Source organism: Cupressus sempervirens, chromosome 1 (genome assembly GCF_028749045.1).
Source record: "Cupressus sempervirens isolate cs-2001-9-10 chromosome 1, ASM2874904v1, whole genome shotgun sequence".
NCBI classification, from domain to species: Eukaryota; Viridiplantae; Streptophyta; class Pinopsida; order Cupressales; family Cupressaceae; genus Cupressus; species Cupressus sempervirens.
Genome location: NC_143118.1, coordinates 262,844,272 through 262,916,360, shown reverse-complemented (window position 1 = coordinate 262,916,360; position 72,089 = coordinate 262,844,272).

The window sequence follows — 72,089 nt, the reverse complement described above, 5'->3', positions numbered from 1 at the left end:
GATGACACCTGCACAAAATGTTGAGATTGCTAAACAAGTCAGTGAGCTACTAGGAAAAGGTCTGACACAAAAAAATTTAAGTCCTTGTGCAGTGCCTATTGTTTTGGCTCCAAAGAAAGATGGAAAATGGAGGTTGTGTACTGATAGCAGGGCAATCAATAAAATCACCAATAAATATAGGTTTCCAATCTCAAGAATAGAGGATCTACTTGATCAACTAGGGGTTGCTTCTTACTTCTCAAAATTTGATTTAAAATTAGGTTATCATTAGATAATAATAAAGCTAGGGGATGAATGGAAGACAAAATTAACACAATAGAGTGTTTGTATGAATGGCTTGTTATGCCATTTGAATTAAGCAATGCACCTTCAACATTTATGAGCTTAATGAATGAAATTTTTCAAGACTGCAATGGAAAGTTCTTGGTTATCTACCTTGATGATATAGTAATATTTAGTTTTAGTTTGGAAGAGCACCTTAAACATTTGAACATGGTATTCAAAAGACTACAAGAGCATAAACTAATTATCAACCTTGAAAAGTGCACCTTTTGCAAAAGGAACTTACCTTCTTGGGATTTGTGATCTCTCAAGGAACTTCCAAGATGGATCCTTCAAAGGCTGAAGCAATAGTTAATTGGCCTCCTCCCAAAACAAAAAGTGATGTTAAAAGCTTTCGTTGGTTAGCCAAATTTTATAGGAAGTTTGTGAAGAATTTTAGCCATATATGTGCTCCAATTTAAGATACCATTAAATGAGGGAGAAAGGTTAATTTTATGTGGACAAAAGAAGCCAATGAAGCCTTTGAATACCTCAAATCAAGGATTTCAAAATATCCTATACTAACACTCCCTAATTTCAACAAAGTCTTTACAATGGAAACAAATGCTAGCAACCTAGCCATTGGGGTAGTCCTAAGTCAAGATGGTAAACTAGTACCATTTTTTTCAGAAAAACTAAATGATGCCAAGAGGAAGTATTCCACCTATGACTTGGAACTTTATGCCATGGTTAAAGCCCTTAGAAAATGGAGACAATATCTCTTACATAAAGAATTTATAGTTTTCACTAATAACCATGCATTAAGCTATCTAAATTCACAAGATAAGTTGAATGTTAGGCACCTTAAGTGGATGGAATAATTGCAAGCATACTCCATGAGCATTAAGCATAAAAGGGGCCAAGCTAAGAAGGTGGCCTAGAATCACATTGGTGTAGCAAATCCAACTCCAAAGCATTGGGAAAAATTCTCTTAAGGACCTTTATGAAGATGATACTGATTTTGGCCATATTTGTTAGGTTTGTGCCAAATTGGTGGGTAGGTATAGTACTGATTTCTTTGAATTTCTCATTCAAGATGGCTTACTTTTCAAGGGACATCAGTTATGTATCCCTAGGTGTTCTATGAGGGATAATATTATTAAAGAAAAGCATTGTGGGGGAATGAGTGGACATTTTGGTTTAGACAAAACATTAGAGTAGTTAGGAGGTACTACCATTGGCCAAAGATGCAAAATGAGGTGAGAAAATTTATACAAACTTGTGTCATATGCCAACAATCCAAGGGAACATACACTAACGTATACCCTCTAGGCCATGGCAAGCTATCTTAATGGACTTTATTACGGGACTACCAAGAACAAAACAAGGGTATGACAACATTTTTTTGGTTGTGGACCATTTTAGCAAAATACACTTCATACCATGCAAGAGCACTCATGATGCATCACACATTCCACAATTATTCTTCAAGAAAATTGTTAGGATTCATGGGTTGCTTGAGTCTATTATGTTGGATAGGGATGCCAAATTCCAAGGACATTTTTGGAGAACTTTGCATAAGAAGTTGGGAACAAACTTGCAATATAGCTCTACTTATCATCCTCAAATGGATGGGTAGACATAGGTCATAAATAGATCGCTTGGCAATGTCCTTAGATGTTTGACAAAAAAATTCACTCAAAGCTAGGATCTTTTGTTGCCACAAGCTAAATTTTCCTTTAATGATTCCTTGAATAGATCTATAGGTAAAACACCCTTTCAAAAAATCTATGGCATGCATCCCAGGGGTCCTATGGAGTTGAGAGAACTTTTGAATGATTTTAGAATTAGTGCTAAAGGAGAGGAGTTGGAAAACATGATAAAAGATGTGCAAGAATAGGTAAAGGATATTTTGGAGCAATCAACACAAAAATATAAAGCAATGGAAAATAAGAAGAGAAGAGAAGTGCATTTTCAAGTATGAGACAAGGTATGGGCTTACCTAAGGAAGGAAAGGCTTCCCAAGGATCAACACACCAAGCTTCAAATGAGGAAAATAGAGCCATGCATAATAATATACAAGTTTTGTGAAAATGCCTATGAAATCACTCTCCCACCATCTCTTTCAATTTCTCCTATTTTTAATATTGCTGATCTAACTCTTTTCAAAGGAAATGATGATGTAACAGGTGCTAATGACGAGGAGGAGACAAATGCTGATTGGTTGTAGGAACTTCCACAAAGTTAGCCCCTTCAATTGAAGAAGATATTTGCACCAAAGTTTACAAGAAGACCAGGCACAAGACTTATTTGCAGTACCTTATAAAGTGGAGAGGTCTACTGGATATTGATGCCACTTGGATGATATAAAAAGACATTAACAAGCATGGGTACACTTTGGAACAACTGACCTCAAGTGGGAACTTGAGTTTCAAATAACTTGGATAGCATGGTATAGGAGCACCCCATCAAACCAAGGAGTCATAAGATATTCTCCTAGTAAAACAAAAGGTTTTAAGCTCTTTTAGGCCTTTTTCAAACTTAATTTAGCATTTTTTCTTATTTCTTGCAATTTGACCCTATTATGTGAACCCTTGGCAACTTTGGTATTTCTATAAACTAGTTGATTCATGAGGTAACAGGGGTGTATTAGTCTCCTAGGGTCTTATTAGAGGTCATAGGAGGTGTCAGAAACTTTATAAGTCTTAATAAACACATAAAAAGAAAAATAAGTTGCATAAATAGAGCAATAATGCAACTTTATCCAATAATCATGGTTTTTTTGTTTGTAAAAGTTCCCTCCAAAGGTCACAACCTTTGAAAATTGGTTGGACCAGTTGGAGGAAGGTCTTCATAAGCCCATGCAGGCAAGTGGAAGACACAAAAGTATATTTTGGCTTGAAATCAATAAAGAAAACTATCATTTTTCTACAAAAGGACTAATTTATATATATTGTATGGACTGTATAGATTAGAGAGCATGAAAACTTGGATTTTATTGTAGGCTATTGAATCACTTTTCAAATGAGCCAAGTCTGAACTTTTGAAATGTTGAGAGTCAAAAGTTATAAGGTTTTTAGTGGAAGTTGGTTACAAACCCTCACAACATAATGTTTTGTAAAAAAATGTGGATTTCTCCCATTTCCATAGTTGGAAAATTCTGATTTTTGTTGGAGTGGGAGGTTGTACATTGTACTTTGAGATTATGGTGGTTTCCAAGTAGGTGTTGATGGCATCTTCATATGACAACTTGGCTGCATTATGGAATCTAGAGATTAGCTTGCTTTGGGGTTTGAACCAGCAAGTAAAACCTTGGAATTTGCCCTACCTTGTTCTCATCTAATGATTGGATGCATTGGTTTGGTTCCTCTAATCTGATTTTTGGTACTTCCTTCATAAATGTGTCATAATTGAAGGAATTAGCCACATATGATAGTTCATTTTTGGAGGGTTTATGTTTGGTTCTAGTGCTTGTCCTTTTGAAGGATTAACAAACTCCATAAAGGGTGTCTTGAATGCCAACTGGTTTGGGAGGTTCTTTGAAAGTTTTTATAGTCATTGCACTCTTTGTCTTAGATGGTCTAATAGCCTTATTTTTTGCATTCTTAAACAATGCCATGAAAACCATTTTCAGCATGTTGTTTGCTTTTGTTTCTTTGATCTTGTTGACTTATTGAATCTCTTAATATGTTGTTCAACCTTTTTTGTAAGTATCCATCATCATTGGGGCATTGGGTTAAGTTTAAAGTTGCATCAATTATGTTGAATGCTGCATTATTTGGACGTAAGTTTGGAACCCATGTTCAAGTTGTTGTTTGGCCTTGTTTTTTTGGTTTTTCTGATACATGTAACCTCTTAATATGCTGAATGTTATGGTTTGTGAAGATCCACCATTTCTTGGGTGTTGAATCAAGATGCTAGGTGTCAAGTTATACAGATTAATGCTGATCCATTTGTGTTGTTATTGTATCAAGGTGTAAAGGTTTAGGTGTAAGATCCATCCTCTTGGGTTAATTTCAGCATTGTGCTTTATTCCACCCTACCTCTACATCAAAATGTGACAAATGCAATAAGCGTGGGTACAAACCATCAAAATGAAAAAACAAGATATTGAATCTAGCAGAGCAGATTGTGAAAGCCATATTTGGTTGGGACTACAACACTTGGTGCAAATATCATTATTATGAGGAATTTGGACACATTGGAATGAATTGTGTAAAGCATCATTTTAGGAAAAGAGATACTACAAAAATATGTGTTGGTATAAATAAGTATTCACTATTTAAACTTTACTTAGGTCAATGCATTATTTTATTATTTATTAGGTTGACACTTAGGAGTTTGCATACTTTTATGAGTTGTCATGTTCAAAAAATAGAAGTAAGCAACTCTAATTCAACACATGGTGTCTACAACACTATAGTTTGCATAATTAACTAAGTTTTCATGTAGAAAACATAGTTATTTTCACTCTCAATTAAGCACATGGTGTCTAAAACATTATTTTTTGTGCTATACCTTTGTAGGTTTATCTTATCATCATCATACTTACTTTGTTCTTAATGGAGGTTAATCCACTCCTGGTGGACATGTTCTTGGTTGGAAGACTTATTAGTGTGTTTACTCCTAGACATTCTATAATAATTTTAAAGGCCTTTATAACAGGTACTCCTAGTGTACTTAGACATGGAATTGAATATCATATTGTTATTTTGATCATACTCTATTGGTCTTTTGTGCTAGTTATTGTGCTTGTTGGTCTTGGGTGAATTTTTTCCTAAGGAAAATTCTTACATGGTATCAGATCCATAGAGGCATCATTTCATTGACATTAGAGACCAATCTTGCTTCACCTCTCTAAGGACACCTTGACTTGTATCTAGAGTATTAGAGTCATAGGAGCATCATTTCATAGCCATTGGAGACCATTCTTGCTTCACCTCTTAGAGGACCACAATTTAGATCTAGTGTATCCATAGCTATTTGGATCATCTAAAGCCAAAGTGGACCTCACCAATGCATCCAAAGAGTTGATTTGGTGAATTTAGACTATACTTTTGCCTACCCTATGCCATAGTCAAAATTGAGGTAAATTATTTTTGCAAACCAACACCCAAGTCCTGCTTTGAAATTTTGGTATGGTCATTTCAGATCTCTAAATTTTATTTTTAGATCTACATATTTTATAATTTGAGTCTTTGCAATTTCTCTATATTTTTTTTTAGATCTACGTATTTTGTTTGAAAATTTTTTGGCCATCAAGTCAGTAGGAGAGATTTTTTGTAGTTGAAGATTGGAGCTTGCTACAACTAATCAAATATTGGCATCATATTCAGAAGGTCAAAAAATTGCCAAATTGAATTTTGTGTCATCAAAATTAGAAATCTAAGGTGAAATTCAGAGTCAATTGATTTTTGGAGGTGTGGCAGTGGTGATTCGGAAAAAATAATTACAAAGGTGATTTTCAAATAGCGATATCTCCCTCATACAAACTCCTTTTCTTGAGTTTTTTTTTTTGTGTTTTAGGGTAGAATTTCATGATATACACATTGGTGCACAATTTTTGATATCTCTATTCCTTAATTTTTCTACAAATTGCAAATCTTAATTTTTGCAACCTTAAAGGCTTAGTACGGGCTCATCTAGACACATAAACATGTTCCTTTTTTTTTAAGTGAATAATTGTTCATCCACTTTCCAAGTCTAAAATCAAATCATAGGCTTGTGTGGACAAAAATATCACTTTTAGAAATAGGTCCTTTCTTTGGATTGTATTGCTATGAAATTATTTTATTTCTGAGCTACATTGTAAAGTTCTAGATTTGAACTCCAAGTGGAAGTTGTACATAGAAAAAATAGAAGTCCACTTTTTCCATTCTAGCAATTGGCCTATAGTAAACACACTAAATATAAAGTGCCAAAATTTTTCATTTGGGGAGGGGGGTTCGATTGAGTGAAAAGGGGGGGTGTATATTGTGTTTTGTGTCTCCCTGATATTGTGCTCTTGCATTATGGCTTCTTTTTCAAAGTTAACTCCACATAATTATACTAATTGGAAAGAAAACATAAAGGAACTATTGATTGAAAAAAGGTTTACTTTGTTATGTAACTGGTGTAGAAAAGAAACCTCATGCTAATGCTAATGAGGCTCAAAAAGAAGACTGGGAATCTAAATAAGAAATGGCCCTAGGAACCTTGCTGAAGAATATCTCAGATCTCATCAAATATCATATTAGGAAACTTACCAATCCAATAGAAGTTTGGGCTAAACTTGAATCATTGTATGGGATAGTAGCTAAAGACATCGCCTACACCATTGAGGACAAACTTCTCAAGTTAGATCCTAGGAATTTTGACACCATCAAAGATTATCTTACCCAAGTAGACATGTATAGGGTACAACTTAAGGACTATGATGAACACATCAAGGATGGAAAGATGATCAAACATATAATGAATCATCTTCCACCTAAATATGTTCCTTTTGTTTCCAATTATAATACTCACAAATTAATGATGGGTAGTGCCTAAACTAAGCCTTTATTTGAGAAATATTTAGAAATACTGGTCTTAGAACATGACAATTTAGTGAGTATGGGAATTCTCCAGTCTTCTAAGATGAAAGCCTTGGTAGCTAATTAAGGGAATTCAAGTGGTAAAAACTCCAACAAGAAGCAGAAGTAGTGAAAGGCTAAGTGACAATATGACATGCAACAATCCTCCTGTAAACAAAAATCTTCCTCACATAAATCTTGTTCCACTCAACAATCTTCTTCACATCAAAGTAAGTCTTCTTCCAAAAATAATTAGAAGGGCAACAACTCCAACAAATGGGAGAAGAAAATTTGTGCCTATTGTAAGAAGAGTGGTCATGATGAACATGAGTGTAAGGATAAGAAAATTGATGAATTGGTAAACCTAATGAGGAAACACAAAATTAATGTACCAAAATCCTATAAGGATAAGGGATCTTCAACCACTTCAAAAGGTGAGGGACAAGATTTAGTAGCAAGTACAAACAATTCTAAGGAATGGGTTCTTGATTCAAGACCTACACATCATATGGGTGCTTGAAGGGAGAATTTTTCCTCTTTGAAACCATCAAATTTACCTTACATCTATGTGGGTAGTGACACTCAAGTAAAATTTGAAGGGAAAGGAAATGTTGAGTTAGAAAATGGCATCTTCAAGGATGTTCTTCATGTTCTTAACCTTAGCACCAACCTTCTTTCCATCTACCAAATAACTCACTATGGATGTGGCAACAAAGTGGAGTTCCTTCCTAATACATTTATGGTGAAAAATCTCAAGGATGATGCTATGGTTGTAGTTGGAAAGGCTAATAGTGAGGCAAGACTTTAATCTTTTTCTCATTTTGTGCCTAAGTTGACTCCCCTTGCCTTATTTACTCATTCAAATTCACAAAGTAAACTATGTCATGAGATATTTGGACATGTCAATTATTGCTACCTTGAACAACTTAGCAGGAAGGATATGGTTATTGGTCTACCTCGAGTCAAGTATTTAGAGGGTGTATCTCTAGGTTGTGAAGTAGGAAAGCATCCTAAAGAGAAATATGACAAGAGGAAGTCTTTTAAGGCTACTGATGTTCTTGAATTTTTTCATAGTGATCTAACTTGACCATTTCAAATACTGTCATTTGGTAAGGTCCACTATGTGCTCACCTTTATTGATGACTTTTCATACTACACTTGATTTTTCTTTCTTGCTCATAAGAGTGAATCATTTGATAATTTTATCACCTTCAAAGCTCAAGTTGAGAAAAAATTAGGGAAAGCCATCAAGATTCTATGAACAGATAATGGCAAGGAATATGTCAACTCCAAGCTTATAGATTTTTTCACTCATGAGGGTATTTATATTCAACACTTAGTTGCCTACATTCCATAGTAGAATAGTGTTTTTGAAAGGAAGAATAGAACCCTTAAAGAGATGATCACTTGTATGTTTCAACATAAGTCTCTAGATCAAGTATTTTGGGAAGGAGCCATGTGTTGTGCTAATTACATCCAAAATAAAAGTCCCCATAAGGCCCTAGATTGAATTACACATTTTGAGGCTTGGTGTGGCAAAAAACCAAGTGTAAATCACTTTAAAGTTTTTGGTTGTCAAGCATGGGCAAGGATACCCCCAAAAAAGTGAAAGGGACTAGAACCTCAAAGAAAACCATGTATATTTGTTGGATATCTTAACCATCTTAAGGATTACAAACTCATGGATCTAGAGACACATGAAATTTTTTTTGAGAGGAGTGTTCACTTTAAAGAAACTTATCCAAGTTTGGTTTCTTCAATTCCTCCTTTTCCTCCTTCATGAAAAGTGATAAAAGTGATGATAGTGACTCAGAAGATGAGATTCCTTCAACTTTGACTCATAGGACACCACCTTCGCATGGTCCAAAAATAGGTGAGGATATTCCTTCTTCTTCCACTAAACCTTGTTGGGCACAATAGACCCTTGATTCAACAGGTTCATTGGTGGATAATCCTTTAAATGCTTGGAGGACAAGGTCATGGCACAAATCATTTCCACATGCTTATATAGCCATTTCTTAAGATCCATCGTCATTTAAGGAAGCATCAGGGATTCTAGACTGGGACAAGGCCATGGAGGAAGAATATAACTCTTTGATAAAAAATAACACTTGGGACTTAATTCCCTTTCCTAAGGGAAGAAATATTGTTAGATGTAAGTGGAGCTATCAAACCAACTAAGTATTCACTATTTACACTTTACTTAAGTTTACTTAGGTCAATGTATTATTTTATTATTTATTAGGTTGATACTTAGGATTTTGCATACTTTTATGAGTTTTCATGTTGACAACATAGAAATAAGCAACTCTAATTCATTACATGGTGTCAACAACACTAGAGTTTGCATAATTAACCGAGTTGTCATAGAGACAACATAGTTATTTCCACTCCTAATTAAGCACATGGTGTCTACAACATTATTTTTTGTTCTACACCTTTGTAGACTGATCCTCTCATCATCGCACTTACGCTTGTGCTTGACAGAGGATAATCAACTCCTAGTCAACATGTGCTTGGTTGTAAGACTTAGCAATGTGCTGACTCATAGACATTCTAGAAGCATTCTAGAGGCATTTATGAGTAGGTACTCCTAGTGTACTTACAAATGGAATTGAATATCATATTTTTATTCTCATTATACTCTATTGGTATTTTGTGCTAGTTATGGTGCTTCTTGGTCTTGGGTCAATTTTTCCCTAAGGAAAATTCTTACATGGTATTAGAGCTATGCCAAATTCTTACAAGATGTTTAATTTTTATAAAACTTTGTCATCTTGCCAAGCATTGCATGAATACTGGTGGAATTAAAGATGACAAGAAGGAAAACGCTAATAACATTTGAAAATAGATGAGATAGAAATAGGTTCCAAAGTCTACCAAAAATAAAAGTTCTAGCAACGGTGATCAAGTCACTCAAAAATTGGTGACTCTACCATTTTTACATAAGTTGTCAATAGAGAATTGGAACTATACTGTCAAAGAAAACATCCAAAATAGTTTAAGATTGAAAGAACAAAATGATCCAAATCTATATTTAGGATACAAAAGGATAATCAAGTAAAAGGGTAATATTGTCTACCAATTGAGTTTGGGTCACAAACTTTACCAAGCAAGATTAGAAGTAATGAAGATGCATTTGGTTACCGAGTCATGAAGACTTAATTGAGTGTTCAATGCAAAGAAGTGGATGACAATCTATCAACATGATGTCAATCGATCTACCTTTTTTACTAAGCATTTATGGTGAAATTTTATAAAAGGTATGGAATCAAAGTCATTCTTACTATGAAATTTTTGAGAGCTATTGTGAAGTATGATCTTCAAAGCATCCAAGTGATTTGAGAAATTTGTCAATGAAAGATTTTGAATTTTCTCAAACCCTACCAAGTGAAGATGGTATCCAACAGTAGTAAGGCAAAGCGAGGATCTGATATATTGGTTTATGGAGTGGATAGGAAGGCACCAAACTTCAAGCTCACTCCTATAGTTGCTAAAACCCTAGATTTGAATCGAGTGCATTCTTAAATCCCTCCAAAGGTATTGTTCATCAATGATATTTGCACTCACTTTAAATGTGTTATTGAAGAAATTAGCACTTTGGAAATGGATGATGCCCTAGATAAGCTATGTGTAAGTGGAGTTTTGAAATTCAAGCACCAACACCTAGAAATTAAAGGGTTAACTCACATCCCTTACATGCCTCTTGAATTTCAAGTAAAATGGATTAGGTTTATCCTTTCTTGGGTGCATAATGGATAGTTGTGGTTGGAACAACTAGTGTTGATCACAAAAAAAGATGATTCATTGAATCATTGGTCTCCCAATGTTAGCCAAAGCCAAAATGACAAAAATCCTAGGTTTGGCAGAACTTGAAAAGAAAACCCTAGCAAAATGGGATGATAGAGGAATGAAGATTAGTAGTGTCACAAACATAGAGTTGAAATTTAGAATCCATATCATTGTACACAAGATTAATAGCTTGAGCAAGTTAAACAACATATCATGTGAAGCAGATGACCTTCCATACAAGGTAGTAAATAATAATCTATCTTTCAACCTTTCTAAGCTACAATTGGGATAGTTCAAAAATAATATGGAAAGCATCAAGACATCAAAGAATAACCTATGTAAATTTAGCTCCCTATCAACATGTCTATCCTTTTATGTTCACAAATTCTTCCCTTCAAAAGGCACTATTGTGTGGAGAAAAGATGTGCTTGTACTTTATCAAATTAATGAGTATGTTACTAAGATGGGTGAGAACTATAATAGTATTATGGACAACTATTTTGATGCATTCAAGGAGAAAATAAACAATAGATATCAAATCTCCAAGAAACTTGTTGAAGATTATAAGGATGATGTGTGTTTCATGGTGGATAGTGAGAAAATCTACATTCAGGAAGTTAAGCCTAGAATTGCATGGGTTAAACCTCTTGGATATGAGGTTAATATTGATGAAATAAAAGATATCATTGAGGCACTTGTTAATGAACTAGTTAATCCTAAGGCTCCATATTTTGGTACATATGATGAAGAAAAAGTCAGGATAGAAATAAAAATAAATTTCCCTTTGTTGACCAAAGGAAAAGATGAGGATGAGGAAGAATCTAAGGAAGAACCATTAAGGAATAAGGGCAAGGTAATTATCACCAAGCCACCAAAGCCATCCACTACAGTATTTACAAGAAGATCCTCTAGGAACAAATATAAGAAGGAAGGAGGAGACATTATATTCTAAAAATATCCACCCACCTTCCAAGATAGATTGAAAGATCTAGAAGTTGGAGCTAGTATAAAAAACTTTAAATCATTAAAGTATGAAATTAGAACAACTAAAGAGTAGAAGCATATAGAAGATCTAGTGATGGACAAAATGTATAAATGGAAATACTCACTAGACTAGCTTGCTTCTTAGATTCCTAATGATTTGTTGGAGAAACCAAGCCAAGATGGGAATTTTCCATGCAAACTGTCAAATACATATATGGGAAAACTTTGAGGCAACTTATACTAAGCATATCAGATGCAGAGGTAAAAGAGTCACTAAAGAAAAATGAAGAAAATTTGACTTTGAAATTCAACACTTGCTTGATTTTGATAAAAGACATTGAACATGTAAGGAATGCAACTAACACTTGGAAAAATATCTATCTTTTACATAAACTAAGTGATTTTCCTATTGATGTAAAAGATGATGATGATGATTATAAGGAGCAAAAAGATGAAGAGGAAAATGTTGAAGAGGCAACTCATTTTGACAACATTGATGATGAAGAGGAAAAAGGGCGAGAGGCTACAAAGGAAGCAACACAAGATGATGAGGAAATTGATCCAATTAAGATAGTTGCAATAGTCATTGCCTCACTTCCTCACTCTCATAGCCCCAACAAGATTGATTGTGACCATCAATGACAACTCAAATGTCCAATCACTGCTTACACCTATTCAGCTCAACACATCATTACCTGAAGTGACCTCCCTTTCATCTACTGAGCTGCAAAATCTTCCCTCTTCAACTAAGTTGGCTACATTAGTTTTGAGTACACCAATTTTGGATTCTTCAGGTGTTTCTATTAATATTCCTTCAATAAGTGCAGTATCATTTTTTATAGCTAGTCCTAGTATGTCTACAATTATTTCTATTCTAGGCACACTAACAATAAGTGCAAGGATAGTTGAGACCAAGGCTCAACTAAGCACAAAAATTTTTGGTAAAGGAAAAGATGGAGGAAGAAATTGACCTAGATGAGGAAATTGTAATCCCTAATTGGGACATTTCCAATCTTACTCCAGACCAAATGTAGTCATTTGGTGAACTCCTCTAGAAGAAAGCCAAAAAAAAAAATTAAGTGAGGAAAGAGATAAGAAATTCAAAATTATTGAGGATGCAAAGAAAATTTTGGTAGAGGCCATAGACATTGAGGTTGATTCTTCAAAACCAATTTTGTACTAGCTAGCAAAGGCAGTTCAAAAGTTCAATGAAGATATTGATGGGTAGGATAAGCTAGTGTAGAAGGTAGAAAAGAAGTTTGATAATAAAGTGTTGGAGCACATTGCTCAAAAAATAGCTATCTATCAAGTAGAACTTTCTATAATTTTGGGTTCTTTGGAAATGTCTTGTACAAATGTATCATCACTTTTTGGTAAGCTATGTAATGTTTCTAATTTTACCATGGAAATAGAGGATAAATTGTCAAAAATAAATAAAGATCTTAAGTCAAGCACTCAACAATTGCAAGTTGACCCTAGTTCAAGTAATACACACTTCAAGAAGATAAGATTTTTGACAAATGTGCGAGCAGAATTTCTCAGAGAAGAAGCAAGGATTAGATATACATTAGTAGATATACAAAACATGATTCTTCCTAACATGGATACACTATAGAAACATATTGTACATTCTAAAACTCTCATCCGTGACAAACATTTCTCCATAATGGACCATATGATAGAGTTGTTAGTAGAAGTGCAGATTGCACTTCACACATGTAAGGTCTTACAAGACAATTTGGATAAAACTTTGGCAATCATTCTCAAGGTACACTCAATTTTTTTATCTCATTTTAGCATTACTATATTAATAAATAGAATAAATCTTTATAATTAAGATCAAAAAGGGGGAGAAAGATATAAGTTATAGGGGAGAAAATATAATAAGTTGTAAAAGTAATGGGGGAGATAGATATGTACAGAAAGTATATGTTGTATATAGTAAGAAGAAGTATAGTATATTGTATGAAAGAACCTTACCATGTACAAATATATATCTTACAAAATCAATTTTGAAAAAAATCAAAAATAATATACTCTACTGAGCTAGTATCACAAGGTGATGGATAAAAGGTATTCAAGAAACTTATTGAATTTAGTTTTGGCTGATAAGTTTTTTTGTCACTAATGCCAATAGGGGTGATTTTTGACATGTCAATCAAGTTTGTTATTAGTGACACATATTTATATTGTAAATAACTACCAAGATTATTGTGCAATTAATAGTTTTTTCCAAGAATTTTAGTTGACACCAAGTTCTATAGTTACTATTGAGTAGTTACAATTATAGTAAAGATCACTAGTGTAAACCATGCATCTCAGTGTATGTTGAGTTTACTAGTGCAAACTAAAATATGCAATATTTATTGAGTTTGCAGTTTATGTGATGCAAGTCAATTATTAACCAAGCTACATAGTGTTAACCAAGTGACTTAGTTTATATGAGCTTGAGGTGATAATTTTTATCAAGCTATGCAATGGTAAATAAGCAATTCAATTTATATGATGAGTTTCACAATATTTATTGTCAATAGTGTAGACTAAGTTCAAGACTACTTGGAGTTGATCAGTATGGACCACGTTTCTATGTCTAGTGAATACATGATGATGCCAAACATTAGCAGTGGATGTTGAGTATGAAAACCTCACCGAGTCAGTCTTCAAAACCCAAGTGTCTTCATTTGGGTTGACTTTGTAAATATTTGTGTGAACTATATTTTGGCCGACTTTGTAATTTGTATAATTGGATTGATATATATGTAATGTATTGTATCATATCCAAGAGTGTGAATGAGAATATAATGTAATCAAATATAATCAGAGAAGAGTAGAACAAGAAAATTACAAAGGCTACAATAGTATAAGGAGCAACAAAGACATATCTATCATAGTAAGGTGATTAGTAAATAAAGGAATCTCATTTAGCAAACCAAGTTGCAAATCAAGGATTAGCTATTGCTTCATCCTAACAAGTGGATCAGTCAAATCTTTTAACAAGATAGACATAACAATCTTTTGTAAATCTCTTTACCTAGTGTATACTTCAGTGTATGTTTGTAAATCCTTTTACAAGGTGGACCTAGTAGTCCTTATTGCTCTTAATAGGGCAGATCATCAGAAGTTATCAATGTAAGCCTTAACAAGCCAACTTTATACTATAGTACTAAAGCTTGTGGGTATCATCCCCACCGTAGTTTTACTTTCTATTTGGAAGGTTTCTAGGTCACCAAACCTTTGTGTCATAGTGTTATGAATTCTTTCATTTTTTTAGTTTCTTATGCATGCAATTAGATCAAATTATATGTGAAGGATTAAATGCTAATTGGATAGTTGGATTAAGGGTTGAAATTATAAAAGTTTTAGAAGTTACTTATGTACCCCTACCCTCTCAGTAACTTAGCATAGTCTAGAATATTTCCAACAAGGATGATAATATCTGAAAACATATGAGATAGCAATGGGTTCCAAAGTTTTTCGAGAGTGCAAGTCCAAACAATGATGAAGAAGTCACTCAAGAATTGGGTGGCTCCATAATTTCTACTTAATTTCTCAAAGGAGAATTGGGACTATGCTACCAAAGAAGACATCCCAATAAGTTCTAGTTGAAAGAACAAAAGGATCCATATCTATATTCAAGATACAAAGGGACCTCTGAGTGAAAGGGTACCAGTTACTAGCAACTTACTTTCCTTACCTACAGAGGTCAGGTCACAAATTATACTAAGCGAGGTCAGGAGTAACTAAATTTCATATGGTTAATAAATGATGGAAGACTCTACTGAGTAATCAATGTGAGGAATTGGATGATATATTTTTACTTTGATCTACCATCCATACCAAGAATTGATGGAAAAACTTGATAAAAGGAATGTAATTGAAGTCATTTTTACCATGAAATTTCAAGAGCATCCAAGTGATTTGAGTAAATTTTTACTGAAAGATTTCAAATTCTCTCAAACCCTACTAAGTGAAGATGGCATGAAGTGGTAGCAAGGTAAAGTGAGCTTTTGGCATGCTAGTTCATGGTGTATAATGGAAAGCTCTAGATTTCAAGCTCACTTTGGCAATCACAAAAACCCTAGATTTGAGTGGAGTGAAATCAAAAATCCCTCCAAAGGTACTATTGATAAACAACATTCATTCTCATTCTAAATGCATGATTCAAGATATTGTTACTTTGGAGATGAATAAAGCCCAAGAAAAGTTATGTGTAAATGGTGTTTTGAAACTTGAACATCAATACCTGGAGACAAAAGGGTTGTCCCATATTCCTCACATACCCCATGAATTTCAAGTGAAATGGATTAGGTTTATTCTTAGTTAGGTGCATAATGGACAGTTATGATTGGAGAAACTAGGTTTAATTACAAAGTAGATGACTCATAGAATTATTGGTCTCCCAATTTTGGCTAAAGCTAAGATGACCAAAACCCCAAGTCAAGCTAAACTAAAAAAAAAACCCTAGTAGAAGTGGATGATAGAGACATGGAGATAAGTAGTGTCAATGATATGGAATTAAAGTTTAGTATACATATCATTACACACAAGATCTATAGTTCATGTTGGTTGAATAGTGTGTTGTGTGAAGTAGTTGACCTTGCATACACAGTAGTGAAGAATAATCCTTCCCTTGACCTTGCTGAGATATTGTTGAAATAGTTTAACAAAAACATGGAGAGCATCAAGATGTCAAAGAAAAACTTGTGTAAGTTTCATTCTCTATTGACTTGTTTATTCTTTTATGTTCATAAATTGTTCCCTTCAAAAGGTTTAGTTAGATGGAGAAAAAATGTGCTAGTACTCTACTAGATTAATGAGTATATTGCTAAAATGGGAGAAAATTATAATAGTATCATGGAAAACTATTTTGATAGATTTAAGGAGAAAATGAACAATATATTCAAGATTCTAAAGAAATTAGTTGAAGATTAGAAGGATGATCTATGTTTCATGTTAGACAGTGATAAGGTATACATTTAGGTAGTCAGGCCTAGAATTGCATGGGTTAAACCTCTTGGATATGAGGTTAATATAGATGAAACTAAGGATATAATTGAGACACTTGTAAATGAACTAGTTGATCCCAAGGCTGCATATTTTAGTACAAATGGTGAAGCCAAAGCCAGGATAGAATTAGAGATCAAGCTCCCTTACGTGGTAAACAAAGGAAAGAAAAGAATTGCTAAGTTGAAAACTAGTTCTACTCTTTTATTGACTGAGGGAAAAGGTAAGGATGAAGAAGTAGAGGATGAGGAAGAATCAAAGGAAGAAGAACCATTGAAGAAGAAGAGCAAGGTAATAATTTCCAAGCCTACCAAGCTATCCATTACTATGTTTACTAGGAGAATGTCAAAGAAGAAGGTTGACAAGGAAGGAGGAGATATAATATTTAGAAAGCCTCCACCCACCTTCCAAGATAGATTGAAAGAACTACAGGAAAGGGTAGGCATAATGAATTTTAAAGAAATATGCAATTAGGATTGAGGAAGAAAAAAACCAAATTGAAGACCTAGTGATGGACAAAATGGGTAAGTAGAAATACTCACCAGACCATCTTACTTCTTAGATTCCTAATATCTTGATGGATAAGATTAAGCCAAGATGAGAATTTTCCATACAAATTGTAACATATATGGAAAAACATTGAAGCAACTTATTCCAAGCTTAATAGACAAGGATATTAAGGAATCTATAAAGAAAAATGATGAGAAATTAACTCTAAAATTCAACACTTGTTTGGTTCTAATAAAAAATATTGAGCATGTTGTAAGGAATCCAATAAATACCTAGAAGAATATATATCTTCTTCTAAAACCAAGTGCTTTTGTTATTGATGTGAAAGATGGTGATGATGATGATGATGATGAAGAAGAGAAAGATGAAGAGGAAAATGTTGAGGAAACAACATGTTTTGATAACATTGATGATGAGGAAACTAACCTAGTTAAGATAGCTACAATACTTATTTCCTTACTCCCTCACTCTCTAAGAAAAATAGTGACAACATCAAGCTTAGAGAGAGCTTCTGTAGGATTTATTATGACTGACACTCCAAGAACAACTATCCAATCAATCTTTGCACCAATTCAGCTTAGCACATCATTGATTGAAGTGACCTCCACTTCATCTACTAGGCTGCAAACTCTTCTCTCTTGTACCATGTTGGCTGCAATTGTTTTGGATACATCAATTTTGGCTACTATAGGTATTTCTATAGTAAGTATAGTATAAATTTTTATGGCTAGTCCTATTATGTCTACTATTGTTTCCATTCCTAGTAAGCAAGAAATAAGTGTAAAAATAGTTGAGACCAAGCCTTAATCAAGCACAAAATGTTTGGACCAAGGAAAAGAAAAAGAGGAGGACATAGACCTTAATGAGGATATAGTGATCCCAAATTGGGACATATCCAAACTCAATCTAAATCAAATGAAAAAATTTGGTGAACTTCCCCAAAAGAAAGCCAAGCAGTAGAGGCCAAGAGAGGAAAGGGAAAAAGAATGTAAAATCATTGAGGATGCCAAGAATATTTTAGTAGAGGCTATAGGTATATAGGTTGATTGATCTCAACCAATTTTGTATCAGCTAGTAGAGGCAATCCAAAAGTTCAATGAAGATTTGGATGGATGAGATAAGTTATTGTAGAAGGCAAAGAAGAAATTTGAAAATAAGGTGTTAGAGCACATTGCTCATCAAATTATCATCTACCAAGTAGAACACTCTACCTTTTTGGGCTCTCTGGAAAATTCATGTACAAATGTATCATTACTTTTTGGTAGATTATGTGATGTTTCAAATTTCACTAAGGAAATAAAGGACAAATTGTCCAAGATTGATGAACACCTCAAGGTGAGTTCTTAGTAGTTGTATCTTGACCCCAGTTCAAGCTCTACTCATTTCAATAAGAGAAATTTTTTTGACAGATTTATAGATAGAATTGCTTAGAGAAGAGGCCAGAATTAGATCTACATTGGTAGATATCCAAAACATGATTCTCCCTAACATGGATGCACTACAAAAGTATGTTGCACTTCCAAAACCCTCATCCATGACAACAACTTCTCCATAGAAAACCACATGATTGATGTGTCACCATAAGTGAAGATAGAACTACACACATGTAAGGTCTTGTAGGACAGTTGGGACAAAAATTTAGCTATCATACTCAAGGTACATTAAATTTTTTTTAATCTCATTTGGCATTAATATGTAAATATATAGAATAAATATTTTTCATTATTGTCAAAAAGGAGGAGAAGATATGAGAGAAGATATAGAAGAAGACAAGATATGGGAATGGTGAGTTATGGGGGAGAAAAATGTAAGAATCGATACATCAACTAAAAAAGAAATGGGGGAGATAGATGTGAGATAAATGTAAACATTGATTCAAAGAAGAATGTATTCAAATGTATAGTATAGTATATAGGAGCCTTATAATGTACAAAATTATATCTTACAAAACCAATTTTGAAAAATCTCAAAAGCAATATACTCTACCAAGCTAAGAATCACATGGTGATGAATAAAGAAATTTAGGAACCTTTTGAATTTAGTTTTGGCTAATAAGTGTTTTTGTCACTAATGCCAAAGGGGGATATTGTTGACATATTAGTAAAGTTTGTTATTAGTGACATACAATTATTTAGCCTATAAGTATCTATCAAACCTGTTGTACAATTAACAATGTTAACCAAGCATTTCAGTTGTCACCAAGTTCTATAGTTGCTATTGAGTCCTTTGGAAAAATTCTAGTGTAAACTGAGTAGTTACAGTTATTGTGAAGATCAAAACTATAAACTTAAGTATTTTAGTGTATGTCAAGTTTACCAATGCAAACTAAGTTGTGTAGTGCTTACTAAGTTCATAGTTGATGTGATGTGAGTCTAGTGTTAACTGAAATACTTACTGTTAACCAAGTGACTCAATTTATATCGAGCTCAAGGTGATAGTGTTTACTGAGCTATGTAGTGGTAAACAAGTGATTTACTTTATATGATGAGCTTCATAGTATTCACTAAGCCACCAATACAAACTGAGTTCAAACTACATGGAAGTGATTAGTATGGATAGAGCTTCTACATCTACTAAGTGCATAATGATGTTGAGCATTGATAGTGGATACCAAGTATCAGAACCTCACTGATTCAATCTTCAAAAACTAACCATCTACATTTGAGCCAACTTTGCAATATTTGTGTAAACTTTTATTGTGACCGACATTGTAATTATAAAATTGGATTTGTATATATGTAATGTATTGTATCACATTAAAAAATGTATGGTATTAATGTTATCATCATAGAAGAGTAGAAGTGCCAATTAAAAAGGCTACAGTAGTATAAGGAGAATCAAAGATTCATCTATCACAGTAAGGTGATTATACACTTAAAGGAATCTCATTCATAAAACCAAGTTGCAAATCAAAGATTAGCTACTACTTTATCCTAATAGGTGGATTAGTTAAATCCTTTTACAATGTAGACCTAGCAGTCTTTTGCAAATCTCTTTATCGAATCCATACATTATTGTATGTTTGTAAATCCTCTAGCAAGGTGAACCTAGTAGTACTTATTGCTCCTAATAGTGAAAATAATTAGAAGTGATCAATGTAAGCCTTAATAGGCCAACTTTATAGTGTATTACTAAAGCTTGTTGATATCATCCCCACCCCAGTTCTACTTTATAATTGGCAGGTTTTTGGGTCACCAAATATTTGTATCAAAGTGTTATGTATGTGTAATGTCCCTTTCTCTAATTTATATGATATTTCAAGCCTCAAATCAGATTTTTAAAATCAAACAACCAATATTTCAAAGATCCACCAATTTCTCAATAAACCCCGAATTGGGTATGTCAGAAATAGTGCCAAAAGCTTCACAGCTTCACCTATTATTAATAAATCTAAAAGTGGACATTTTTACAGAAATTTTAGCAGAATAATAGCCTATAAAATGAAATTTCTAGATCTGTATAACATTTACACAACAGCTCCCAAATGGAGGGCAAAAACAATGCTCATCGAGCTCCCAAAGACAACACAAAATAGCTAAAAACACCAAAAAAACATTGATAATCTATCATAGAAGTATAATAATGAACAAATACATAAATTTAGATCTATTTTAACATCTAGATGTATGATATAAAGCAGCAACCCAAACTGATATGAAATACTCAATTGAAAACATCAAACTCTTACAAAAAATCACACCCAAAAATCCACAAATCTGCACTGTTCAGCACAAAGAAAAACTCTTTATGCGCATGCACATGGAATGGCTTCAAAATCCCATCCTAAGCTTTGTTGAAAACCTACAAACTCCCATTCTTGGGTCTTTGTCTCCACAGGTTTGGAAGCCTCTGAAGAACAACAAAGTAATGAGCAAAAATCAAGTTCTGGAATGAGCCCAAAATGCCTCCAAACCCCTTAAAAGAGGGCATAAACCTAACTAACATACAAGAGGGGTTAATAAAATATAATTTAATAATAATTTTAATTTATTAGCCCATTGGTGTCCAAAGATTAGCCTCTTTTGCTTAAACTTCACCTAAAAGGGGACATGACAAGTCCTCCCCTCCCAAATATTGCTTGTCCTCAAGAAATGAAGGTTGGAATTCTTAAGAATATGTGCTCCTTCCCAAGTTTCATCCTCTAGTGGTAATCCTTTCCATTTGACCAAATGCTCTATGATGCTCATGTTTCTCAATCTTTTCTCTCTTGTATCCAAAAACTCTTCTAGTATCAAAACTAATTTCCCTTCATCATCAAGATGTGGTAATTCTATAGATACTATGGTTTGCTGGCTTAGAACCTTCTTCAGGAAAGATACATGGAAAATATTATGTATTTTGTTGTTTGGTGGGAGCTCCAATTCATACGCTACCTCTCCTACCTTCTTGATGATCTTATAAGGCCCATATAACCTTGGCTTGAGTTTCTCTACCCCACTCCTCTTCAAGGTGCTTTGCTTATGTGGCTGCAACCTAAAAAATACCAAATCTCCCACCTCAAAAGATCTTTCAATCCTTTTCCTATCAGCATATAACTTTTGTTAGTTCTGTGCATGTTGTAGATTATCCTTGAGGGACCTTATTATGTCTTGGCTTTGCTTGACAAAATCACTTGCTGCAGGTACTCTGCTATTGGAAACTATTAGATCAACAAAGAAAAGGGCATCATAACCATAAAGAGCATGAAAAGTAGGCATACCAATAGACATGTGATGAGATGTATTGTAACAATACTCCCCTAGGTGTAACCATTTCACCCAAGCATGTTGTTGATTTGAAACATAGTTCCTCAAATATCCCTCTATCCATTTATTAACTATCTCTATTTGTCCATCTGTTTGAGGGTGATAGCTAGTACTAAGAGTGAGTTTAGTTCCTACCAAATGAAAGAGCTCCTTCAAAAAAGAGTTGAGGAATCTACTATCCCTATCACTAACAATGTTTCTAGGCAAGCCATGTAATCTAAAAATTTCCTTGAAGAACAATTCGGCCACTTGTGATGCCTTGAAATTAGATGTGATAGGAAAGAAATTTGCATACTTAGTTAGTCTATCTATCACCACATATATGCAATCCTTACCTTGAACCTTGGGCAACCCAGTGATGAAGTCCATGGAAATACTTTCCCATTTTTGTTCAGGAATAGGAAGTGGCTGCAACAACCCTACAGGAAAATTTTTCTCACTCTTACTTTGTTGGCATACCATACATTCCTTAATGTGTTTAGAGACATCCTCCTTCATACCCTTCCATGAAAACCGCTCTCAAATTTTCCTGTATGTCTTGAAGTATCCCTGATGACCAGCCAAAGGTGTGTCACGAAAGGCCCTTAATATCCTCTCTTTAGTTTTTGATCCTGGCACTAAGAAGATCCTATTCTTGTAATAAATCAATTCATCAACAACCTTGTACCTATTATCATCCACTAACTTATCCAAAATCTTGGTGGCAAAGGAATCTTTAGCATACTCTAAAATTATGGAGGCTTTCCAATCAGCAGAGATAGATGTTAAGGAACACAAAGTGAGCTTTCTTGAGAGAGCATCAGCAACCACATTATTCTTTCGTTTCATGTATTCAATATCAAAATCATAAGCTTGCAATTTGCTTACCAATTTTTGTTGATGATCATTCAAATCCCTTTAGTTCAAGAAGAACCTAAGGTTATTATGGTCTGTCTTTACAATGAATCTCCCACATACCAAATATTGTCTAAACTTATGAAGTGCATGCATGATTGCCAACATTTCCTTATCATAGATGGGGTAACCTTTCTCTGATTGATTTAATTTTCTAATATCAAATGCTATTAGATGTCCCCTTTGAGTTAGGAAAGCTCCTATACCTTCTCTAGAAGCATCACATTCAACAACAAAAGGTAAAGAGAAATCTAGAATTGCAAGCACAGGGCATGAACTCATTACCTCCTTAAGCTTATCAAATGTTTTTTGTGCCTCTTCTATCCAAAAAAAATCCTCCTTTATTTTTCAAATCAGTCAAGGGGGCAGCAAGCTGAGAAAATCCCTTGGCAAATCTCCTATAGTAGCTACACAACTGGAAGAAACCTCTCAACTGTTTAAGATTATTGGGTGGAGGCCAATCCAAAATTGCCTGGATTTTTTGTTGATCAACCTGTACTACTTTAGAACTTATAATATGTCCCAAATATAGGATCTCTGTCAAACCAAACTCACATTTAGATAGCTTAGCATAGAAGAATTGCTGGACCAAGATTTCCAAAATAGTGCCTATGTGCTTTAGATGCTCTTCCCATGTTTTACTATAAATAGAGATATCATCAAAAAATACCAAAACAAATTTTTGAAGATATTGGTTGAATACCTTATTCATACAAGATTGGAATGTTTTAGGTGCATTAGTGAGGCCAAATGGCATAACAAGAAATTCAAAGTGCCCATAGTGACATCTGAAAGCAGTCTTTTCCACATCTTCACTCCTCATTCAGATTTGATGGTACCTTGATCTTAAGTCAATTTTTGAGAAGTATACAACACCATGTAACTCATCAATGAGTTCATCTATGCATGTTATGGGATACCTATTTTTTATGGTCTTCTTGTTTAGAGCCCTGTAGTCTATACACATTCTCATTGTACCATCTTTTTTCTTGACGAGTACCATAGATGATGCAAATGGACTAGAGATAGGCCTTATGAATCCCATGTCCAGGAGTTTTTTAATAGTTTTTTCAATTTCTTCCTTATAACCTCTTGGATGATAGTACAGGGTTGTTATAACTGGTTTGGCACCCTATTCTAACTCTATAACATGCTCAAAACCTCTATCTGGTGGTAATCCTGGAGGCAAGTCATTCAAAACTATACTATGCTTATCAAGAATATTTTGAATTTCAAAATGGAAATTACCTTGATTCTTTGGAGAGCTTGTTGGATGGATTATGACTCCTACTTCCCATGCTACTTGTCCTCTTCAAAAAGTCCTCTTCATCCTCTTTGTCGAGATCGCCTTAGGTGCTCCATTTGATAAGCCTCTCAATATGACTTCTTTCCTATTGGAATGAAATTTAAACTCCATAGTTCGATGGTTCATGTAATAGACTCCAATAGAATGCAACCATTGAACACCCAATACAAGATCTTTCTCCCCAATACTAACCACATAGAAGTCATCACATAACTCATAATCTCCTAAGGTCATCTTGAGTTGTTTCACCACCCGTGAGCAAGGCATAGTGAATCCATCAGCTACAGTAACATTGAATCCATCAAAATATTTTGCTTTAAGCCCTCTTTTCATGACAAATCCCTCATCAATAAAATTGCGAGTTGCCCCACTATCAAGAAGAACTGTCAATCTTTTCCCTACTAGTACCCCTTGAATTCAAAAAGGTTGGTATCTTGGGACTCCTAATAATGCTGCTAAAGTGCCATCCTTGCTGATTTCTTTTTCTTTCTCTTCTTCTACCTCCTCCTTAGTGTCATGAAATTCCTCATGCTCGTCTAAATTAGATTCTAAAGCAACTTCAATATAGTGCACTTAACCTTTCCCCAAACATCTATGTCTTGGAACCCATGGTTCTCTACAAGTAAAACAAAGCTTTTTCCTTCGTAATTCACTCCTAGTCTCTTAATCTACCTTCTTTTTTGCCACATTTATCACATCTTTTGGTGGTAGTGTTGGGAAAATCTTTTTTTGAAAATTTCCCTTATGTTGCCAAAGATTTGGGGATTTTTGATTAGTGACTGATTTCACAGGCATGCAAGTCTCAAGTTGCAAGCTTCTTTTGATAGCTTCCTGTAAGGTTGAGGGTGAGAAAGCCTTAACCAAACCCTTAAAAAAATCTTCTAAACCATCAAGAAAAAGATAAAAAATCCTCTTTTCACTCATATCAGGTACCATAATAGCCACTTTTTGAAACTCTTCTATATACTCATTAACTGATTTGGTTTGCTTCAACTTTGACAATTCTTTAAAGTAATCTTCATCATCCTTGAGGTCAAATCTATCTATCACTCTTTGACTAAAATCATCAAATGTAGTTACTTGATCATGGCCTTGAGTAGTCATTCCATGATACCACCAATCGTAGGCTACATCTTCCAAGTGTAGACTTGCAAATTAAATAGCATCACTCTCCTTCATGGGGTTAAGTGTGAAGAAAGTCTATAACTTTTGTAGCCATGCTCTAGCTAAAATTTTATTTGTTCCATCAAAAGTAGGTGCAATAAACTTGCTTATTTTATTTTTGAGCTCTCTTCCACTTATGTCATGCTCCCTCCTGTTCTCTTTCTTGGGCATCAAAGTGTTCATCATATTCACATATTCTCTAAAAGGAACCGAACTACGAAACTCATTATCTAAGCCATTGTAAGTAACTCTTAATGCAATCAAGTTACCTATAATTTCTTCCATGGGATTAATGGCTGGATTTGGTACTGGTGGCTCATCTGCAGGCAAGAAAATAGTTTTGGTTGATTTAGATGGCGTGGATTTCAGATTTCTTGGCTCCTCTAAAGTGCTCCCTTTCTCATTAATAGATGCAACTCCTTCTAGTTTTTTTGTCAATATTCAAAAAGCCTCTCTAGTTTCTACCAAACTATCCATTGTTTTCTTCTGAGTATTTTGGATGTCTTGGAAGAATTTCTTTGTCGTCTCATCTGGATCAGCCATACTTTTCCCTTCCTTGGATTTTGTACTTTTACTTTCAACTGGAAGTTTGATCAAATTTTTTTTATTCTTTTCTCGCTGCAAATATCTATTTCCTCTTTCACTTAGTTGCATGCGACCATAAATTTTGACATGCAGCTGATTAGAAGCAACATGCAACCATAAATTATGACATGCAAGATCTGGATAGTTGTCAAAACTGACATGCAAACTTTTACAAACCCTTAGGTTGGCAAGATCGTAGCTTTGATACCACTGTAATGTCCCTTTCTCTGATTTTATATGATATTTCAAGCCTCAAATCAGGTTTTTAAAATCATACAACCAATATTTCAAAGATCCACCAATTTCTCAATAAACCCCAAATTGGGTATGCTAGAAATAGTGCCAAAAGCTTCACAGCTTCACCTATTATTAATAAATCTGAAAGTAGACATTTTTATAAAAATTTTAGTATCATAACAGCCTGAAAAATAAAATTTTTAGATCTATATAAAATTTACACAACAGCTCCCAAATGGAGGGCAAAATAATGCTCATCAAGCTCCTGAAGACAACACAAAATAGCTGAAAACACCACAAAAGCACTGATAATCTATCATAGAATTATAATCATGAAAAAATAAATATATTTAGATCTATTTTAACATCTAAATTTCTGATATACAGCAGCAACCCAAACTAATATGAAATACTCAACCGAAAACACGAAACTCTTACAAAAAAATCACACCCGAAAACCCACAAATCTGCACTGTTCAGCACAAAAGAAAACTCTGTATGAGCATGCACATGGAATGGATTCAAAATCTCATCCTCAGTCTTCCTAGAAACCTACAAACTCCCATTCTTGGGTCTCCTTATCCACAGGTTTGGCAGCCTTTGAAGAACAACAAAGAAATGAGCAAAAATCAAGTTCTGGAATGAGCTCAAAATGCCTCCAAACCCCTTAAAAGAGGGAATAACCCTAACTCACGTCCAAGAGGGGTTAATAAAATATAATTTAATAATAATTTTTATTTATTAATCCATTGGTTTCCAAAGACTAGCCCCTTTTGCCGAAACTTTGCCTTTTGGAGCCTGCCTGCCTTAGCAAAGTTTATTATTTTTAATTATTTGAAAAGGGGACATGATAGTATGCTTCCATGTTTTTAGTTTCTCATGCATGAAGTTAGATCAAATTATTTGATTAGTTATTGATTGGAGTAAAGTTTTATGAGTTTTGGAAGTTATGTATTCACCCCTCCCCTCTTAATAACTTAACCTTTAAGAATATTTCCAACACTTTCTCCCTCTTTGACAACAATGCCAAAGACATTTACCAGAAACTTGTCATCTTAAAACATGTAGATATAAGCTTTTTCAATTTCTTCAATTTATCCTTTTGTCACCTTCCTTGTGTCTAATTTGAAGTTTTAGCTCTATGATTATTTTAGGTAGCTCCTAAAGTAAGATCCTCTACATCAATTTGTAACCTATGAATATTATCTTTGTTTGATGTAGGGGCACTCCTTTTGTTACTAAATAGCCTTTGATAGTGGTATCACCCCTAATTTACCTCTTAGATACTCATGACCATCCCTAGGTAATGGTTTTGGGAGGATATCAGCAATTTTTTTCTTTGAGTTAACATATTCCATCTTCATCTCTTTATCTTGAACTAACTCTCTCAAGTAATGGTACTTGATTGCAATGTTCTTTGTCTTTGTGTACATCACTGGATTCTTTGATATATTGATAGCACTTATATTATCATAAAAAAGTATCACTAGTTGTATTATTTCTTCCTTCATTCCTTTGAGTAGCTATTTGATGTTTGTGCAATTTATATTAGCAACAACATATTTAGCTTTAGTAGTAGACTGTGAAGTACAACTTTGTTTCTTGCTAGTCCATATAACTAGTCTCTTGCCTAAGAAAAATGCTCCTCCACTAGTTTTCTTTATGTCATCAATGTTTCCAACCCAATTAGCATCAGTCTAGTCTCTCAATTCAAACTTTTCTTTCTTCTTGTAGTATAGACCAAACTCTTCTGTTCCTTTCAGATATCTCATTATTCTATTGATAGCCATTAAATGATTCTCCCTAGGATCAGCAAAGAATCTTGCAACTATCCCTACAAATAATGCAATATTAGGTCTATTATGTACTAAATATTGCAACTTTCGAATCATAGAACCTTATAATGTTTTATTCACCTCAAAAGAATCATCATTCTTTGATAACTTGTGTCCTATCATCGTAGGTGTACTTACCAATTTGGAGTCCTCTAATCCAAAAGTTCTAAAATATTTCTTTGGCATACTTTAATTAAGTGATGTATATACCATACTTCATCTAATAGACTTGAAAACCCACAAAAAATTTTATTTTTTCAAACATAGACATCTCAAATTTTTGCTTCATCTGATTTACAAAATCCTTACATAAAAAATTTTGACCTTCAAAGATGATATCATCAACAAATATTTTAGACAACAAAATACCTTTTCATTTCTCTATCTTTATGTATAGATTTTTTTATCATCAATCCTTTCAATTCAAATCTTCACAAGATAATTATGAAGTTTCTCATGCCATGCTATAGGTGGTTGTTTCAAACCATATAGAACTCTGTGCAATCTACAAACCATGTTCTCATTTTTATCATCAACAAAAAAATTTGGTTGTTCTATGTAAACTTCTTCCTCTAATATGACATTCAAAAATATAGATTTAACATCCATTTGATAAGCTTTAAAACATTTTTATGTAGCATAATCAAGTAGAGTTCTTGCTCCTTCCATTCTTGCAATAGGAGAAAATGTCTCCCCATAGTCAATTCCTTTTTCTTACACATATCCCTTGCAAACTAATCTTGATTTATTTATTGTAACCTTATCATTTTCATTGAGCTTTTTTCTAAATATCCACTTGGTGTTAATAACATTTTTTGTCTTCTGGTCTAAGAACTAGACTCCATGTATTGTTCTTCTCTATTTGTTCAATCTCTTCTTCAATGGCTTTTTACTAGTCAACATCTTCAAGTGTGTGTCTTACTAGTTTGGGATCCTTCATGCTCAACAAACATGATTCAATTTTCAATTTGATTCTTGTCATTGGCCTAGCATCTTTGTTTCCAATGATTTGATAAGTAGGATTTTTTTTGACATATTTGGACAATCTTGGCTTAGCTCTTGTTTCTTCATTTTTTCTTTCAGCTTCAAAATCACTATGTACATATCTATTAGGTATGTTACCATCTCTTTTATGCATACTAATCTTAGACTCAAAATGTGTATCTTCTTCATTCTTCTATAACTCAACATCTAAATGCAACTTAGTTCCTAAATGCAACTCGACATTCACAGGATGTGACTCAACAGTCACTGAAACTTACTATTGATTTATAACTTAATTTTTAGCATCTTCTTTAATAGGTGTTCCTTCATAAAAGTATATAAATTACTTGTATTATTCTAGCTTTTTTCATAGGTTCAGCCTCATGTACCTCTTTATATTCATCAAAACTCACATTTACAATTTCCACAATTTTTTTAGTGTTAGTGTTTAAATAGTTATAAGCTTTTCTTCTTGTGGAGTATCCAAGGAATACACCTTCTTCACTTTTTTCATCAAGTTTTCCATTCTTAACATCTTTAAGAATGTAACATTTACTTCCAAATACCTTAATGTATTTTACATTGGGTGGATATCCATACCATAGTTGAAAAGTTGTTGAATGCGTACCTTTCTTGATTTGAACATGGTTCAAGGTACATACAAAAATACTTATAGCTTCTCTCTAGTATTTTAGAGCAACATTCTTCTCTATCATGAGTGTTCTAGCATAGTCCATTATAGATTTGTTTCTTCTTTCAAAAATTCTATTTTGTGGAGGGGTCTTGGGGGTAGATGTTTGTCTTTTGATTCCTCTATCATTACAAAACATCTCAAACTCATTTGATGTAAATTATTTTTCTCTATAAAATCTCAAACATTGTAGACATTTGCCTATTTCTTTCTCAACTATTGCCAAGTACCACTTAAATATTTAAAGGCATTAGACTTATGTTTCAAAATATAATTGTTATCATCCTAGAATAATCATCAAAAGATATCATTATCTACTTATCTCCCCTATAGATTTGCACTTCAAATGGTCCACATAAGTTAGTATGAACAATCTCTAGTATTTCTTTAGAGGTATAAGCTTTATTCTTAAAGCTTGACTTTTTTCTTTTGCCTAGCTAACGTCATTTGCACACTATATTATCAGGATTCTTCAACTTACACAAACCTCTAACTTTCTTCCTGTTACTGATACTAACCAAGTTATCAAAGTTAACATGACATAATCTTTTGTGCCAAAGCTATACATCATCAAATTTTACAACAAGACAAGTAGCATGCTCTATATCAAGATAAAATAGATTGCTTCTAGTTTGATCACCTTTTCCAATCAATTTCTCATTTGTGTCATATATCTTAATAATCTTATTTCCAAATTAAACCTTGAATAATACAATTGTGACACACTCAACAAGTTATAGATTAGTCCTTCAACATAGTAAGCATTGTCACATGAAATCTTGTCTATGATTTTGATAAAATCTTTTCCTTTTATTAATCATGGTGCATCATTACCAAATCTTACACTATTTATATCATATCAATTCAAGGTAATGAAATTAATTTTGTCTCCAGTCATGTGATGTGAGCATCCACTGTCAATGATCCATCTATCATTTTTGTTTAGACATGTCACAAGTGCAGTCATCTCATCTTTATCAAAAATTTTCTTCATTGCAAGATACACCACTTCATCATCATGTTCATCAAAATCATCCATACTTTCCTCTTTAGCAATATAGCATGACTTCTTGCCTTTGTCTTGGTAATCTTTATCATCGTCTTCTAATTTTGTACTTGTTACCTCTTCTATAGTTCTTCTTTTGTGTAGATGTTAAAATAATATTATCAACCTCATTGCAATTGAAAGAAATGATGGGTAACTTACCTTCAAACTTTCCTTTACCTCTGTGAAATCTTTTTTCCAGTACTGCTTCCAAATTTTTAATATCCTCCTTATATGTATCACTATCACTAGATACATATTTTATATTTCTCTTCTTCTTCTACTTCACCTCATCAGATTCCTTCAATAAAAACTTAGCTTTGAACGCAGATTCAAGACTCTCAGATTTGTAGTTATCAAATTTAGATAGCTCAAAATTAGTCAGTCTACCTACCAGACCTTCAAGGGTTAGATCATTTCTTGGAATACACCTCAGTTCTTGAATTGTAGAAACTCTAATAGCATAAATAGGTAGTAGCGTTCTAAAGACTTTTCTTAACACAATATCATCATTTATATGACCAATAGCTCCTCTTATTGCACTAACAACTTCTTTTATTCTAGCAGCATATTTAGCAATATTTTCACCTTCTTCCATTCTAATATAATCAAGCTTACCTTTGAGACTTTTAGATTTGGCTCTTTGAACATGTTTGTCTCCTCCATAGATGGTGGCTAGGGTATCCAACATTTTATTTGCACTATCAAGATGTTTGATATAATCAAATTCAGCATAGCGTAGTGTACATGCAATCTACAACATCACCTAATTGTGTTCTTTCTTCTTCTTCATATCTTCAGTAGATAGAACTCCAACTAGATCAACATGTTCTACTAAAATTGTAGATTGTGCATGATCTCCAAGTCCTCCAAGGTGTAGCTTCATCAAAATTTTCCATGCAAGAAAATTATCTCTATTGAGTGTCTGCATTTCTCTTTTAGACATATCTATCTTTGTACTTCTAGTACCTTGAAAATAGTCCTCTTAAGTAGATGGCTCTGATACCAATTGTTGGAATACTTTAGAATAACTAAGAGAGGGGGCTAAATCAATTATCCAAGGTTCTGATATATAAATAAAAAATTTTAGAACTTAGTGAATCCATAAAAAATTCATACCCATGCATGCATCCATAAGATTATGAAATCACTAAAACTTATATGTTGTCAAATCAACTTGCTAAAATGTAAAGCATGAAACATAACAGATTCATCAACACACTTGACACAATCATTTATGTGGAAAAAAACTTGGAAAAAACCACTAGTAAAATGCTACTCCTTTTCACTCTTCTAAAGTGATGCCATGTGAAAGGCCAGCCCTATTAAAGGTTACAATACACACTGTTAAGTGTGACCTAGTTAAGGGAATTCAATCACCCTATTAGAAGTGAGCCTTGTTAGAGGACTTTAGGCCATTCACATGGAATGGCACCTAGTTAAAGGGTTTAGAAATGACTGTTAGGTCAACCTTAATCCAAATAATTTATCCTAGATTGATACAATTGTTAGAGAGTAATAGTAGAGCTTTGATCTAATACAACTTACAAATTCTCTTTCAGATTATAGATCTTTTTTCAGTCCTCAATTTTTCTTGGCCTTCATACTTTGTAGCTCTAATAACTTGTTCACCCTTCAAGCATTCATCTCCTTAAGATTTCTTACTTAACATGCCATTGCAAACTCTTTTCTTGGGTCACTTGATGAAGCAAAACCCCTAACTCCTTCTCTTCCTATAAGGCCCTTTCCCAAGTACCATACTATAAACCTTCAATAACATGACTATAGTTAGAACTAGGAAGCTTAAGGAGGTGATATCTCATGTCTTTATCTCTCATGCATGGTATGTGAATTATAGTCTGTTACCATAAACCTTATGATAGAATGATGATAAGTAGGTTTTCAGATTTAGGTATATCATGATTAGCATCCTTGTTATTGATATTGGACCTAAGATCTTAATTGAGACTGATATACATTGTAGTCATTATTGTCATAAGTATTGTATTCAAAAATTTATTAGGTTGATAAGCTAATACCCTATGGAATAAAGAATCAAGATGTTATAACTTAGAAACTATGTCGATAGGTTCATAGTATGTTATGATCTATTAGGGTAGTTGTTTGAGGTGGCCATTGTGAAAAGATGAATTAACACCTACCTTTGTGAGTACTAATAATAATTATAGACATGAGTTGTTATCAATTTAGATAAAGGCCTACTCAGTAGAGCTCGACATGATGTAAATAATAAAGTCAATTATTGTACAACTAGTATTAGGTCGATTGGCTATAGTGAATGATAATTAAGATGAAGATATAATATTGACTAATAGATATAATGGGATTTCCTAATGACTGATTTTGAACCTATGTAAACATGATTATGAAAACATCCTAATTTCTTGACATTAATGATTTTAGAAACATATGCCTTATCATGTAATATCTCATAATGATAATGAGATAGTGTTGGTAGTCACAGTATATGTAATTGAATCAAGTATACTAGTTGTGATGATTAAATTTTGGTGGTTTTGATCTAAGGTATGTAATTAGAACTAATTTTCATGTTGGCTAATTTAGCAATATAGATTCAACATTTTGTCATTTTCATAGGAAATGGATTATCATGTGATGTAAAATGTTAGATTGATTATGATGATTTACAATCAAATGTGATGTGTAGATTTTGATATTTTAAAGTTTTGAATGTTTTATTTGAAATGATTAAGTAAAGGAATTCCATTGTATTATATTAATATGGATTATGTAACATTTAAATTCATATTCATTTATGATATGTATTTTATATGTCCTCCTTGGACTATTGATGCTTGATTTTAGTGTGCAAGAAGTGGAACCATGGAAATCTTTGGGGGAAACAAGGTCTAAACATATGTGAACATCGTTTAGCCAAGGAAAATCTTTAGAATAGTCAAAATCCTAGTTGTGATGTATTCTATTTCATAAATGTAAGCTTGTTTGTGTGTAAAATTTTTTAACTCAAAAGATGTGTTAGGGACATGTCATGATGATGTGGAGCATTCTTTTATGTATCACTTGAAGCTTGTGGATTTTTTGTGTTCATGGCATGTCATTTAGGGTTTTGATCATGGTTTCATTTGACCCTAAAACTAATTACATTGTTAATGATTAAGTAAACCCACTTGACAAGGGCTAAGATGGGTCATTATCAAAAGGAAATTCAAATTTAGACTTGACTAGGGTTTTGAAGGGTCATTTGGTGGTCTCAAAGTGTAAGATTGGAATGGAACCCAATTTGGATCTTGTTTCCCCTACTTGGTGGGTGGCTTCATAAAAGCCTAGAATGGGAGGTGAGCCTAAATGGTTCCAAGTTTGTATTGTTTTATAGGTTTTGAAAGTATGGTTATTATGAAGATATTATTGTTTCACTCTTGGAAATGTTGAAATTCATGTGTGTGGAGAGATTAATCTTTCCCATGTCATCTCCATATGTGTTATTATGTAAAGTTTCCTTTGTTGTTTCTTTGTAATGCAAAAGGGAATTTACATCTTATTGTATATTGTTGTAATTGTGTAAAATGAAGTTTGATAAAATTGTATATAGTTTTTTTTGCATGGACATAATCAATGTGAGGAAAGGCATGTTAAAATTAGATGATCAAGCTTTTGCACATATAAAGATTTTTGCATTTAGTTTAAAGCTAAATCTTATGGGGTCTTCATGTAGGATAATCCTTGTAACAACTATGCAAGGTAGATTGAGTATTATCATTGTAACTTTCAAATTATGTGATTTGATGTAATATGGAGAAGTTATGTAAATGAGACACTCCTTCTTATGTTGATCTATAAATAAATTGGTAGAAATATTTCATAGTTTTTGTGTGGGAGATTCTTATCAATCTAGATAGCTCAATTCTAAACATAGGCGATTGAAATGTAAAATCATATGTTATGTATTTGATAAAATGGAAAGAAAGTTATTATATTTTGATAGTTCATTGTATATGCATGGAAGTTGGTTCATTGGTTTTCAATTTCTAATAGATACTTAGATGAGATAGAAGCTATAGTAACATCAAAATTACAAATTAAATATTAGTAAGGAAGTAAAAATTAGATCAACAACAACTCATAAACATGGTCTCCTAAAATGAGAAAGGAAAGAAATGTATTTAAACTTATAGTGAAAATCCTGCTATAGCTACATTTTAAATCTCTAGAAAACTTATGGGGGAAGGAAATAATTCCTCTCCCCAACTACAGACAATAAAATAATCATGAGCTAGAAACAAGTACCATGTCCTATCAGCTAAAGGGAGCTACCAAGTAATTTTGTAGAACATAAGTTTTGTAGTAATGGTAATGTCAGACATGTGACTCATATATATATACATACATACATATACCTATGAGACAATATATGTAAGTCTTAAATTTATACATCCAATCACCTAAAAATATAATAGCCTAACTTAACACCTTGCCTAGGTAAGTATTGGGTAATTAAGCACATTTTCAACTAAGTATTAAAACAAATCATGTCCCTTTATAATAAAATAAAATAAAATATAAAAAAACAAGACACCTCACATCATGCATGCTTAAAAACCTTGGTAGTATCACTAAGGGCCAATCACCTTGGACACCTCCACAATTTTTTTCTCACTTATATGTGAGAGGACCAAGTCACCAAGGTGGAAAGTGTAGTTCTAAGCTTTTAAAAAGGTGACTGATGGGATTAAAATCAATAAAAGTCTTCACATTGAAATTTGCACCTTACCCAAATCTCCAGCTACGATAAGGTGTTGAAAAGGCAAGATATTTAAAGGACCCCTCCTCCCTTGTCATGTGAGTCTTAGGAAAAGAGGGGGAGCACATTTGGAAGGGGAAATACATTTTTTTTTTTTTTTTAATGTGTAGGGAGTAAGGTTAGATATGTATAGATTTAGGATGTGTATGTTAGTACTTAGGAATGTTGATAGGATTTGTAAGTAGGGTGGAGGTTAGGAGCTAAAGACATGTTAGTGAAGGGGTACAAAATATTATAAATTGGAAAAATAGCAATTAGGTTGTATTATTTTATGAGGTCATGGGTAAAGTATTAAGTAGGTTAGGAAGTATAGGTTAAATATTACAAGATAGTTTAGGAATTTTTTTTTTTTTTTATATATATACATCTTATTGTTTTCATTAAGAATAATTATATTCGGCATAATTTGTCTGTCCATGTGAGATGAGAACTATATTCAACCTATGTAGCAAGTAGGTACTTACTAATGATACAATTTTTTTTTAAAAATTAATAATAGTTAAATCTATAAAGTTTGAAATATGAACATAAGTTCTTTGTAGATTGAACTATCCTTATATTAGTAAGTTAAAAGCTAATTAAATGTCAAGGTTCATTAGTACATTAATGGAAAAGACCTAGGATAGATTTTGTGATAGTAAACAAAGACTATAGATGCATGGTTTCCTAGTCAATTTTAGTGTTAGGATTATTAAAATAAAAATATTAATTATTGAGAAAAGGGTTAATAGTAAGTAACACATTATAGAGAAATTTGGAGAATAAATAACTAAGAATACCTAAATGAAAAACATCAATTTAGTTGAAAACTAATAGAGGATGAAATGTAAGTATTTCATTAAAAGAGCAATAACCATACCCTAACAGTATTGGACATAGAAGATAATGAGTAAGGTTATATGTCTTAAAGTTAGAACATCTAGGACAATTGTAAACATAGTCATATTCGTAAATGATGGAATTATTACTATCACATCGATATATAATGGGTACTTCACATCCATATACATAAAGTCTTCCATATACATAAAGTCTTACTTCCTGGTATGGATGGGGATACACAATGAAAGTATATCATCTAAACTATATATTATAGCTTAGGCTTCCAACATATGTTAGAAAACAAATTGCCCCCCTACGGAACCTTAAAGTACTAAACATGAAATGAAAGAAAATTCTTTCACAACTAAAAACTAAGTATCTCCAATTCAATGACTGATTAAAGTAACCTTCCAACATTCTCAAAAGATACAAGTTGTTTATTCCAAGTGCAGAAGTTGAGAAAACCAACTTCATAGATCCTCAAGAACACCTACATGCAAATATCCTGCAATGAAGAGAAACCAAAAAATGAAAAAGTAGAGCTCAAAAATTCTCAACAATATGAGAGAAAAATGTATTCCAAGTTATTAAAAATATATATAATGGTTCAACTTTTAAAGGTGAATGAAACCCTAGAGGGAAAAAGAGACTAGGTTTGCATAATCTAATTAATATAAGATATTAATTTTATGCACCTAAGAGAGCTAAAGCAACTAGAGTAATAAATAACTTACTCCAACACCCCCCCCCCCCCCCCCCCCCCCCCAACCACCTTAAGCAAAGCTTAGGAGGAAGCTAACCTATAAAAGCTATGAAAGCAAGAAAATGGGTCCCAACAACAAGGCTTGATCAGGTACCCAATACAAGGAAATCTCTATAAACTGGAGACAAAGGAGAAAACCTAGTGGGAAAAACCCCTCTCCAAAAAAAGATGAAAAAACAATAGAAAAAAATGGCTCAAGAGGCTCTCTCAAAACCATAAAAAAACCTCCCATGAGAGAGAGATGACACATCAAAGCCCCCTAAGAAGGATGGAGCCCCTGTAGAAATGAACAAACTAATGGAACTCCACTATGGAAGAAAAAAGGCATAGAACAAGGAAACCACTGAATGACAGGAAGGAATAACTGATGCTCAAAGGAGTAGACATGAGGATCCTAAAAAGGAATCCCCAATATAGGTGTGCTAACATTATCATGAAAGAGGAGATGAACATCCTCTATAGAATCCACAAAAAATGCTCTTGAAGGCTCAATGAGTGGAGCTAGAGGGTTTGGCAGAGCTAAAGAAGAAAAGACTTCAATAGGATGTGGTGTGGTGATCTCAAGAACAATACAATGGTTCAAGAGTCCTGACTGCACCACATGATGTTGTCACAAAAGAGAAGTAGGCTCTAATAATGGAGATGGTGGACCAAAGTGTGAGAAGGTGTAGAGATGGGTGCTATGATCAACTATCCCTCTAGCAATAATGCCTCCTATTGCACTATCCCTAATGTAGACTGAATCTATAGTGAACTCAATTATCTTCCTTGATCCACTATGTGTAATCTAATACATCGACAGAAGGTTTGTAGAGAGAGATGGAACATACAATACATCATTGAATGGGCCATCGTGAATGTGAACTGAACTTTTTCCATAGATTGTTAGAGTAGTGTTATTCCCTGTGAGAATATGAGGAATGGGAGAAGCCTAATAAAGGACAAGATCCCTTGAGAAGATGCCATATGGTGAGAGGCACTTGAATCTAGTATCCAAGGGACCTGGGAAGGGGATACAATGGAAACCCATAATGCATGACCTTGTCCAAAATCTGGTGAAGATGTTGAAGAGGTGGAGGAACACTGAAAGGTAGACCCATGTGAGGTAGAAGAGGATGGAGATGAAATAGAGCTCTTTTGAAGAAGAGCTTGCAAATCTAAAATTTATTTCTCATAGCCATCAATTCTCTTCTAAAAATAATATGCCTCATCATGAGCTCTTTTCTAAAAATAGGAACAAGAAGGAGTCTTAGTCTTTTTTTTCTCCTTCTTATTAGAAGAAGAGGATGGACCAAGAAGAGGAATCAGATATCTACTTTGGCTTTTGCTCATATGTATCCTTAGAAAGTAATGCTTGTGATGGTGAACTTGTAAGTGAATCCATCTGGGTGAGCTTGGATTACTCATGAGTTAACCTATCATAGAATATCTCAAAAGAAGGCATCTAATGTCAGTTACCCAAGGCATCCATAGTGGAGTAGAAAGTGGAAGAAAAGAGTTGATACTATCCTTGCAACTTTGAGAGTATCAAAAAAATACACTCATCATCTATTTTGGTTTTCCCACATCCTACAAAACTATATGCAAAGATTTGAACTTCATTAAGAATTCCTCAATGGTGGGAAAATTGGTAGGTGTCAAATAAGTCAACTCTTCATCAAGTTGTAGTGCCCAAAACTCATTCACTATGCCAAAAAAAGTTTGAAATTTGGTCCAAATAGCAAGTGGAGTAGTCAAACCATCCAAGTGAAATAGTAGACTATCTAAGATGTTCAGTGCAATTAATCCCATGGCTTCATTCATTTTGTTTCTATGTTGAAGAACCTCAGAAGGGTGCTATAGAATAGGTTGGTTTGCATCTAGACATGACCATAAGCTTCTTGACATGAGAAGCCTAGTCATCTATGTCTTCCAAGTATGATAGTTGTGCGGCATGAGCCAGATCATAGAAGGATATGACATTGAGAGAAGAAGATAGAAGTAGAAGGGTCTTATTTTGAATTAAATTATAGAAAAGAAAATACTCCCCCACACAAAAAGTAAATATTTCCCCCAAAGCCAACGAAACAACTATGGAAAAACATAAAAACTGAGATAAGAACCTAGATTTCAGATGTAGAGAAGAGGAAAACATAAGCCTCTACTTCAATGCTAAAATTGGAAGCTCAAACTAAATTAGAATCAAATGTAACTAGCACCATTGTCTCCACCTTTGAGTCAATTTTTTGGTTTTTCTTTTAGATCACAAAAATATGTCCGTACGCTCAAGTTATGAGCAAAAAACCAACTGGAGGTCCAAAAGAGGAGGTCACTAGAAAAATACAGAACCAAGAAAAAATATGATAGTTGTATAGCAGTCAAATGCACATTTTTGAAAAAAAAATATGGTAGCCACTTTGCTGATCTCAGTAGCCATAATATGATGTCACCCTACTAGAAAATGACATCAGCAGGGGCTACCAGTGTGATGAGGTTAGCTGGTACAAAGATGATGTCACACCAAAAAAAGGTGGCATCACACTAGAAAAGGATATTGTGTCTACTAGAGTATGATCTCAGCATATCATAGAATGATGTTAGCATTGTGTGGTCACAACAGTGATGCCACTAGTAGAAGTGATGCTCCAGTAGAGGTGGCCGGTGAACAGCCCGTTGTGGTGGTGGGGTATTGGTCACACCGTGGGTGCTATGCCAACTACGACTAAGCACAAGCTAGGCAGGAGTGCCACTTTCATGGTTGTGGGGTGGTGCCAGGTGGCCCATCGGTGGAGCACACAAAAAAATCACTTTTTTTTTCTTGAAAAAAGTGTCCGTACAGCCTCCTTGGGGGCCAAAAAATTTTCTCAGATGCCTGAAGGCCAAAAATGACAAGTTTTTTATGTATTTTGACTACAAATGGCCTTTCAGATCCAATGGTAGCATCCATTTGGGCCCAAAGTACCCCAAAAAATTACCCTTCACCCTTTTGAAGAAATTTTTTTTGAAAAAGCTAGGGTTTCAGACTCTAAATCCAAGCCTATGATGATGAAGGGTCAAAGGGCTTGAGGAACTTGAATCAGTGACATGCACTCTAATACCATATAGAAGTTGAGAAAACCAACTTCATAGATCCTCAAGAACACCTTCATGCAAATATCCTGCAATGAAGAGAAACTAGAAAACAAAAAAGGAAAACTGAAAAATTCTCAACAATATGAGAGAAAAATGTATTCCAAGTTATTAAACAAAAAATACTACAATTGAACCTTTAAAGGTGAATGAAACCCTAGAGGGAAAAAGAAACTAGGTTTGCATAATATAATTAATATAAAATATTAATTATATGTATCTAAGAGAGCTAAAGCAACTAGAGTAACAAATAACTTACTCTAACACCAAGCACCCTATAGTTTGGTAGAACATTCATAACTAAATGTAGGTTGATACATAATATCTTTACTTTACCTTTCAAAAAAAAAAAAAATTGTTGGTCGAGTTTTGCCTTGTAAAAATGTGGGCATGACACTTCCTTAGTTTCTTACACATAACAACTTTGCTTCCTGACTAGACATTCCTATAAATAGAAAATTAGGATATTTTCCCACTCATTTTCCATTGTCAAAATTAGGGTTCAAATGAGTTAGGTAGGATACAATATATCTACCCCATATCTTATATCTATTCTAAAAATTTCTTCTAGAATCCATTTGAATTTGCTCAAAAATGGTTTACATCAATTTTTGTGCCACCAACTAATCAACCTTATCTTCCTCCTAGTTAAAAAGTTTTAATAAAATAAACTTGTTAACTTAGATTTGGTGAAACTTTGATCTTTAACATAATGCAGAAGCTCAGCATTGTTAACCTTCTAATGCTTGGCACATACTGTATTGTTGGATACAATTGTCTAATTGTGTGTTGTCTTTGATGTCACACAAATGCCGTATCAATTTTTAGTTTGTGCTTACTGAGATCACTTGGTCAGAAAGATAGTTTTCCTTGTATACTGAGTGTTCCTGAAGTTTACTCTACAAAGACAGTGTCTACCAAGCTCACTTGGGCATGAAAGGAAATTATGGTGAAAATAGTGTTAACCAAGTTGACATGGTTAACAAATGAAAGTTGGATAGAGTTAGTGCTAACTGAGTTCACTCAGTTACCAAAGAATTTTTTCAAGTTAGCAATGCTAACTGAGCTTTTGATGGTTAACACAAGAAATCACCTCAGAACCAGTGTTTACTGAGTAGGGTCGGCTAATGAAAGATTTCTTTATTTTGACATATGAAGCTTAACTATTTCAAGTATTGATTCTAGCCATCTATGGTAATGAATATTGGTCACTCTAATTTGTAATGAGCCTAGTTGACAATCTAGATGATATAAATATAAGGTCAAGTTGTTATTTTCAAGTGTGTGCAAGTCTGTTGATTGAATTGAAAAATGAAAGAGAGGCAGCGAACTTGAAGGATAAGAAAGTATCCTTATGGAGTAGAAAAGTAATATTCAATTAGAAAGGATTTATTTTAAGCAAAAAAGAGATCTAGATTCAGCAATTCAATTGCATCACAATTAGGTCATTTCATTGTTACTTTCTAACCATTTGTAGCAATGATTTAAAATCTCTTAACAGACTTGGTTTAATAGCTAGTTGTAAATCCTCTAACAAGGTGGAAATTCTATTGAATTGTTTTAAGATCTCTTGCAAGGCCACTCCTAGCATGATGATTAAATCCTCTAACAAGGTCACACCTAATAGTGTGTTTTGTAACCTTTAATAGGATTGGCTACTAATAGGGCTCACTTTAGAAGAGTGAAAAATAGTAACTAGTTACATTGCTGATTTTTTCCAAATTGGAATTCCACATTAAATCTTGGTGTCTCATGTGTTCATGTTATTTCTCTTATTCTTTCAAATTAATTGCTATTAATATTTCTAAAATTTTCTAAAAGTAATACACACTCTACATATACTGAGTTACAACATTTTCTATGTGTCAACCGAGTGATAGCAACAATCAGTTTTCTCAGTCTAAATTTTATTGTTCACATCTAAGGGATCTGGGATTTATTTTAGTGGTAAATGATTCACCACCCCCCCCCCCCCCCCCCCCCCCTTTAATTACTCCTTCTATATTTCTAATAATTGGTATCAAAGCTTTTGGTGCTTGTAGGAAGGTTTCAAGGACCTAAGCTAAAGATCAAGATATCTTATAAGAGAGAGATTCTAAGGCTTAATAGAGATAACTTTTCAACATGATAGGGACTCATAAGGCTTCATCTATCTACGATCAGTGATTTAGGTTGCAAATATCTTGATGCAAAATACAAAACTCCCAATGGTACATTATCTATTCAAGATCTTGCTAAGAAAGAGAACCATAACATCATGATGATTGATATTGCTCTTAGTTATAATGAATTTGATGAAATCAAAAGATGTAAAACTACTTTTTATATGTGGAACAAGCTAAAGGACATCTATGGTGGTGATGCCAATGTAAGGAGAGCCATGGCAGAAAGCCTTAGAGGACAATTTGATCAGATGAGAATAAGAGAAGATGAAAATGTTGACAAATATGTGGAAAGATTGAAAGCTATTCTCAATGTAATCAGAGCTTTTGTAGGAAAAATTAAGGAAGAAAGTATTGTATGTAAATTTATTAGAACATTGCTTCCTATCTATGCAATTAGATTATCTACTATTCAAGAGAAGAGATGTGACCCAAATCAAAAATTAAGGTTAGATGTCTTAGTAGGAAGATTGATAGCTTTTGAGCTAGACAACTTTGACAATTATGTTCCAGCTTCCAAAAATGTTGAGTTTACATTTGAAGCTAAACTTTCACTCAAAAAAAAAGGAAAGAAAATAGAAGACATTCAGTCATAAAGTGAAGAGGAAATAGAGAAAATTTTAGATAGTGATCTTGAAGTTGTTGAAGATTTACTTGTAGAGAAATATTCTAGAGAAAGAGGAAAGTACAAAGGTAAGGTTCCCTTAATCTGCTTTTCATGTGAAAAGATTGGTCTTATTGCTACCAAATGCCCAAACAAAAAAAAAAAGTATGAGAAGAAGAGCCACAAGTACAAAGGAAAGAAGGAATCCAAAAGTCACAAATCCTTTAAAGAAAAAAGTAAGAAGACTTTTTTTTATGGCTAAAGATTCTCATAATAGGTAAGATGAGATAGTATACATTACTATAAAACATGAATGTGACAATGAAGGAGATAAGATGGCACTTATCTCTCATGTTAGTAAAAATGACACATGGATCATAGATAGTGGATGTTCACATCATATGACTAGAGATAAAACCAAATTTGAACACGTTGAACACTATGGTGAAGGTATTGTAAGGGTGTTGGAAAATGAAGATGGGGTAACTAAGAGGGGAGGGGTGAATCAGTTACCAAAAAAACAAATTCAACAGTCCCAAAGATGCCTTAAACTTAGTTGCTGCTGCTACTCGGTAAACACATAAATTACTGCTTAAAACTTGATAGATGTTTAGTTAATTTATTGAGCATTTACTGAAATAAGCGACCATGCAAAGGAAAGTAATCATGAACACAGTAGACACCAGATTTACGTGGAAACCTAATATGGGAAAAACCACCAGCAACTAGTCACCAATTTTCACTCTTCTGAAGTGAGCCCTGTTAGGAGCCAACCCTGTTAAAGGTTACAAAACACACTGTTAGGTGTGACCCTATTAGAGGATTTAATCACCCTGTTAGGAGTGGCCTTGTAAGAGGTCTTTAGAAAAATTCAACTGAATTGCCATCCTTTTAAAGGATTTATGGAATGGTTGTTAAACCAACTCTGTTAGGAGATTTTGGAATCACTGTTACAATGGTTAGAAAGAAACAATGAATGATCTGAAAATACATGCAACTTATCTTGCTGAATACAGATCTCAGTTTAGCTCCACAAGATCCTTACTGATTAAATATATCTTTGCAGCTCCAAGATTTCCCTCTGCTCAACTCTGCTTAGGCACATGCAAGTCTCTTCCTTGCACTTCCTTGCACTATCCGTATCTACTCTCTATTCCACACTTTTTCGCATCTTGAGCACCTCTTTATATACTATACATAATACCAGGTCGGCCCAACCAACTTGACAAAACATATTCCAAAGTTGGCTTGAACTAACAATCAAAACAAAACTCTTCACTGGCCGACGCTGCTTTGTCAAATCAAAAAACTGCTTTCTGTGTTAACCAGCAGAACTCGGTAAAAACTACAATTACCGGGGAATTCGGTAAACCTGCCACTTCCTTTGGAAACTGACTAGACTCGGTAAAAGTTGTCTTCGACTATCGAGTGAGCTCGGTGAAGACTAAGCTTTCCTTAGCTTACCGTGCGAACTTGGTTAACACTAACTGTCTGCTACAAAATCCTTTGATACCCGAGTGATCTCGGTAAGAACTAAACTTTCCTTAGCTTACCATGCAAACTTAGTTAACACTAACTCACCGTGTGACATACAGGAATGCTTGGTATACACTGCAAAAGGCTTTACTGATTGACTGAGCTCGGTATACTCTGTAAACTATTTTCCTGGCTGACAAAACTTGGTAGACTCTGTCTGATAACTGATATGGCATTTGTGTAACATCAATGACAATACACAATTACTTAATTGTATCCAATAATCTCCCTCTTTGGCATTGATGGCAACACAACATGTCATAGCAGAAATGAAATTTGAAAGCAAGTCTACAGCAACACAACACAATTAACAATTCTCCCTCTAAGATAGAGAACTCTCCCTCTTACAGTAATCTCCCTCTGTGAAGGAATTACATAATCAAATTTCAGAAAGATATGACAGTAAAACTCTCCCTCTTTGACAACACATGCCAAAGACAATCCAATTTCAATGAATTTCATTATACCTTTAGTAATGATTCATATGCAATATTGCCTTGATTTGCTGCATCAACTGATGATTGTTCAATTTTGTAAGAGCTGATGCATCACTAAAACTTATTTTTAGTGAACTTCAGATAGGGGAATGACCCCTAATTTACCTCTGAGATACAAAAATGCATCCTTAGGTAAAGGCTTTGTGAATATGTTAGCAATTTGTTCCTTTGTATGGACATATTCCAATCTGATTTCCTTGTCCTACACCAATTCTCTGACAAAGTGATACTTGATTACAATGTTCTTAGTCTTAGAATGCATTACTGGATTCTTAGATATGTTGATTGCACTTGTATTATCACAAAACATGACAACTGGTTCCTTGATTTCCATCTTCATGCCTTGTAGCAATTGCTTGAACCAAACAATATTAGAACAGTTTACTGCTGCAGCAACATACTCTGCCTCTGTTGTTGATTGAGCTGTACAATTTTGCTTTTTGCTTGTCCAAGAAACCAACCTCTTTCCAAGAAAAAATGCACCTCCACTTGTGCTTTTTCTGTCGTCAAGGTTTCCTGCCCAATCAGCATCAATAAACACTTTTAAGTCTAGGTTTCCTCCAAATTTATATCATAATCCATAATCTTCAGTTCCTTTCAGATATCTCATTATCCTCTTGATTGCCATCATGTGATTTTCTCTTGGTTTAGCTGAAAATCTTGCCACAATTCCAACTGCAAGAGCAATATCTGGCCTAATATGAACTACATATTGCAACTTTCCAATCATAGATCTATACAATGTCTGATCTATTTCCTTTGAATCATCTTCTTTGGTAAGTTTTAGTCCAGTACACATGGGAGTTCCAACTAGTTTACAGTCTTCCATACCAAACTTTTTCAATATCTCTTTGATGTATTTTGCTTGAGTGATGTAGATGCCATTCTTGTTCTGCTGAATTTGGAGTCCAACAAAGAATTTGATTTCACTGAACATTGACATTTCAAATTCCTTGCTCATTTGTTCTGAAAATTCTTTGCAAAGATCATCATTCCCTATTAAGACAGTATCATCTACAAAATATTTCTGCCAGGACAATCTTATTTTCTGGTCCTTCCTTCATATGCAAACTACTGTTGTCATTATTTCTTTGAAATCCAATTTGAATAAGATAGCTATGCAATCTTTCATACCATGCTCTAGGGGCTTGTTTCAGACCATACAGTGCCTTGTGCAATTTGCAAACCATGTTCCTTTTATCTGGATCTATAAAACCTTTAGGTTGTTCAATTTAGACCTCTTCATCCAATATACCATTTAGAAATGTTGACTTGTCATCCATCTGATAAACTTTAAAACCTTTGTAAGTAGCATATGCTAATAAGGTTCTAACACCTTCCAATTTAGCAACGGGAGCAAAAGTTTCTCCATAATCTATGCCTTCCTCTTGAGAATATCCTTTGCACACTAATCTAGCTTTGTTTCTTGATATTTTACCATTTTCATCCAACTTATTTCTGAAAACCCACTTTGTACCGATTACATTTTTGTCTTTAGGCCTGGGTACAAGAGTCCATGTCTAGTTTTTCTCTATCTGCTCTATTTCTTCATTCATTGCTTCAATCCAATTATCATTTTCTAATGCATCTTTGACAGTTCTAGGTTCAAAATCAGCAAGTAAACAAGTACCTTTCAACTTACTTCTTGTGATGGTTCCTTCAGATTTATTTCCAATGATCTAATCTGCTGAATGATGTCTCCTGACATATTTGGCTAGAACAGGTTCTTTTCCTTTTGGATGAATCTTGTCATTATCTTCTTGCATTTCACCTTCATGCTCGATTTGGTCTAGCTCGGTATCAACTGGCTCGGTATGCACATACTCGGTTACCTCTGGCTCGGTAATCTCTAACTCGGTATTCTCTGACTTGATAGACGTTGGCTCGGTAGATGTTGGATCGGTAGATATTTCCTGCAACTCGGTTAGTGATGACTTAGTAGAAGAAGTTTTCTAATTCTCAGATGCAGTTGATATTATATCTGGTTCATTGAAGACGAATCTTTTGTAATCTTCTAGTTCTCTTCTGCTTTCTTCTTCAGTCTTTTCTGCAAACTCATCAACTTTCACATGTATACTTTCTATGACTTTGTGAGTAGATAAGTTCAAGCATCTATATGCTTTACTCTTGCATGAGTATCCAAGAAATATACCTTCATCACCTTTTACATCAAATTTACCTTTTCTAGATTCTTTCAAGATATAACATTTGCTTCCAAATACTTTCAGATAACTTATATTGGGTTTATAGCCATACCATAATTCATAGGGAGTTTTGAATGAGTCTTTTTTTAATTGTACTCGGTTTAAGGTATGAAGTGCTATACTGATAGCTTCCTTCCAGTATTTGATAGCAACATTCTTTTCTATCATCAAGGTTCTTGCACAATCCATGATGGATCTGTTCCTTCTTTCAGCTATGCCATTTTGTTCAGGAGTACCTGGTGCTGAAACCTGTCTTTTGATTCCTCTTTCAATACAAAAGTTATTGAATTCATGTGAAATAAATTCACCACCTCTGTCTGACCTTAGGCATTTCAATCTTTTCCCTATTTCTTTTTCTACTCTTGCTAAATACCATTTGAACTTTTCAAATGCTTCTGATTTGTTCCTTAGGTACATGACGGTCATCATTCTTGAATAATCATCAACAAAAAGAATAAAATATTTTTCACCAGTATAGCTTTCAGTTTCAATAGGTCCACATAAGTCAGTATGCACAATTTCTAATAAATCTTCAGACTGATAATTTTTGCTTTTGAAACTAGACTTACCCATCTTTCCAATTTGACAATTCTTGCATAAACCGACCTCTGGTTTCTTTAAATCAAGAATGCCTCTCACTTTCTTGAATTTTCTTATCTTTACCAAATTGTCAAAATTCACATGACATAACCTTTTATGCCATAACCAACTCTCTTCTACTTGAGCAATAAAACATGAATGTTCACCAAGTTCAAGATAGAACAAGTTACCTTTAGTTTGAGTACCAGATCCAATCAGCTTTTTTTTACCGTTCAGCAGTCTTGCTTTGCCTTGGATGAATTCTACTTTGAGTCCATTGTTGAGTAACTATGCCACACTCAAAAAATTGTTCTTTAGGCCTCCTACCCAATAAGCATTATCACATACAAGTTCCTAGGTTAGAGTGATTCTTCCTTTTCCTTTGATGCAACAAGGTTCATTGTTTCCAAATCTTACACTGCCACCATCATATTCTTCAAATTGATCAAACTTTGTTTTATCTCCAGTCATATGATGTGAGCAGCCACTATCAATGATCCATTTATCATTCTTACTTATGTGAGAGATGAGTGCCATTTCTTCATTGTCAGATTTATCTTTTACAGCAATGTAAACAATCTCATCCTCTTCTTCATCATTAGAATCATTAGAATCTTTAGCCATAAAACATGATTTCTTACTTTTATCCTTAAATGATTTGAGATCCTTTTTACTGTTCCATTTATTATCTTTCTTTTCATCTTTATCTTTCTTGTTTGGACACCTTGCAGCAATATGACCGACTTCTTCACATGAAAAACAGATTAGGGGTACTTTACCTTTGTATTTACCTCTTCTTCTTGAATATTTTCTTGCAAGTAGAGCTTCAATTACTTCAAGGTCGTTGTCAGAACTCTGATTTGATTGATCTTCACTCTCTGACTGAGATTCCTTCTTCTTCTTGCCTTTGTCCTTGAGTGAAAGCTTGGCTTCAAATGCAGACTCAATGTTCTTTGCAGCTGGAACATAATTATCAAAATTATCTAGTTCAAATGTTGTCAATCTTCCAACTATGGCCTCTAGGTTTATCTTGTGATTGGCTTCACACCTTATTTCTTGAATGGCTGATACCCTGATGGCAACTGGAAGTAGAGTTCTAAGAACTTTACTTATGACTGTCTCTTCACTGATACTTCCTCCAGAAGCTTTGATAGCACTGACACATGCTTTAATTCTTTCAACATATTTGGCAATGTTTTCATCTTCTTTCATTTTCATCTGATTGAACTATCCTCTCAGACTTTCAGCTTTGGCTCTTCTGACATTGTCATCTCCACCATAGATCTTTTTCAATCTTTTCCACATTTCATAGGTAGTAGTGCAGTCCTTGACATCATCAAACTCTTCATAACTCAAGGCAGATGCAATATCAATCATCATAATGTTATGAGTCTTCTTTATAGCAATGTCATTGACTGATAATGTACCTGATGGTTCTACATATTTCTCATCAAGATATTTCAGACCAGTGTCACCAATGGAAGCTAGATGAAGTCTCATTAATCCCTGCCATGCTGAGAAGTTGTTTCGGTTAAGCCTTGGGATTTCCCTCTTGTAAGACATCTTGATCTTTGGCTTAGATCTTTGAAATCTCCTCCTGCAAGCACCAAAGCTCTGATGCAAATTGTTGGAAAATGAAGATGGGGTAACTGAGAGGGGAGGGGTGAATTAGTTACCACAAAAACAAATTCAACAGTCCCAAAGATGCCTTAAACTTAGTTGCTGCTGCTACTCGGTAAACACATAAATTACTACTTAAAACTTGATAGATGTTTAATTAATTTATTAAGCATTTACTGAAATAAGTGACCATGCAAAGGAAAGTAATCATGAACACAGTAGACACCAGATTTATGTGGAAACCCAATATGGGAAAAACCACCAGCAACTAGTCACCAATTTTCACTCTTTTGAAGTGAGCCCTGTTAGGAGCCAACCCTATTACAGGTTACAAAACACACTGTTAGGTGTGACCCTATTAGAGGATTTAATCACCCTGTTAGGAGTGGCCTTGTAAGAGGTCTTTAGAACAATTCAACTAAATTGCCACCCTTTTATAGGATTTATGGAATGGCTGTTAAACCAACTCTGTTAGGAGATTTTGGAATCACTGTTACAATGGTTAGAAAGCAACAATGAATGATATGAAAATACATGCAACTTATCTTGCTGAATACAGATCTTAGTTTAGCTCCACAAGATCCTTACTGATTAAATATATCTTTGCAGCTCCAAGATTTCCCTCTGCTCAACTCTGCTTAGGCACATGCAAGTCTCTTCCTTGCACTTCCTTGCACTATCCGTATCTACTCTCTATTCCACACTTTTCCACATCTTGAGCACCTCTTTATATACTACACATAATACCAGGTCAGCCCAACCAACTTGACAAAACATATTCCAAAGTCAGCTTGAACTAACAATCAAAACAAAACTCTTCACTGGCCGACGCTGCTCTGTCAAATCAAAAAACTGCTTTCTGTGTTAACCGGCAGAACTCGGTAAAAACTACAATTACCAGGGAATTCGGTAAACCTGCCACTTCCTTTGGAAACCGACTAGACTCAGTAAAAGCTGTCTTCGACTACCGAGTGAGCTTGGTGAAGACTAAGCTTTCCTTAGCTTACCGTGCAAACTTGGTTAACACAAACTGTCCGCTACAAAATCTTTTGATACCCGAGTGATCTCGATAAGAACTAAACTTTCCTTAGCTTACCGTGCAAACTCGGTTAACACTAACTCACCGTGTGACATAAAGGTATGCTCAGTATACACTGCAAAAGGCTTTACTGACTGACTGAGCTTGGTATACTCTGTAAACTATTTTCCTGACCAACAGAACTCGGTAGACTCTGTCTGATAACTGATATGGCATTTGTGTAACATCAAGGACAATACACAATTACTTAATTGTATCCAACAAAGGGAATAATGAACCTTGTTGCATAAAAGGGAAAGGTCGCATATCATTAACCAATGAACTTGTATGTGACAATGCCTATTGGGTTGAACAATTGAAACATAACCTACTCAGTGTAGCATAGCTAACCAACATTTCCTTTTTAAGGTAGCATTCATGCATGACAAGGTAAGATTATTGGATGAAAAAGGGAATCTAATTGGATTAGGCAAACAAACAAGAGGTGACCTATTTTATCTTCATCTTGGTGATTTCTCATGTCTTATTGCTCAAATGGAAGAAAGTTGGTTATGGCACAGAAGACTATGTCATGTAAACTTTCATAATATGGTCAAGATAAGAAAATTCAGAAATATAAGAGGTATCCCTAGTTTGAAGAAACTAGATGTTGGATGATGCAAAAATTGTTAGATTGAAAAAATGGGAAAGACTAGTTTTAAGAAGAAAAGCTATCAATCTGATGATATCTTGGAAATTGTGCATACTAACCTATGTAGACCCATTGGAATAGAAAGTTATAGTGGAGAAAAATTCTTTATTCTATTTGTTGATGACTACTCTAGGGTGATGATTGTTATGTATCTTAGAGAAAGGTTGAAGCAATTGAGAAATTCAAATGGTATCTAGCAAGAATATAAAAAGAAATAGGAAAAATATTGAAATGCTTAAGGTCAGATAGACATGGTGGATTAATCTCCAATGAATTCAATAATTTTTCCATTGAAAGAGGAATCAAAAGGCAAGTATCAGCTCTTGGTACTCCTAAGTAGAATGGAATAGCTAAAAGAAGAAACAGATCCATCATGGATTGTGCAAGGACTCTAATAATTGAAAAGAATGTTACTATCAAATATTCAAAGGGAACCATCAGCACTATAGTTCATACTTTGAATTGAGTTTAGTTGAAGGACTCACGTAAAACTCCCTATGAATTATGGTATGGCTACAAACCCAATGTAAGTTACTTGAAAGTATTTGGTAGTAAATATTATATCTTGAAAGAGTCTAGAAAAGGAAAGTTTCATGTAAAAGGTGATGAAAGTATATTCTTAGGATACTCCTACAGAAGAAAGGCATATAAATGCTTGAATTTGTCTACTCATAAAATCATAGAAATTGCACTTGTGAGAATCGACGAGTTGGAAGAAAAGACTGAGCAAGAAAGAAAAAGGGAACTAGAAGATTACAAAAGATTTGTTTACTTTGAACCTGATACATTGCCAGGCACATCTAACAATAAGGAGACTTCACCTCCTGAGTCTTCCATAGCTACCGAGCCAATGCCTACTGAGTCTGAATGACCCAAGCCTAAAGTTGAAATTCAAAATGAAGGTAGTAAAATTCATTCAAATGGAAAAGAAACTATATTGGCCAAATATGTTATAAGGCATCATGCACCTAATCATATTATTGGAGATAAATTAGAAGGTACTATGACAAGAAACAAATTGAAAGGTACATGTTTACTTGCTGATTTTGAACCTAGAAGTGTTAAGGATGCTATATAAAATGAAAGTTGGATTGAGGCAATGAATGAAGAAATAGAAGAGATAGAATAGAACAAAACTTGGACACTTATTCCTAGGCCTAAAGACAAAAATGTGATTGGAACAAAATGGGTATTCAAAAATAATTTAAATGAAGATGGACAAGTATCAAAAAATAAAGCCAGATTAGTATGTAAAGGCTATTCTCAAAAAGAAAGAATTGATTATGGTGATATTTTTTCTCCTGTTGCAAGATTAGAAGGTGTTAGGACCTTACTTGCATATGTAGTTCATAGATGATTCAAAGTATATCAAATAGATGTTAAATTTGCATTTCTGAATGGAATTCTTGATGAAGAAGTCTACATTAAATAGCCAAAAGGTTTTGTCGATCCTGACAAAAGGGACATGGTCTGTAAATTACACAAAGTGCTATATGGTCTCAAATAAGCTCCTAGAGCATGGTATGAAAGACTACATAACTACTTGATACATATTGGTTTTCAAAGAACAAATGATAATAGTGGTCTATAGATCAAGGAAGGACTAGATAACAAAATTGTGTTCATAGAGATATTTGTGGATGATACTCTATTTATAGGAAATGATGATTTATGCAAAAAAAATTTAGAACAAATGAACAAAGAGTTTGGGATGCCCATGTTTGGTGAAATAAAATTCTTTGTTGGATTGCAGATATAGTAGAACAAGAATGGTATCTATATCACTTGATCCATGTATGTAAAAGAGATACTCAAGAAGTTTGGTATAGAAGATTCTGAACTAGTTGGTACCCTTATGTGTACTAGACTCAAGCTTACCAAAGATTATGACTCCAAAGAAGTAGATCAAACCTTAGACAAATCAATGATTGAAAAATTACAGTATGTAGTTCACACAAGGCCTGATATAGCCTTAGTAGTTGGGATAGTGGCAAGATTCTCAACTAAATCCAAAGAAAATCATATGATGGTAGTTAGAAGAATTTTGACATATCTAAAAGGTGCTGAGGACTATTTCTTATGGTACAAATTTGGAGGAAACCTAGACCTAAAAGTATTTACTAATGCTAATTGGGCATGAAATCTTGATGACAGAAAAAGTACAAGTGGTGTAGCTTTCTTTCTTGGTAAAAGGTTGGTATCTTGGACAAGCAAGAAGAAAAAATGCACATCCCAATCTATAGCAAAAGAAGAGTATGTAGCAACAACAATGAATTGTTCTAACATTGTTTGGTTCAAACAATTTTTGGAAGGAATGAAGGTTGAAATCAAAGAGCTAGTAGTCATGTTTTGTGATAACACCAGTGCAATTAACATATTAAAGAACCTAGTGATGCACTCCAAAACTAAGCACATTTCTATAAAGTATCATTTTTTCAGAGAATTTGTGTAGGATAAAGAAATCAGATTGGAATATGTCCATACAAAAGAATAGATTGTAGATATATTTATCAAGTCATTATCTAAGGATGCATTCATGTATCTAAGAGGTAAGTTAGGGGTCATTCCCCTATCTAAAGCTCACTAAATGAAGTTTAGTGATTCATCAATAAGAACCAAATTAATGATCCATCAGTTGATGTAGTATAATCAAGAGAATATTTCATATGAATTAGTACTCAATGTACATTGATACAAATTTGGAATGTGTTGTCTTTGGCATGTATTGTTAAAGAGGGAGAAGATTACTGTCATATCTTTCTAAAATTTGTTTTTCTCATTTCAAGAGGGATAAGTCATGTAATTCCTTCATAGAGGGAGATTACTACATGAAAGAAGATGTTCTTGTATAAAATCAAAGAGGGAGAAATGTTTTGTCAAAAGAATCTTGTTCTCAAATTTCATTGTGCTATGACATGTTGTGTTGCCATCAATGCCAAAGAGGGAGATTGTTGAATATAATTGTCTAATTGTGTTTTATATTTGATGTCACACAAATATCATATCAATTTTCAATTAGTGCTTATCAAGCTCACTTGGTCAGCAAGAAAGTTTTCCTTGTCTATCAAGTATTCATAAAGTTTACTTTGCAAAGACAGTGTGTACTAAGCTCACTCAAGCATCAAAGGAAATTATGGTGAAAATAGTGTTAACTAAGCTCATATGGTTAACAAAGGAAAGTTGTATAGAGTTAGTGCTAACTAAGTTCACTTAGCTACCAAAGGATTTTTGTAAGTTCATAGTGTTAACTGAGCTTCTATTGGTTAACACAATAAATTGTCTTAGAACTAGTGTTTACCAAGCTAGGCTAGCTAATGAAGGATTTTGTTATTTTGACATATGAAGCTTAACTATTTCAAGTATTGGTTCTATCAAACTCTGGTAATGATTATTGCTCACTATAATTTGTAATGAGCCAACTGAACAAGTTGGATGATATAAATACAAGGTCAAGTTGTGATTTTTAATTGTGTGCAAGTGTGTTGATTGAATTGAAAAAGGAAAGAGAGGGAGTGAACTTGAAGGATAAGCAAGTATCCTTGTGGAGCAGAAAATGTTGGTCTCAGATTGGTTTTGATAATTGAGTGTCAACACACTTAAGTAAATTCTAAGTTGATGCCAAGTATAATATAGATGTTGAGCTACAATATGTGTTTCTTGATTTGATCTGAGAAAATGATATTATTTTCCCTCCAAATTGTTTCTTCTAGAAACTTCATGATAAGTCCACCACCATTCATCTTGAATTGGTTTGCATGGTTTACCTAAAATTCTATGACATCTTCTCATCATCCTTATCATCCAACAAATTCACAAAATTCAATGTAAAAAACTTATCATTACTAATCTGGCAAATCTTTTGACTTAACAAATAATGCAACAACTCAACATCATTGGTTTATAGATGCTCAACACCTTTTGTGTTACTCGGCTTCTACTGTATTTACTAATGCTAGAAACTTGAAGTCTTTTCTTGAGTTATTTAGAACTTGAACAATTACTCAGCACCTGAACAATTACTCGACACTTGAACATTCTTATGTTACTCAGCACCTGAAGGATTGCTCGACACACACTAAAGATGAACTTGCTCAACTTCAACTAAGAATTTTTTTGGCTCTAACTAGCTTGCTTGACTCTCTCAAATGAACTTAGTTAGGCTTTAAAAATGACTTAATTAATCCTTACATCTTTGATTTGTCTTAGTGTGTCCATCCTCTTAGAGTATGCCATCAATACACTATTTCATCAATGGCGTAGCTGATCCTTATACTTCATTACAACATCATAACTTCAACCTTTCTCTAGGTGCTCTAGTTACATCTTATTGATTGCCTCCTCCTTGTCAATCAACCAATTGATAGTACTTGGATCACTTAAGCAATTTTCATCCTTGCAAGTAGCAAGTTTGACATCAATGAAAAAACAATGATTCAAAATATTCTTTACCAATTCCATTATTCTTCATTCATGATCTTTTCAATCATTTCCAACAATCTCCTTCTTTGGCATTGATGGCAAACAAAACTAATCAATTGATTGAGTTGATCAACTTAGTTGACACAAATATTAAATACCAAACATAAAAATTGTTGTCATTACATAGCTTCTCTTTTTTTTGTATCATGAATCCCTTTTTTCTTGATACAAACTGAATCCTTTTGTTTTGCTTCTCCATCTTGACTGTTGCATCCTTACTACTAGTCTCATACATCTCCATATATTTACCCTTCATTGATCAGTATCTCATAAATCTCCCTCTTTGATATAAATGCCAAAGATGTAGCATCTTCAACATCCTAAATATAAGCTTTGCATCCTCATGTTTTCTCCCTCTATCACCATGCTTGTGACTAATCTAGAGTTTCTGCTCCTATTAATATCCTTTGCATTATTCTTCTGATGTTTCAATGATCTACTTCTATTGATGTAGGGCAGCTTCTTTGTTTCTTTAGACTACTTGAGTTAGAGGCATTAACCCCAACTTGTTTCTAAGATATTCATAAGTATCCTTATGCAATGGTTTGGTGAACATATCTGCAATTTGTTCCTTTGTGTAAATGTACTCCATCTTCACTTGTTTGTCTTCCATGAATTCTCTAATATAGTGATACTTGATTTCAATATGCTTGGTTTTTGCATGCATTATTGGATTCTTGGATATTTTTATAGCACTTGTATTATCACAATACAATTTCACAGGTTTGGTTACCTCTTCTTTCATTCCTTTCAATAGATGTTTAAGCCATACAATGTTTGTGCAATTGACTGCTACTGCCACATATTATGCTTCTGTACTGGATTGAGATGTGCATGTTTGTTTCTTGCTAGTCCAAGTAACTAGCCTTTTACCTAAGAATAATGCTCCTGCACTTGTGCTTTTTCTGTAATCAATGTTGCCTCCCCAATCTGTGTTTGTGTATGCATTGAGCTCAAACTTCTCATTCTTTTTCTAGTATAGGCCAAAATCATTAGTTCCTTTGAGATACCTCATTAACCTTTTTACTGCCATGAGATGATTTCTTTAGGATTAGTAGAAAATCTATCCACTATTCCAACTACTAATGCTATGTCTGGTCTGCTATGTATAACATATTGTAGTTTTTTAATCATGGATCTATACATTGATTGATTGACTTCAGCTGATTCATCATTTTTGGATAGCTTATGTCCTATTTCCATTGGTGTGCTAACTAGTTTGGAGTCTTCCAATCCAAACGTCTTGAGTATCTCTTTGATGTATTTTGATTGTGTCACAAATATACCATGTTTTCATTGGTGTACTTGCAATCCAACAAAGAACTTGATTTCTCCAAACATAGACATTTCAAATTCGTGTTTCATTTTGTCAACAAAACTTTTGCAAAGCACTTCCTTTCCTCAAAAAACTATGTCATCCACAAAGGTTTTAGAAACAAGGATATCCTTACCTCCTTCTGATTTGATGTACATGTTGTTGTTATCATCAGTTCTTTCAAATCGTATTTGCACTAGATACTTGTAAAGTCTCTCATACCAAGCTCTAGGGGCTTGCTTTAAGCTATATAGAGCCTTATGCAATTTGCATACCTTTTTTTTGTTATTTTCATCAACAAATCCTTTTGGTTTCTCTATGCAGACTTTCTCTTCAAGTATACTATTTAAAAATGCAGACTTTAAATCCTTTGAAGGCTACATATGCCAGTAAGGTCCTTACTCCTTTCATTCTGGCAACTGGAGCAAAAGTTTGTCCATAGTCTAATCGTTCTTCTTGAGCATACCCTTTACAGACTAGTCTTGTCTTGTTCCTTGTGATTTCACTATTCTCATCTAACTTGTTTATAGACACTTACTTGGTTCCAATTACATTCTTGTCAGCTGGTCTTGAGACTAAGGTCCATGTCTTGTTCTTCTCAATTTGTTCTATTTCTTCTTTCATAGCATTGTACTAGTCATCATCTTTTATGGCTTCACTTGCTATTTTTGGTTCCATTTTGTTGAGTAGACATGTTTCACTTCTAAGTCTATTCTTTGTCATTGGTCCTGCCTCTTTGTTTCCAATAATTTGATCTACAGGATGATGTCTTCTTACATACTTTGCCAATACTAGTTCTTTCTTTGTTTGCATGTTGTCTCTTAAAAAATTTGAATTTTCATGTGTTTTTTCTTCAGATATTTCTTCATTTCCTTCATGTTGAAAGTTATCAGAATCTGTATGAACATTCTTTGTATTCTATAGCTTGGCTTCTAAATGTGTCTATTGCTTGGCATTCACTGTCTATTACTCAAGAAATACTAGATTTTTTTGCTGATTGATATTCTAAGTTGTAACTTCACCATTATAAGGTATATCTTCATAAAAGTATACAAAGGTCTTGTATTCTTGTACTTTCTTGGTGTTCTCAACACTTTGAACTTCTGCAAGCTCATCAAATTTCACATTTGTGCTTTCTACTACTTTTTTAGTGTTAACATTCAAGCACTTATAAGCTTTGCTTCTAGTAGAATAACCAAGAAATGTGACTTCCTCACTCTTTGCATCAAACTTTCCATTGCTAGACTCTTTATATATATAGCATTTGCATCCAAATATTTTGAAATGTTTTACATTAGGAGAATCCCGATACCATAATTCAAAAGGTGTTGCATTTGTACCTTTCTTGACTTGAACTCTATTGAGTGTGTAGATTGCAATACTTATAGCTTCTCTCCAGTACTTGAGCACAACATTTTTCTCCATCATTAAGGTCCTGGCATAGTCAATAACTGATCTATTCCTTCTTTCTACTATACCATTCTGAGTTGGAGTCCTAGATGCTGATGTCTACCTTTTTATTCCTCTTTCATTACAGAATTCTTCAAATTCTCTTGATGTGAATTCACCTGCTCTATTAGATCTGAGACATTTTAGGCTCTTCCCAATCTCTTTCTCAACTCTGGCCAAGTACCATTTGAACATTTGGAATGCATATAATTTTTGTTTTAGGAACATGACTATCATCATCCTTGAATAGTCATCTACAAATAACATTATATATCTGTCACCTTTGTAGCTTTGCACTTCAATAAGACCACACAAGTTAGTATGAACTAGCTCTAATACTTCATTAGAAGTATAAGCCTTTCTTTTGAAAGTTGACTTGTTCATCTTCCCTAGTTCGCATTGTTTGTACATGGTGTTATCAGGCTTCTTCAACTTTGGTAGACCTCTGACTTTCTTCATTTTGTTGATGCTTATCAAATTGTCAAAATTTACATGACATAGCCTCTTGTGCCATAACCATACATCATCGATTTGAACAATGAGGCAAGAAGCATCTTCCATATCTAGGTAGAACAAATTACTCCTAGTTTGGTCACCTTTTCCTATTAGACTACCTTCAAAATCATGGATTTTGGAAACTCTATTTTCAAATTCAACCTTGCATCCTATGTTGGCTAACTATGAGACACATAAAAGTTGTAATTCAGGCCTTCAACATACTATACATTATCACATGATATCTGTAAGAATTTTCCTAAGGGAAAAATTCACCCAAGAACTAAGAACTCAAACACAAGCACAACTATAGACCAAAAATGGAGAGAGTATGATCAGAATAACAATGTATTCAATAACTGATGCTAAGAGTACACTAGGAGTGCCTGAATATAAAGGCTATAGGAGAGCTCTAGAATGCATAGAAGTTAGCATCATGATGTGTCATACAACCAAGCACATGTCCACTAGATATGGATTATCCTCCATTAGGCACAAGAGTAAGTGTGGTGATGAGAGGATAAGCCTACAAGGGTGGGACACACAAAATAGTGTTCTAGACACCATGTGCTCAAATAAAGGTGCGTACTCCTATGTTGTCAACATGAAAAATCATAAGGTGTGCAAACTCTTAAGTGTATCACAAATAAAAATAATAAAATAATGCAATATAATTAAATAATGCATTAACCTAAGTAAACTTAAGTAAGTGTAAATAGTAAAGTACTAATTTACACCAACACCCCCCCTTAAGTGCAAGTTAGGGGAATACGGTTAAGCTTATGAACTAGGATGAAGATGCATAATGGGTCCTGGCTTAGGCCATGTTAGGTACCCATGTACATAATGAAAATGCAATGCAATCTCCCATAAAGTGGGGAAAGAGGGAAAACCTCATGGGAAAAACCCTCCCCCAAAAAGAAAGATTAAAGAGGATGCATCGATGGATGGAGTAATCAAGACCCCCCCATTACAACATACATCCAATATATACAAAAGAGAATAAGAGAAGGAAGAGAGATAGAATAGGCTCCCCTCCCCCAAAAGAAGAATGCCAATAGATGAAAGTTGCTCCAATGAAGAAGCTGGTCCATGAATGCAAAATAGTGTTCCTCCCCTTAGAAAGAAACAATGCCCAAGGTACAGTCTTGAAGATATGTTCTAGCCTGGAAACCTGCTCAAGTATCCCTGTACTGATGCTTAAGTTCTCCCTATCCAACTATGCTGAAAAGAATGAATGCAGATCTATCAAGGATGTCTGTTGAACCTGTTTCTCTGAACCATCTATCTCCTCTACTGACAAAGAGCCCTCCACTAATTTCTATTCATAAGGATCCACAATCACACCAACCTATTTAGACTGATCATGTAGAGAATGGACATGAGGGTTAGAGTTAGCTCTCGCAACAACTATAGAAGTATCATCATCAATGAGAAGATGTATGTCCTCAAGTCTATCTCCCAAGTCAAGTGAAGCTGGAGGTGGAAGACTAGATGTACCATGTTGAGATGGACCTTTCACTTTGGCAATATAAGCACATGGACTGGACTGATGTGACTTCTCACTGCAACTGTCAATAGAACCCTACATATCTGAACCTATTAAAACACTATTTCTGGTGTCACTATCAGTTTCCACTATGTATGATGTGCGGAGAGGAGTACAGGACAAGCTCAGTGAACTTTCCTCAAAGTGAACATCCTTCTCCACAAAAATCTCATGAGTCTCTGGATCAAGAAGTCTGTAAGCCTTTGCATTGTCTTCATAACCGATAAAGGTACAAGGCCTAGGTGTCGGTGCCTTGCAACTCCTGGAAGAAAGGTTTTCCCATGCTAGAAAATTGAAGACTATAAGGTGACTCACAACTAGTTTTCTGCTGCACCATGCCTCAAAAGGAGTCTTTCCATATAAGGCTGGATGAGAAGACCTATTAAGTATGTGAGTAGTACTGCTAATGGCTTCAACTTCAAGTGTAGGATTGAGAGACTTGTCCTTTATCATGCAACTTGCCATGGTCTTGAGAGTCCTAATCCTCATAGCTGCAACATCTATCTTGTGCAGACTGAATGCTGGTGAGTTTCAAAGATCAATCCTCTCAATTCTACAAAAGTTCTTAAGTCTTCTATCTACATATCTATTCTCATTGTCCACTCTTAATACTTTAATGGCTTTCCTTGACTTTTTTTCAACATGAGTCTTGAATTCTTGAAGCTTATGAACTACTTCATTCTTGTGATGAAGGAAGAAGACCCAAGTGAATCTTGAAAAGTCATCAACAAATGCGAGTATGTAGTGGCCTTGGTTGACTAAAGTCACTCCAAACGGTCCTACTAATACCATGTGAACAAGCTGAAGAACAATGGGAGCTTTGAGAAGACTTCCCTTTATCATACTTCTCCTTGAGATTCATATCCACTAAACAAGATGAACTCTCTCCCTTAGAAAAGCTAATGTTGGGTAGACCTTTGACCATGTGTTTTGAGAAAAGTTGCTAAAGAGAGTAGAAGTCAAGGTGACCAAACCGCTCATGCCATAATTTTTTGTTTGAACTAGAGTGAGTTAACAAGGCTTGAGAAGAACTCTTAGGCACAAAATGGGAGAAGGAATAAAGCCTCCTGTCATTATTGACTTTGCCAACTACTACCAATGAATCATCTTTTAGACTGCACACCATCACTGAATCAGGAAGGAACTCAACTTTATGACCATCTCCAAGGTGAGTGATTTGGTAAATTGATAGGAGATTAGAGATTAGATTTGGAACATAGAGAACATCTTTGAATTCCCCATCTTCCATTTCAACATGTCCTTTCCCTTCAACTTCCATTTTAGTATCATCTCCCATGAAGATGTGTGGCACCTTTGACTGCTTCAATGAAGAAAAATGTTCCCTTGAAGAACCCATGTGATAAGAGGCACCGGAGTCAAGTATCCATTCCGAAGAAGAATTTTTGTTTGCCATAAGTGCTTGACCTTTACCCTTTGAAGAGTTAGTAGTAGAATCCTTGGAAGTACCTGGCACTTGAATTCTGTTCTTCTTGAGTAGATTTTCTAACTCATCGATTCTTTTTGTCTTGCAATGATGCTTGTCATGATTTGCCTTTTTGCAATATGCACAAAAGAGTTTGTCCTTCTTTTCATTAGTTTCTTTCTTGTTTGAAGAAGAACTGCCTTGTTGAGAGGAGTCATGTTGTGTCTCAAATTGTGTTTTCTACTTCCACTGCTTCTTGTTGTTGTTGCTTTTTCCCTCTTGAGTTGATTTGTGATCATCACTAGCTACTAAGGCTTTGGTCTTAGATGTCTTGAGAAGTCCAAAATTCACCAAGTGAGATTGTTCAACAATCAACATGTCTAAAAATCCATGAAAGGAAGGTTTCTAGTAAGCAGATCCCATGGTCAACTTGTGAGTATTAAAACTCGAAACAAAGTTGGCATACTCAGAAGGTAGCTTCTTTAGGATGTGATGTATCAACCTTTCATCCTTCATGGGATTTCCACAATCATTTAGAAGTGCCCTATACTCATTGACTTTGATGATATAATCCTGAATTGTGTCATAATTCTTAGGATCTAAGAGAAGTAGATCATCTTAAATCTGAAATCCCTTTTCTTCATCCACTTTACCATACAACTTTTCAAGTTTATCCCAAGCTTCCTTAGATTCTGAACAATTTTTAATGTGGAAGAGAAGATTGCTATGTACACAACTTCTTATAACACCTAAAGCTTGTTGGTCATGAATTCTCCAATCAATGAGTTCTTTAGCATCAGTAGGTTTAGTGATTTTACCATCAAAATAAAGACTATATCCTTTTTCCATTAATCTACTCCATGCAATATCTTTCCATGTAGAATAGTTGTGTGAAGTTAAAGGAGGACATTTAAAACCCATGATGGAGAATTGAAAGAGCAAAAAAAAGAGACACAAAAAAATACTTTACACACCGCCCCTTTTCACTCAATCAAAAGATCCCCCCAAAAAATATGCTTTGCCACTTTATAAGTAGTGCGTTTACAATGAGCCACTTGTCAAAATGAAAAAAGTGGACTTTCTAATTTTATTTTTACAACTACCTTATAAGGCTGAAATCTGTCACTTAAGAAGTGTAGCTCAGATTTACAACAATTTTGAAAAGAATCAAAGCATTACAATGCCAAAGAAGGCCTAATTCTGAAAGTGAGAAATTTGTCCACACAATCCTAGAATCTAACTTTAGATCTAGAAAGTAGACAAAAAAATATGCACTTTCAAAAAAAATGGAACATAAAAAGGTGACTAGATGTGCCCATACGAAGCTTCTGAAGCTACAAAATGTAGGATTATGCAGGTACAATCACCAAAAAATGTAAATTTTGCAAAATCTATGCACCAAAACTAGAAAAAAAACACCACCACTAGAAAATTAAAGAAATTTTACCTAATTTCAAAACAAAATTGCACCTAAATCAGAGTCCAGATGTTTAAGATATGAGCTCGCAAAGTCAGGCTGCCAAACTGAAAAGCAATCTGAAGAGGGGTCTGAGGAGAAATTATGAAGTTAAATTTGACAATCAAAAGGTCATCAAAGTAGTTATAAAACATCCTAGAATGGCATCCATACAGGCATCAAATTTAGCACCTTGAAATGATGACATCAGCAAAAAATAACTCCTTGGGCTTACATGGCAAATGAGTCAATAGTCCGTACTGTACAAATAGATGATGTGGCAAAAGAAGTAGGCCAATTTCCATGTGATGATGTGGCACTATTAGATTGGATGCAAACTGTGATAGGCATGGCAGGTAGGTATTTAAAATTGCGGGTTTGTGTTTGAAACCACCAAACATCAAACCGCGATGAGATTGCAATACTGCTGCCTGGATTAATAAAGCCCCAGCCAGTAAACTGGAGTTTGATGCCAAAAGAAACAATGCAATTGGGAATTGTCAGAATAGGTGTAGAGTTGCCGAAAAAAACTTCTCTGACGGGCGGGAAAACCTGTAGGGAGGGCCGAGTGGGAGGGAAAAAATGCACGAGAGTTTTAAACTAGTCACCAAAAAAGTGTGTTCGTGTCTGAAAACCTTCAAATAGCCTTTGAAATCTATGGAGCTATTGAAAAATTATGAAGTGGGAGATATGCACCAGATTTGAGAACACGAATGCAGGGAATGTGCAAAACCTGCCAGAAAGAGATTGCTCAGGTGAGAGTTTGGAGCCGCGGGTCTAAGCACAATAATCCCACATTCAATGGGATTAAGCACTATGCGCTTTATAAAATGAAGCTTCTGCCACCCATCAAACAAAGAGCCCTCTGGTGGAGGGGCTTAGGCCAACGGGGGTTTGAGGTAGGGCAAGAATTTGTTGGCCGTTGAATAAAATAATTCGCAAATTTAAGCAAAAACCCTGCAAATAATTAAATACCTCCAAATGGAAGATCCAGAGTGTCACTGCCCAGGTCTGTCAAAAAAAATTTCTCTGACATGTGCCCGAAAAGCAACAATAATTCCAAAAATTTTGATGAAAAAATGATGAAAATTATAGAGAAAATAAATGCAGATCCGATAATAAATTTTTTAATCTGTGAAAATAACCATACCCATACTGCAAATCCAGGCCGTCAAGTTTCGATTTGCAAAAAAAAATTTTACCTCATGGTCAACTTTGAGCCAAGGTAGGTGTGCTTATAGTCAATTTTCATCAGTTCAGCATTTCAGACACAATAGAGAGATAAAATATGGTGCTAGACACTCCCAATTTTTGCAGCACTCCAGATTCAGGCTGAGGTGTTGAAGCAAGAAAAAGGTCTCGAACGGCTTGTGAAGAGAAAGTCTCCAAGCTCTGATACCATGTAATAATTTTCCTAAGGGAAAAATTCACCCAAGAACTAAGAACTCAAACACAAGCACAATTGTAGACCAAAAATGGAGAGAGTATGATCAGAATAACAATGTATTCAATAACTGATGCTAAGAGTACACTAAGAGTGCCTTAATATAAAGGCTACAGGAGAGCTTCTAGAATGCATAGAAGTTAGCATCATGATGTGTCATACAACCAAGCACATGTCCACCAGATATGGATTATCCTCCATTAGGCACGAAAGTAAGTGCGGTGATGAGAGGATAAGCCTACAAGGGTGGGACACATAAAACAGTGTTGTAGACACCATGTGCTCAAATAAAAGTGCATACTCTTGTGTTGTCAACATGACAAATCACAAGGTGTGCAAACTCCTAAGTGTCTCACAAATAAAAATAATAAAATAATGCAATATAATTAAATAATACATTAACCTAAGTAAACTTAAGTAAGTGTAAATAGTAAAGTACTAATTTACACCAACAATATATTTTCAGTAAGCTTGATACCATCTTTACCTTTGATCTGACATGGTGCATTGTTACCAAATCTAACACTATTTCCTTAATATTGAGTAAAGGAAATGAACTTACTTTTATCTCCAGTCATGTGATGAGAGCATCCACTATCTATGATCCATTTGTTATTCTTGTTCATGCAAGTTACCAGGGTAGTTGCTTCATCTTCATCTGATTCATCTTTCATAGCCACATAGACTACTTCATCATGATTCTAATCAAAGTCTTCTTCAACAATGTAGCATCTTTTGCCTTTACCTCTATAGTCCTTGTTGTCCTCTTTCTTGTTCTTGAAGTTGCCTTTGTCCTTGTAATTTTTCTTTTGTGTGCATCTAGCTGCAATGTGACCAACTTCATTACAATTGAAACAAATGATTGGTAGCTTACCTTTTAATTTTCCTCTTCCTCTATGAAATATTCTTTCTAGTAATGCCTCCAATTGATCTACATCATCTTCATTAGTGTTGCTGTCACTAGATACATACTTTCCTTTTCCACTATTTTTCTTCATTTGCACCTCCTCATTGTCTTTTATTGTCATCTTGGCTTTGAATGTAGATTCAAAGTTTTATAGCTTGTAGTTGTCAAATTTGGATAACTCAAAGGCAGCCAGTCTTCCAATTATTCCTTTAGATGACAATGCATTTCCTGGTATACATCTTAGTTCTTGGATGGCTAATACTCTTATAGCATAGATAGGAAGCAAAGTTCTCATGTATTTGCTACATAATATTTCTTCTAATAATTATCCTCCTAGGATTCTTATGGCACTAACCACTTCCTTCATCCTTACACCATATTGAGTAGCATTCTCTACTTCTTCCATTTTCATGTCATCAAACTTTCCTCTTAGGCTCTCTCTTTTGGCTCTCTTGACATTATCATCTCCTCTATAGATTCTTGATAATGTTTCCCACATCTGATGTGCAATACCACATCCTTTGATGTCATCATACTCGACATAGCTTAGTGCTGAAGCAATATCTAACATCACTTGATTGTGCTCCTTCTTCTAGCTCATGTCATTTGCAAGTAGGGGTCCTAAAGGGTCTACATGATCAACTATGATTGAGGTCTATGCATAGTCACCTATTGATTTAAAGTGCGGCTTCATCAAACTTTTTGATGCAACAAATTTGTCTTTGTTTAGCTTGGGAACTTCTCTCTTGGACATCTTGATCTTCTTGCTCCTAGTACCTTGAAACAAGTCAGCAGTGGGCTCTAATACCAATTGTTAGAATTCTTTAGGATAATTGAGAGGGGGGGTGAATTAGTTGTTCAAGGTCCAATAATTTCCAATCTTAATTTTCTAATAAAATTAGAGTGAATCAAAAGTACTATCCTTTTTACTTTCTTATCATGCATGCGATTAAACATTAAACAATCATGAAAAGTAAACATGCATCATACAATAACACAAATGATTTTGGTGACCCAGAAACCCTCCAAGAATAAGAAGGTAAAATTGGGGTGGGGATGACACCTACAAAATAACTATGAAATTGATTTCAACCACTTCTTATGGTTTGCCTTGTTAAAGGCATGCCCTATTAAAGGCTTTACACATTGTTAAATGTGACCCTGTTAAAGAATTTCTACACCCTGTTAGGAGTGTGTCCTGTTATAGGACTTAAAAACATTCAACTTAGAATGCCACCTTGTTAAAGGATTTACATAGATCTATTAGGCTCACCCAAGTCCATGGGATTTACAGTCACCTTCTCAAAAGAATCTTTTATCCCTCTCTAAGGATCTCCTATCCTTCTCTTAAGGATATCTTATCCTTCTCCTAGGGATTTTCTATCCTTTTTCTAAGGCTTATCCACCTAGCTATTAAGCTAACCTAGCAATGCAAAATTTCAATGTCTAATACAATAGTAAGAAAGTATTAGAAAGGTTTTGACCTGATAAAGATTGCAACTTTAACCTTGCAGATTTCAGATCACTCTTTAGTTCTTTTCTTTGCTTGGCTTTTCTCCCTCACAGTGCTAACAGCTTGTTCACCCTTCAAGATCTATCTCCTTGAGTTCTTCCACTTGTTATGCCAATGCACTCTATGGTAACTTGATCAACTTAGAGTCTTGATGCTCTATGTTTACTCCTCACTGTGTCCTCCTCTTGACAATTCACACTAGCCTTCTCTTGGCTTCTTCACATGACCACTCTTATGACCAATTCCCTCTCACATGCACACTTGATCTCTAACCTATAACTCATTATAAAGAAGTTTTGTTCTTCATTTTCCACTCAAATCTTGATTTGATCTAGGAAAATGATATTGTTTTCCCTCCAAATTGTTTCTTCTAGAAACTTCATGATAAGTCCACCAACATTTGCCTTGAATTGGTTTACATGGTTTACATAAAATAATGTGACATCTACTCATCATCCAACTAATTCACAAAATTCAATGTAACAAACTTATCATTACAGATCTGAAAAATCTTTTGACTTAACAAATAATGCAGCAACTCAGCACATTGGTTTACTGATGCTTGGCTCCTTCCATGTTACTTAGATTCTACTATATTTACTAATGCTTGCCACCTGAATTCTTTTCCTGAGTTATTCAGCACTTGAACAATTACTCCACACCTAAACAATTACTCGTTACCTGAACATTCCTGTGTTACTTGGCACCTAAAGGATTGCTCGGCACACACTGAAGTTGAACTTGCTTGGCTCTAACTAGCTTGCTTGGCTCTCTCAAATGAACTTAGTTAGGCTTTACAAATGACTTAGTTAATCCTTACATCTTTGATGTGTCTTAGTGTGTCCATCCTCTTAGAGTATGTCATCAATACACTATTTCATCAATGGCTTAGCTGATCCTTATACTTCATTACAACATCATAGCTTCAACCTTTCTCTAGGTGCTCTAGTTACATCTTATTGATTGCCTCCTCCTTGTCAATCAACCAATTGATAGTACTTGGATCACTTAAGCAACTATCATTCCTGCAAGTAGCAAGTTTGACATCAATGACAAAATAATGATTGAAATTTTTTTTTACCAATTCCATTATTCTTCATTCATAATCTTTTCAATCATTTCCAATAATCTCCCTCTTTGGCATTAATGGCAAACCAAACTGATCAATTGATTGAGCTGATCAACTTAGTTGACACCAAAATTAAATACCAAACAAAAAACTTGTTGTCATTACATAGCTTTTTTTTGTATCATGACTCCCTCTTTTGCTAATACAAAATAAATCCTTTTGTTCTACTTCTCCCTCTTGACTATTGCATCCTTACTACTGAACTCATAAATCTCCATATCTTTACCTTTCATTAGTCAATTTCTCATAAATCTCCCTCTTTGACATAAATGCCAAAGATTTAGCATCTTCAACATGCTAAATATAATATTTGCATCCTCATGTTTTCTCCCTCTATCACCATGCTTGTGATTGATCTGGAGTTTATGCTCCTGTTAATATCCTATGAATCATTCTTCTGATATTTTAGTCATCTACTCCTATTGATGTAGGGTAGCTTCTTTTTTACTTTAGACTACTTGAGTTAGGGGCATTACCCCCAACTTGTTTCTAAAATATTCATAGGTAGCCTTGGGCAATGGTTTGGTGAAGATATCTACAATTTGTTCCTTTGTGTGAATGTACTCCATCTTCAATTTTTTGTCTTCCACCAATTCTCTGACATAGTGATACTTGATTGCAATATGCCTGATTTTTGCATGCATTACTGGATTCTTGGATATTTTTATAGTAGTTGTATTATCACAATACAATATCACAGGTTTGGTTACCTCTTCTTTCATTCCTTTCAATAGATGTTTGTGCAATTGACTGATGCTGCCACATATTATGCTTTTACAGTGGATTGAGATGTGCATGTTTGTTTCTTGCTAGTCCAAGTAACTAGCCTTTTACATAAGAATAATGCTCCTCCACTTGTGTTTATTCTATCATCAATGTTGCCTCCCCAATCTACATATGTCCATGCATTCAGCTTAAACTTCTCATTCTTTTTGTAGTATAGGCCAAAATCATCAGTTCCTTTGAGATACCTCATTGTCCTTTTTACTACCATGAGATGATTTTATTTAGGATTAGTAAAGAATCTAGCCACTATTCAAACTGCTAATGCTATGTCTGGTCTACTATGTACAACATATTGTAGTTTTCAAATCATGGATCTATACATTGTTTGATTGACTTTAGTTGATTCACCATTTTTGGATAGCTTATGTCTTGTTGCCATTGGTGTGCTAACTAGTTTGGAGTCTTCGAATCCAAACATCTTGAGTGTCTCTTTGATGTATTTTGATTGTGTCATGAATATACCATGTTTAGTTGATGTACTTGAAATCCAATAAAGAACTTGATTTCTCCAAACATAGGCATTTCAAATTCATGTTTCATTTTTTCAGCAAAACTTTTGCAAAGTGCTTCCTTTCCTCAAAAAACTATGTCATCCACAAAGATTTTAGATACAAGGATATCCTTACCTTCTTCTGATTTGATGTACATGTTGCTATTATCATTAGTTCTTTCAAATCTAATTTGCACTAGATACTCGTGAAGTCTCTCATACCAAGCTCTAGGGGCTTGCTTTAATCCAAATAGAGCCTTATGCATTTTGGATGCCTTATTTTTTTTATTTTCATCAAAAAATCCTTCTGGTTGCTCTATGTAGACTTCCTCTTCAAGTATACCATTCAGAAATGTAGACTTAACATCATTTGATAGACTTTAAATCCTTTGAAGGTTGTATATGCCAGTAAGGTCCTTACTCCTTCCATTCTAGCAACTAGAGAAAAAGTTTCTCCATTGTCTATTCCTTCTTCTTGTGCATATCCTTTACAGACTAGTCTTGCCTTGTTCCTTGTGATTTCACCATTTTCATCTAACTTGTTTCTAAACACCCACTTGGTTCCAATTACATTCTTGCCAGCTGGTCTTGTGACTAAGGTCCATGTCTTGTTCTTCTCAATTTGTTCTATTTCTTCTTTCTTAGCATTGTACCAGTCATCATCTTTTATGGCTTCACTTACTATTTTTGGTTTCATTTTGTTGAGTTGATCCTTATTCTTCATTACAATATCATAACTTCAACCTTTTCTAGGTGCTCTAGTTACATCTGATTGATTGCCTCCTCCTTGTCAATCGACCAATTGATAGTACTTGGATCACTTAAGAAATTGTCATTCCTACAATTAGCAAGTTTGACATCAATAACAAAACAATCATTGAAAACATTCTTTACCAGTTTCATTATTCTTCATTCATGATCTTTTCAATCATTTCCAACATCAACATGCAACCAATCAAAAAAATGGAGAAAGCATACAACCAATAGGAAAAGTGAAAATATTTGAGTGGGAAAAGATGGATGAATATTGATTGTTGATTCATACCTAACCCTAAGTCTTGAAAACCTTTATAAGGAGGTCAAAACCCCATAATTCAAGTATGAAAGAGAGTCATGGGAATGCATAAGTGAATGCCAGCAAAGTTTTTGAAGGAGTGAGAAGACTTAGAGGAGGAACAACACTAGAAAATCTAGTTGGTTAGAATAGAGCATCAACACTTTGAACAAAGAGTTATTAGATCAAGAAGGATCAAAATAGGTTGAGCAGAACAAGGATCTAGAAAATTGTTAGATCCTTAATAGGTTTGTAAATCCTTTAGCAAGGTGACATTTCAAGTGAATTTTTGTAAATCCTCTAACCAGGTCACTTTTAACATGGTGAAAAGCCTTTAATAGGTCAGGCCTTTCACAGGGCAGACCATTGATCTTGGTCAAACTTTGTAACGTTAACCAATTACATATTGCTGTAGTGATAATTTGTGGGTGTCATCCCCACCCTAGTTTTACCTTACCATTTTGGAGGGTTTCTAGGTGACCAAATCTTGTGTTATCTATTTTCATGCATGTCTTTACTTTCATGTTTATTAGAAGATGTTAGATGCATGTGATTGATCTCACATAAAAAATTTAAAGGTTAAATTCAGTTACTACTAATTCACCCCCCATCTAAGAAGTAAATCTTCCCACTTGTAAATTCCAACAATTGGTATCAGAGCCAAGTTCTCACAAGGAGAAACCTTATAGCTTGGAAAAAAAGATTAGGAAATGAAAGTCTACAAACTTGGGAAGATTGCAGAAAACAAGGAAATTGAGATACATCTCATTCTACATTCCTTGGAAGAAGACAGGTAAGAATTGAGAAGATCCTTAAAGAGAAGAAGAGAGATTGTCATAGCTAAGAATGATACAAAATACAAGGAGATTGACACCTCAAAAGTATTTGCAAATGGAGATACCAAAGATTTTGATGTAGGAATAGCAAATCCATTGGAGAAGAATAGAGCCCAAGTAGAAGAGATTAGAACTCTTAAGCTTGAACAAGAATCACAATCCATGATGCTTTGTGAAGTGATTGAACAAAAGAACATAGCCATTGAATATAAGGGTATGATAGAAGATTACAAGAGAAACCTTGCCAATAGATTGGAGAGGAAGTTAATTGAGCTTGCAAGGATTTCCAACATATAGTTAGACACACTAAGCTAGATGATGAATGCACATCATGAGCTGAATGACAAGGACATTGAAATCTCCACACTGAAGATGCAAAATGAACAACTACAAAATGATACTTCAGAAGTAGAATACACTAGCACTAAAAAAGGAGAATCATCCAAGACTGCAAAAGAATGAAGTTCCCAAGGTAAGAACACTAAACTCAGTTTTGTATTTTTGGTAAAAAAGGAAATACCTCTAATGTGTATAGGAGCAAGAGTGCCCATCATCATGAAAAACCTAAGATTATGGCTCACTATCACAAGTGCAACAAGCAAGGACATCAAACACATAATTGTAGGACTAGAACCATTAGAACACCAAGATTTGAATGACACTATTACAATTGCAAGAATTATGGACATAGAGCTTTTGAGTGTAGATCAAAGCCTATGTGGACACCTAATCAACCATCAATGTCAA